General features: G+C 34.3%; 2 protein-coding genes and 1 pseudogene across 3 annotated transcripts; 1 reads left to right on the forward strand and 2 right to left on the reverse strand.

Moving 5' to 3' along the window:
• Nucleotides 1-4,554: 4,554 nt before the first annotated feature.
• Nucleotides 4,555-33,372, reverse strand: LOC137813624 (actin-related protein 2-like; annotated as a pseudogene). The gene is made up of 12 exons (XR_016519695.1): nt 33,286-33,372; nt 33,035-33,145; nt 32,697-32,831; nt 32,547-32,618; nt 32,202-32,280; nt 31,821-31,870; nt 29,422-29,525; nt 29,271-29,339; nt 29,127-29,190; nt 28,230-28,296; nt 27,924-28,007; nt 4,555-7,894 (listed from the first exon to the last, which is right to left on the reverse strand). The product of XR_016519695.1 is annotated as an actin-related protein 2-like (transcript).
• A 15,009-nt stretch (nt 33,373-48,381) lies between these two features.
• PHT3;1 (phosphate transporter 3;1) lies at nt 48,382-52,182 on the forward strand. The gene is made up of 6 exons (XM_068615975.1): nt 48,382-49,004; nt 49,715-50,076; nt 50,181-50,224; nt 51,215-51,429; nt 51,533-51,657; nt 51,757-52,182. Exons 1-6 carry the CDS (start codon nt 48,693-48,695, stop codon nt 51,821-51,823), a joined length of 1,125 nt encoding a protein of 374 aa, XP_068472076.1. The 5' UTR covers nt 48,382-48,692; the 3' UTR covers nt 51,824-52,182.
• Nucleotides 52,183-62,194: 10,012 nt separating this feature from the next.
• Nucleotides 62,195-70,897, reverse strand: LOC137813627 (V-type proton ATPase subunit C). The gene is made up of 11 exons (XM_068615976.2): nt 70,619-70,897; nt 70,485-70,553; nt 70,274-70,401; nt 70,068-70,167; nt 65,071-65,138; nt 64,635-64,776; nt 64,320-64,436; nt 63,985-64,110; nt 63,562-63,645; nt 63,391-63,470; nt 62,195-62,647 (listed from the first exon to the last, which is right to left on the reverse strand). The coding sequence occupies exons 1-11, from the start codon at nt 70,730-70,732 to the stop codon at nt 62,545-62,547; spliced, it is 1,131 nt and encodes a 376-aa protein (XP_068472077.1). The 5' UTR covers nt 70,733-70,897; the 3' UTR covers nt 62,195-62,544.
• Between the last annotated feature and the right edge of the window lie 1,192 nt (nt 70,898-72,089).

A 72,089-nucleotide genomic window follows, 5' to 3' on the forward strand; every position in this document is an offset into this window, starting at 1 on the left:
TATATGCTTTCTGAGACAAACCTAACAGTCCTTGTGATCTGTCACGAAATATTTCAATTCCTATTACATAGTATGCCTCACCCATATCTTTCATCTCAAAGTTATTAGAGAGAAACTTCTTAGTCTCACTTAATAGACCAAGATCATTAGTTGCAAGCAAGATATCATCAACATACAAAATCAGGAATATAAACTTTCTCCCACTGACCTTTAAGTATATACACCGATCAACGATGTTTTCCTTAAACCCAAAGGACACAATATTATCATTGAACTTAAGATACCATTGCCTAGAAGCCTGTTTAAGCCCGTATATTGATTTCTTAAGTTTACACACCATGTGTTCTTTTCCTTCTTCAATGAACCCCACTGGTTGGTCCATATAAACATCTTCTTCTAAATCCCCATTCAGAAAGGTAGTTTTGACATCCATCTGATGCAACTCAAGATCATAATGAGCTACTAATGCCATGATAATTCTAAAGAAATCTTTCTTAGAAACAGGTGAAAATGTTTCCTTATAATCAATGCCATTATTTTGAGTAAAATCTTTGGCAACAAGTCGGGCCTTGTAACGTTCGATATTGCCATGAGAGTTACGTTTAGTCTTAAAGACCCATTTACACCCGACTCTCTTGCATCCTTCTGGAAATTCTATAAGGTCCCATACATCATTCTGTGCCATTGATTTAAGTTCATCTTTCATGGCATATAACCACTTATCAGAATTATCATCATTGATGGCGTCTGAAAATGAAACTGGATCATTATCAATATCTAAGTCATTTTCTGACTCTTGTAGATAAACCACATAATCATTCGAAATAGCATACTTTCTTTCTCTTTGAGATCTTCTTAATACTATTTCTTGTGGTTGTTCTACTACAGGTTCATTGTTAACTTCATGATCATTAATTTGTTGTTCTTCTTCATCGTTGAGTGGTTCAACTACATTGGGAACAACAATACTTGAAGTTGAAGTACTAGTTAAAGGAACTTGTACTCTGACTTCTTTAATCTCCACATTTTGTGAAGTATCACTCCCACTGGTTTCACCATTTTCAATGAACCGTGCATTTCCAGATTCAACAATTCTTGTGCTATGAGTAGGACAGTAAAACATATACCCTTTTGACTTTGCTGGAAAACCAATGAAATATCCACTGATTGTTCTTGCATCAAATTTCTTTTCTTGCAGATTGTATATTCTAACTTCTGCCTGACATCCCCAAACATGCAGGTGTCTCAAATTGGGTTTCCTTCCTGTCCACAATTCAAAAGGTGTCTTTTGAACTGCCTTACTAAGAACCTTGTTCAACAAATACATGGCAGTTTTTAAAGCATACATCCACAATTAAACAGGTACAATTGACTTACTTAACATGTTCATAACCATATCCATTAAGGTTCGATTACGCCTTTCTGAAACACCATTTTCTTGTGGTGTACCTGGCATTGTGTATTGAGCACAAATACCACGTCTCTCAAGGAACTTAGCAAACAGACCAAGGTATTGTCCACTTTCATCATACTTTCCATAATATTCACCACCTCTGTCTGACCTGACAATTTTCACCTTTCTGTCTAATAGCCTTTCCACTTCATTTATATAAACTTCCAAGGAATTCACTGCTTGCGATTTTTCATGCAGTAAATAGACATAACCATAACGTGAAAAATCATCAATAAAGGTGATACCTTTCTTTATTGAAAGAACTTGCATAAAAAGGTCTACATATATTAGTGTTATAATTTCAAGAAGTTGAGTACTTCTTGTGGCTCCCTTCTTTGTGTGTTTTGTTTGTTTGCCTTTAATACAATTCACACATACATCCAGATCAGTAAAATCCAAACTTGGAAGTATTTCATTCTTTACTAATCTCTTCATCCTTTCTTTGGAAATATGTCCCAAACGTTTGAACCACAAGAAAGCAGAACATTCATTCACCAAACTACGTTTAGTGCCAACATTATGATGCGAGGTCATAAGAGTTTCAACATATAGATTATCGAGATTCAATCTATATAATCCATCATAAAGAGTACCAGATCCAATCAAATAGGTACACTGATATAAGTTGAAACATCCATTCCCAAAGAGTATCAGACAACATCAAGTTTAGACAAAGAAACTAAATTCATAGATATACTAGGTACATAAAAAGTATCCATCAAGTCTAAATAAAATCCAGTGTCGAGGATTAAACGATAAGTCCTGACTACTTCCACTGGAACCTTCTCTCTATTCCCCATGAAGACAAACTTTTCATTTGGCTTTATGGTTCGGGTTGAAAGAAATCCTTGCATCATGTTAGAAACATGAGTTGTGCATCCAAAATCAATCCACCAAGAATTATGTGGAACTTCAGTTAGGTTTGATTCAAAACATACATAATAAGCATTATGCTTACCCTTCTTTTCGAACCAAGCCTTACGTTTCAAACAATCCTTTTGGAAATGTCCAGATTTCTTGCAGAAATGACATTTGTCATTCTTCTCCTAGAGCTTAGTAGAGGACTCATTTATCTTCAGTGGTCCTTTACTCTTTCCATGTTTCTTGAAGACTTTTTTTCCAGCTCCCTGATTGTTCACATAGTGTATTGAGTGGTTTCCTCAATTCTTCAATCTAGTCTCTTCCTGAACTAACATGTTATAGTTCTCATCCACTGCCATTCCAATAAACTTAAGTCTTGCCGCAATATTAGTCATTTCAATGACATGTTCGTGCATAGTACGAGAACCATCAAATTCCATGGTGGTTAATGTACTCATTAATGTCCCAACAAGAGACTTATCAGTAGTTTGGGAACGCTCTTCCACAAATTTCATAAATTCTTTTGCACTATCAGTTTTGGGAAGAGCAGACTTAATATTACTTGTTATGCTCATTCGCATAAAGATACAGGAACAGATACTTGATCACACATGCTTAACATTAATAGTTTGAGTCATAAACTAAACATACAATACAAATTCAGAAAACATTCTATGAATACTAATGTTCTCCTTTGGGAGATTCATTAATAAACAAAACATAATGATGTTAATAGTATTAACTTTATTTGGCAAGATATATGCATTAACTAGAACATTTGTTATCTTTGGATATACAAGCAAAACTAATAACACATAGTCACTACCAACAATCATATCCATTAATTATAAGGACAACTAATCAACCTTTGAGTGATTCAAAAATTTCTTATAATAATGAATTTCCATTTACCCATATTTAAATAATTTAGCATCCATTCTATAGGTAATTGAAATAAAATTTATCAGTAATCTGGAATTAAATAAAACTTAAAGATTTGATCACTTTGGTAATTACAAATCTATCATACAAATAATTCCATAAATAATATCATTAATTGAAATAAAATTTCATCCATAATTTGAAATTAAATAAAACTTAAAAATTTGACCACTTTGGTGATTACAAATCTATCATACAAATAATTCCATAAATAATATCATTAATTAAAATAAAATTTCATCAATAATTTGTAATTAAATAAAACATAAAGATTTGATCACTTTGGTGATTACAAATCTATCATACAAATAATTCCAAAATCATATAATTAATTGAAATAAAATTCATCTATAATTTAGAATTAAATAAAACATAAAGATTTGATCACTTTGGTGATTACAAATCTATCATACAATAATTCCAAAATCATAATTTAAAAAATAATACATAAAGCGGAAAAATTAATTTTCCATTCCTCACTTTCAATCAATTAATTAAACTTTAATTTAATGCAAATTAAATTACATTATAACATAATAAAATTTCATTAAAATTTTAATTTAATGCAAATTAAATTACATTAAAAATTAATACATAAAGTGGAAAAAATAATTTTTCATTCCCCACTTTAATTAAAATTTTAATTGAAATCATTAATAAAATAAATGAGGTAAGAAAATTAATTCATAAGTTTCAGTAATTTAATTAAAAATAAAATAACATAAGATGAATGAATGACATAAGGTGCATGAATGAATTCATTGCTATTCATAAATTGCATTCAACATTATATTATAATTTAATCTAAAGTGCAGGAAGAAACAATTCATGCTTTTCATTAATTTATATTATATTATATTATATTATAATTCCATAATCAGAAATTGAATCCACATCATCATCTTCCTCACGCCTTTCTTTCCAAAAGGGCTCCTACCACCATCACAACACTACCACCGTGCAAACAAGGTTCACAGAAGCGGCGAAGGCTTGCGGTTCTACTAATAGGTTCATAGGGTTTTTTAACAACGTTAATGGCGTTGGGTGTAGGAAGATTAGGGTTATGTTAATGGAAACCTTAATCCATAAACCCTAATATTAAAATTAGGGTTCTTTGATTTTTGATGGTTTAGGACAATTAGAGATCTATTATAGAGGAATGGAAACCTTAATTTATAAATCCTAATTTTAAAATTAGAGTTCTTAAATTGGGAATATTTTAAAATTAGGGTTCTTTGATTTTGGAAAAACATTAATGGAGAATCACAACATGAGCAACGAGGCTCTGATACCACATGTAAATAAAAACATGATTAACCATGATTATGAACGCATACAATAATGTTCTCATACAAATCTTATCATATCATGATTGATGGCATTGAGGTCTTCTTTTGGTGTATTTTGGGGTGACATTTGCGGAAGCTTATGGTTGTTGATGGAACAAGGCCTTCCTAGGAAGTGTGGGTGCCTTGAAGGTGCATGAAGAGTGTGAGATTAGGGAGGTTCGACCAGCCCCTTTGAAGGTGTAAGGATTGAAGACTAAAACCTAGATGCTAGGCAAGGAGTAGAGATTATGGCTCAAGTTTGGCAGCATAACAATACTCAATTTAATCTTCAAATACATGAGGTTGGCTCCTCCTTTTATAGGCTAAGGAGGACTTGAAATGATGACCTAAATGATGAGCAAATGCAAACCAAATGAAATGCAAAAGAGTAGCACATGGAGGCACATGGAGCACATGGCACATGGGTACACATGGCCTCCTAACTTGCACATGGACGTCCTAGATTAGTGGAGAGCTTCTAGAAACTGTAGCTAATCTAGGTTAACTCCTCCTTAATCCTAATTTGCAGAATTTAATCAAAGTTTCATAAGGCTATGCTATTTACACCACAATTAAGACTAAGCTACACATGATGGGCTTCTTGGGCATGTTTCCCTTTTATTCGTAACGCCCTTGCTCTTGGCCTAGACGCTCCTTTTGTGTTGCCTTCATGCAATGGTTGTCCTAGACGCTCTTGTGGGTGCCCTTTATGAAAGGTGGTGTTGGGGCCTCTTCCATCATCCCCTCCCTCTTGAAAATGATTTGTCCTCAAATCTATTGCTTCTTCTTCTTCATGGCTAGGGGGATGGATGTGTATGGTTGGATGGTGTCCATCATCTCCTCCTTCTTGATAAAATCTATCCTCAGATCCACAGTGGTGATCTCGGATAACAGTCTCTTGCTTTTTCAACTATGCTTGTCCTCCCGGATCAAACTTCCATCTAGGGGAATTATCAAATAAAGAAAATGAGTTAGTTGAAGTAGTTATATAAAAATCAATTTTATGAAGTTGCCATTTTTGTTTTTCTTTTGTTTTTGGCAACTTTTTACAATATTTCTCTTTTGATCGTTGTATGTGTTCTCTAATCCTTTTTTTAAAATTTTCAATCTTTGTTACTTTTTCCGTAGGCACAAGTCCTTTAGAAAATGGTAACAACTTAAAAGGAGAAATAGAATTAAGTCCACATACAATTTCAAATGTAGAAATATTAGTAGTCTTGTGGACTACTTTATTATATGCATGCTCATCTCTAGAGTTGTGTGTGTACTTCATGATTACTCTAGGTATAGTAGAAAGAACTATGTTTTCAATTTCAGTGTGACCATTCTTTTGAGGATGATAAGAATTTGAAGAGTACAACTTAGTTCCAAGTTTTTCTAAAAGTATCCTCAAAAAATGGTTGTCAAAGTTTGGAGCTCTTTTCAATACTATGCTTAGAGGTAAACTATGAAGTTTCATTACTTCTCTAGAGAAGAGCTTATCCATAAAAATGGAATCAATACCTTTTGTGGTCCAAGGAAGCTCTAATATAAAATCTAGCTTTATATCTTCCCATGGATCATTTGCAAAAGGTAAAGGAGTATAGAGTTCATGAGCCATCGCCTTAGATGTATTTTTAAAACAAGGAATGTATCTAGGGTAATGTGTTTGAACATCTTTTCTCATGGGTGACAAGAGTTTTCCTTTTAAAAGCTCTAGAGTTTTATCAACTCTAATTTGGCCCATGAGTTCTCCTTCATGAAGAAATTTTCTCTTATGTGTAAAGGTAGTCTTGTTGTTACAACCATTGTTTATGAGAATTTGTACATTTTGCAATGGTTGTCTCAATAAGACATGACAAGTTTCTTTAGGCACTAGCTCACATAAAAACTTGTCTTTGTAGATGCCTATAGATAACTTGTCCTTCACTTGGTGATATCTTAACACATATGAGAAATAATCTACTTCATCTCTATCTATGCAAGCCTCTTTCAAGGACTCTTCTTTTTTTGACTAGGCTTGCAAGTGTTCCTTTACAAAAGGTAAGGCTAGGTTGTTCAACAAGAAGCATATTTTCAAAGGTATTTTCAACTTTTACTTCTTGTTGAATGACCTTGTGGGAAAGAACACTCTTTTCCCACACCTTTTGTTCTTCAAGGGTTTTCTCTTGATTTTCTATTTTTAATATGCTTGTAAGGGGTGTTATAAGGTATTCCTCATTCTTTCTAGATTCACACCACCCCTCACTTGGTTTTTCTTTTTCTTTTTCTTTAGCTTCCCTTTCGTCTTCCTCTCTTTTCTTTTGTATCTTTCTTTCCTTCTTTACTTTATGGGAAGCAAACAATTTTTCTACCCTCATTTCCCAATCTAAGCAAGCTTCTATATTTTCTTTTCCATGGAAGTGTACCCTAGCCTCTCTTGGGCTTTCTTGTTCTCTTCTATCTCTTCTATGTCTTCTAGGGGGTGCTTGATAATAATCATTTATTCTAAGGCTTCCCTCCCCAAAAGAATCATGATCTTTAGAGATAGATGCATGAGAAGGTAATTTTTTTGAAATGTGAGACTTCTCATCCTTTGCTTTAGTCAATTCATTAGTTTTGGTCTCATTCTCCAATTGTTTAGATGAAATTGATTGAATATCCTTGGAAAGTTGTTTTAAAAGAGATTTCAAGGATTTCACATCACTTTTAAGAGATTTTGAGGAGTGAGAAGACATGACTAAAGCTTTGTATATAGAAATGTTTTACTTTAAGAAAGATGAGGAAAGCTAATGAAGGTAGTTTTCCATGTAAGAGAGGTGAGTCACAATGGACTACTTAAATACCAAGTCTTGCCTTAGCCAAAAACACTTCACACAAATCTTTCTTTAGGTAAATCACTTAAAACACAATGAGAATGGGAAAATCAAATTTTATGCAACAAAAACAATGCAAGCTATCTAACAACTAAAGCAATTTATCAAAGCTTTAAACAAGACCAAACAAAAGCAATTAAGCAAAGTTAAACAAAAGCAATTGGCGTAATTAAAGCAATTAACAAATGCTAAGCTTGAAAGTTTAAGCTAGTCGGCCCTAGGTGAGGCTTCTTGGACACTTGGAGCCCTTGAAGACACATTCACCGTCTAATTGCGTGATTAACAAGTAATTAACAAGAGTTAAATTGCAAATAAATTAAATGACACTCCCTTTGTTGTTTTTCTAATTGCACTCCCTTTGTTGTTTCTTCTTTGTTGGGCCTTCCAAGGTGTGTGGTGTATTTAGTATGTGTTTGTTGCTGCCCCTTGCCTTTGATCCTCTTGGAATTAGGTAATTAAATTCTTCAATCCAGCACCTATTAAGCAAAGCTAAACTCCCCTCAAGTCAATTCTCACTCAACAAGTACCAATTGATATTTAATCCACCACAAAGCTTAGAGGTCAAAGAGAGAAAGCAAGAAACAAATTAATTTGAAAAAACAGTACCACACAAATGGAATTAAATGTGACACAACTTAGAAAGAGTTCAAATGAAATTAGACAAGCAAATAAAAAGGCACTCAAAGAAAGGATGGCACACAAAAAGGAACCTATGGAATAACACTAGATTTGATTTAAAAACCAAAAACAGCACCATTAAAACAAAATGTTGTGGTCCAGAATGCGTGACTTTCACAGATTTATGCTGAGCTGGCTCTTTAATATTTGCTTCTGAAAATTGATACTCAAACAAATCAATAAACAAATAAATCAAGAAAAGTACTACTAAGATTTGTTGACAACTTTTGGAATCACATGACTTGACAAAACTTATAGATTCAGAAAATAAAATGACTCAAACATATTAATATGAACCGAATAGAATTTCAATCAAGACTCAAGCAACCTAAAAAATAAAAAACAGCAACACAATGTATCAAGAATCCTACACAAAATTGAAATAAGATGCTCAAGCACAATTTGAACAAAAACTACCGATTGAAATGAATAGAGAAGCATTCAAATCATATTAAAAACATAAAAAAACAGCAAGACAACTTGAAATGGAGATGAACAACTCGGAAATAAGAAGAACTCAAGAACAAAAATGAGAAGAGAAACTTATCTCTTGAAGACCATAGCTCTGATACCAAATGATGGCATTGAGGTCTCCTTTTGGTGTATTTTGGGGTGAGATTTGCGGAAGCTTATGGTTGTTGATGGAACAAGGCCTTCCTAGGAACTGTGGGTGCCTTGAAGGTGCATGAAGAGTGTGAGGTTAGGGAGGTTCGGCCAGCACCTTTGAAGGTGTAAGGATTGAAGACTAAAACCTAGATGCTAGGCAAGGAGTAGAGATTATGGCTCAAGTTTGGCAGCATAACAATACTCAATTTAATCTTCAAATACATGAGGTTGGTTCTCCTTTTATAGGCTAAGGAGGACCTGAAATGATGACCTAAATGATGAGCAAATGCAAACCAAATGAAATGTAAAAGAGTAGCACATGGAGGCACATGGAGCACATGGCCTCCTAACTTGCACATGGACGTCCTAGATTAGTGGAGAGCTTCTAGAATCCGTAGCTAATCTAGGTTAACTCCTCCTTAATCCTAATTTGCAGAATTTAATCAAAGGTTCATAAGGTTATGCTATTTACACCACAATTAAGACTAAGCTACACATGATGGGCTTCTTGGGCATGTTTCCCTTTTATTCGTAACGCCCTTGCTCTTGGCCTAGACGCTCCTTTTGGGTTGCCTTCATGTAATGGTTGTCCTAGACGCTCCTTTGTGGTCCTAGACGCTCCTTTTTGGGTTGCCTTCATGCAATGGTTGTCCTAGACGCTCTTGTGGGTGCCCTTTATGAAAGGTGGTGTTGGGGCCTCTTCCATCAATGATTCTCACATATATCCATAAAATCAAGAAGGAATAGGCACTTGCCTTGATCCATGAGTGATCCTACTTGAGCAATTACTTTATCTCCTTTGTCCCAATCTATCTCTTAGCAATTCCGTTCTTGTCACACACTTCCGTGATGGTTAACAGTAAGACAACTATTATTTGCAGAGACAGAACCCTATAGCCTTTAGTTCCCAATCTCCATTAGATGTAGGTTTTCATTAGGTATATCATCAGATATATATTTCTCACGTTAACCAATGGGTCCTTTATTCTATTATTATTATTAAATCATATTTGGGCCCAAAGCCCAAACTCTAAGTCATGTGAGTCACTTTATAGAAATTAATTTACATAATTTCTTACAAACATCACATGTACATAACTTATTGTATACAATCTTTCAGTTACAAATTAGCAAATGGGAAAATGAAATTTAACCAAAATTGTAAGAAAATTAAAAAATGCAGTAAATTTAACACTAGATCATTTATAGACAATTGTCTTATATACTATCTAGTAACACCAAATGTACAGACGAAACCATAATGACACGAAAAAAAATGCAACGTGATAAAAAAAAATGAACAAAATTAATAAGATGACATTGTTATACTGTTTAGCTTACAAATGCTGGCTAGTTTGCCTGATGGTTGCTTGATAGAAAACGAATGGAATTTGATGAAATGTTTTTCATACATCGATTAAACCTTTTAGTAAGTAATTGCTTACTAAATTGTATAATAGGTATATGAAGAGATGGCAAAAAAAAGAGAAGAAGTGAAAACTTAAATGACGAAAACGTAAATGAAGAATCTTAAATTGTGTTAAAAGTAAGTGACTAGAAAAGTAAATTAATGGGAATGTAAATTGCAAAAAAATTAAAGTGATAGAAAATTAAAGTGCAGAGAAAGTAAATGGATTTAAAACGTAAAACAAAACATTGAGAAAAATGTAAATGAAATTGAATTAAAACGTAATTGAATTGATTTGTAAATTAGAATTATAAAGTGTAGAAATGTAGAAGAACAAGAATTAAAACTTGAAAATAAGAAAAGTGAAATTTAGAATTGAAACGAAAAACAGGGAACAAAAACCATGGTTAATAATCTTCATCTTCAATTTGCAAGAGATCCAAATCTAGAATCCTTGTCACTAAAGAGTTCCCAAAAATATTTTTGAAGAATAAGGACATTAACAAAGATTATTGCATGACACTATTCTTGTTTCACTGTTTACCCATTTCCAAAACTGAATTCAACCTAAACAAAGATTTCAAAACAACAAATGTAAAGAGAAGAAGAAACAATGAAAAAAAAATATAGAACAAAACAAAGAACTTATATTAAAATTGAGTTGTCAAAAATAGAAAATAGAAAACAAAAAACTAAATTAATCTATTTCATACTTCAATATGTTGTATTGTTCCTTCTACTTCGCACTCCTCTCTATTTATAAAGTTTCTACTTGAGAATGGGTTTTCAGTTTTTACATCTAATGATCCCCCGATTCTCAGTTACATTTTTAACTAACTTCTATAGTTTTTTTCTTTTCAAGTGTTGTTGGCCGTCTAACGTAAGTTACTACTTTCATTGACCTTCTATTGCCTATTTCCAGCAGGTTTTCATGAGTTAAGCTTATGGTCTCTGGTACAATCCAAGTAGCCAAGAAGATGACCAAGGACTCGAGAGACAATTCACACTGTGAGCAGTCATCTTAACAATCAAGTCAAGACCCCACCAAATATCAGACGGACCTCAGCAGAAGAAGAACTAGCCATAGACCAGAACATCAAATGTTCTTTCTTCTGGTCTTATTAAAAGACAAAAAAATGTTTGTAAATAAATTGGGCACACTTTGTGGGTCCAAATAACAAAATAGGCTAGAATAGGTTCACTTAGCATAAAAGGAAGTGTACTTAGCGAAATGGGCTTGTACCAAGCCCACTTTTTCAAGACAAGGCACCTAGAATTAGGGTTTTTAACCTACCTTCTTGAAGCTATGCCTAAATTTTGACCATGGTCAACACCCTAGGTAGCCCCTCTCCCTTGCCATTTCTACCCTTGACCCATCTTGCCCACCAAGACACCCCTTCCTATAAATAGGGTGTATTGCCTCATGTATTTTCACATTGAGATTTTAAGTAAAGAAACTTTGCAGGAGTGATTTTGTGAGACTTGTGAGCTCATGTTGGGTCTTATCTTAGGTGGGTAATATCTCAAGTGGCGACTCTTGCATCACTCATATTGGAGTCCCTATGCTCCAAGTGGCGTGACTTCATTTCTCCATAAGCTCTCTTCATCCCTTCCACTTTTACTATTTATTTTGCGCCATCATCCCTTCCATATTTATTTTGTTCCTTATCTCTATTTCCACTGCATCATTTGTCACCTTATAATTGTCTTTTCTCTTTGCCCTTCAGAAATGAACCTTCACACTTACTTAACCACTTGATTAAGCTCGTGTCCAGTGAGAATCTTTTTAAGGTTCTCACCTTAAATTTCTAAAACAAAAATCATAAACAAAGTGCCACCATAAAATGTGCAACTCTTAAATCAACTCATATCAGTCTCTAACTTCCCTTCTTAAGTAGCTTCGTCCATAATTCCTAAGTCCATTTTAGATCCAAGATAGTTTTTTAAAAGGTCAAAATATTACATTAGACGAATCAAACAAAATATGAACTTGAAGAAGTCAATTTAAAAACATTTTTGTAGAAATTATTTTTATCTCGCAGATAGTACAAACTATTATAAAAACAGTAAATAAGATTAAAAGAAAACCAAGGAAATGAAATTAGTATAAAGAAATACAACAAAATTGAGAATTATTAGTGCCTCATCTACCATGCCACTTAGCAGTTGGAGATTCATGTCCGCAATCTAGTTTTTGAACTCACGATGTCTTTGGATGACTGGGAAGAACTACCCTTCCCACAATCCATGTCAAAACCTATTAAAAACAAAACTCATGCAATAACAATAACATAACACATAAATATTCATTGTGAGAAAATGTGAACATGAAACCAACATAACTTGCCACTAATAATATAATTTATTACATTAATTTAATTATTTGCATAATCTCTCCACATTGTTGAGATTATGAGAGTCTAACTTCAAGAGGGACTGACTTATACTTAGAGAAATTTTCGCAAAAACACACTTTAAGACATCCTAGCAGATAAAGAACAGATTTATTTATAGAAAAACATATTGATTTTCTTGTTCAGGGTGTAAATCAGAAATACAACATATTAGTTTAAAGATTAATATATTTTATTTTTGACTTAAGAATTCTATCTAAAAATAGTTCTTATCTTTATACAAAGATAATATTGAAATTTGTATCAAGAATAAAAGTTTTGAATTCAATGAGTTATCATAGATTCACTTTAGTTTTAAAACGAAGATCTTGAAAAACAAATCAAGTAAGATTAAGATCCTTAATTTTGTTTTAAAACCATAATCTTTGAAACACACATTTCTAAAAGATTTATTCAAACTATTTCTGCAAAAGATTGATCAAGAATAAAAGAATAATCCAGTAAACACTTTCCTTTTAAAAACAGAATTGATATGAAGAGTTCAAAAACAGTTCTAAACCAAGATTGTTTTTAAGAGACTTATTTTTTAAGAATAAGTCTTTCAAAGTTAAGGATTCCTTGAGTTTTAATATTAATTAAAGTCTTATCTTAATCTTGAAACAAAAAGTGGTTCAGATCAATACAACAGTGAAAATAACAGGTTCAATTCTAAAACAACAGATTCATTTTATCACATATTTGCAGATTTCAGTTTTAGAGGCAGTGAATGAGACAGAAGAATAGCACACACAAGTTTATACTGGTTCACTCAACAAAAAGCTACATCTAGTCCCACCTTATACCAATATGGATTCCACTATAAAAAAAATCATACAAATTACTCAGTTCTTGAACCCTCCAAGAACCAAGATCACAAATTGAAACACACTATTTCAGCAACACTCTACTTCAAGAAACACTATCAAGAAGCATACACAACAATACTTTTACAAAAAACAAAAATTAGGAAAGAAAACACCTTGATTGCAGACTCACGAGTTCAAACCAGGACTCTCGCAGCTGCAGCACTTGACAGTGTTGAAGATGGTTGCTGCCCCTTCAAGATTGTGTTTGATGAAGACTTCTATGTACATTTCATTTGTATTTTGCTTTGCTTTAAGTGTGTCTTAGGTAGTGCTTAGAGGTTGTGATGGAGGAGGGCCAAGCACACCTACCCAAGGAAGCCAAGGCACAAGCCAAGGAGAGCGTCTAGACCAAGACCAAGACCAAGGTGAGCGTCTAGGACGTGAAGGTGAGCGTCTAGGACGTGAAGGTGAGCGTCTAGGACGTAAAGGAGGGAGGCTATCCATGGAGCTAGACCGTCTAGGCCCCCTTACAAGATCCATGGCCAAACATGCTCACACACAAGTAAATGAAGCCACGGATGGAAGAGAGAAGGCTTTGTATATGTTTGCATAAAGGCCCATTAGGGGTACTTAGTAGATAGGATAGTGTAGAAAGCACTTTTGATGGAAACATTCTAGAAACTAGGGTTGTGTGGCCGGTCATTGCACATGGCACATGGCTTAGCATTTAGATTTAATTTTGGTTTTCTTTTCCTTAGAAGATAGCTTAACATTTACGTCCAAGATAGCTTATAAATAGGAAAGCTATCTCATTGTATTTTTCAAGTTTAATTGAGTAAGGTTATGCTGCCATTTTTGTGCACAAACTTTACTTCTCCTAGAAATCTAGGCTCTAAACTTCAATCCTTTCACCTTCTCCCTTGAGCTGGCCGAACCACTCAAACACCATACTCATCATGCACCTACAAGGCCAACACAACTCCTAGGAGGGTCTTGATCATCTCACCCATTGCTTCCGCACCTTATTTTCTACTTTGATTCAAGAAGAACACATGAAAATGCCATCATTTGGTATCATGAGCTTTTGGTTCTTCAAGATGAGTAGCTTGGTCTTTTAAATTTTAGTTCTTCTTTATTTCATATTGTCATCTACTTTCCTTACTTGTCTTGCTGTTTTTTACATTTTAAATTGTTCTTGGTGTGCTTATGGAAGATCCAACCGAAGCACAATTGTTCAATTGATCTTGAACAAATTCTGTGCAGCTTGTGATAGGATTCCTTACACCATTGAGTGGCTGTTTTCTTTTAGGAATTTGAGTCCTTATTGCTTTCTTAATTTTGCTTCATTTTATGCTTTGAGTCTTTATTTTCTGAATCTATAAATGTTGTGTCAAGTCATGTGAATCCATATTTGTCAACAATTCTTAGTAGTCCTATTATTGGCTTGATTGTTTCTTGCTTTTGGGTCTCTTTAAATTGTTTGAATCTACTGTTCTTTGATCCTTTGGTGCCTTTTTATTTTTAGTTTGAGTTCATAATTGTGTCTTAGTTCTTACACAATTTCCGTTCTTACAATTCCATTGTGTCTAAACTTTGGTATTTTGCTGTTTTTTGTTTCCAGTTTTCAGTTTCCCCTGTTTACACCTTCTCTGTTTTGGCTGTTTTAACCCAGAAAAATATTTTCACCCATAGAAAAATTCTGATTTTCTGGAAAATGCAAGTTTAAAGTGTTATAGAAAAGACAAAAAAAGAATTAGGTCAAAAGAAGCAACAGAAAAAAAATGATAAATCTTACAAAATCAGAGTGCAAATCTTGAGCGCTCCAGCTGGCCTAACCGAACACCAATTTTGAAAAATTTATTAAAAAAAAATGGTGCATCCGTTTTGAGTGAATCCAAAGCCAGATTTTAGATAAGATCCTGAATATCTTGCATAACAAATTTCAGAGCCAAATTCCAAAAATACAGATCAGCATAAATCAGGGAACAAACACGTTTTCTGGCCCACAACATTTTCCAGTGGTGCTGTTTTTTTATTTGGTCATCTAATCTAGTGCTTTTCTTTAGGAATTTTTTTTGTGTGCCAACTTTTATTGAGTACCTTTAATTGTTTGCTTTAATTTCTTGAATCTCTTTCTAAGTTGTCATATTATAAATCCTTTTGGTGGTACTGTTTTCTTTCAATTAAATTTGTTTCTTGCTTTTGTTCCTTGACCTCTCTTTTTGGGTGCTGGAATTTAATTTCTCCCTTGGTGCTTATGTGCATGGAATTTGACTTGGTTTAAGGTTTAGCCCTTGTGAATAGGTGCTGGAAATTGGAGAATTAAAGCCAACATTCTAAGGAGGAGACAAAGCCAAAGCCGAAACAAACTTCCTTGAAACAAACACTACAAACATTTAGGAGATCAACAATCAAGACAACAAAGAAGTGCACTAACCAAAAGGAGGAACAACAAAGGGAGTTTTCTTATTTCCCTTTGCAACTTGGTTTATTGTTAATTACCTCTTTTAATTACGTTTTAGACGGTGAGTGTGTCTTCAAGGGCTCAAAGTGTCCAAGAAGCCTCACCTAGGGCCGAATAGTATAGCATTCTTGATTAGTAATTGTTACTTGTTTGTAATTGCTTTTCTTTTGCTTTCATAGCTACGTCTTGCATGTTTATTTTTGTCTAATTTGTGTGCTAAACCGACTAGCTTTGATTGCATAGTTAGCTTGCATTGTTTTCTTGCATTTATTTCTCAACTTATTTGTGTTCTAAGTGTTTCACTAAGAGAAAGTCTTGTGTGAAGATATTGGGGGATAGTTTTTGGCAAGGAAAAGGCTTGGTACTTAAGTAGTCCTTTGTGACTCACCTCCCTTACCTGGAAAACTACCTTCTTTAACTTTCCTAAACTTTCTCAAAGTAAAACACCTATATACACAAAGTTTTAGCCATGTCTTCTTCTTCTCACTCTCCAAAGTCTATAGAAAGTGAAGTAAAATCTTTGAAAACTCTTTTAAAAGAAGTATCCCAAGCGGTACAATTGATATCTTTTAGACAATTGGAGAATGAGAACAAAATCAATGAGTTGGCTAAAGCTCAAGAAGAGAAGTCACAAAAATCACAAAAAAAAAAAAGAAAACTCATGCATCCCATTCTCAAAGTATTGAGTCTCTAGGGGAGGGAAGCCGTAGAATCAATGATTATTACCAACCACCCCCTAGAAGAACTAGGCAAAGGGAACAAGAGGTGCCAAGGGAAACAAGAGTAGACCTACCTCATTTTCATGGAAAGGAAAATGTAGAAGTATATCTAGATTGGGAGATGAAGGTAGAGCAACTTTTTGCTTGCCATAGGGTAAGTGAGGAACGAAAAGTACCCTTAGCCACCCTTAGTTTCCAAGGGAATGCCATGTATTGGTGGACCTCTCTCGAAAGAGATAGACGTCTTCATAGGGAACCTTCCATTACATATTGGAATGACCTTAAGGGAGCCCTAAGACGTCGACATATACCCTCTTACTACCATAGGGAGTTGATGGACAAGCTCCAAAGACTCCAACAAAGAAATATGAGTGTAGAGGAGTATAGACAAAAGATGGAGCTCTATATGATGAGAGCCTCTATTAGAGAGGAAGAGGAAACCACCATAGCTAGGTTCCTTAGTGGCCTATCACTTGAGATAAGAGATAGAGTAGAGCTCTTACCTTATCAAGACTTGAATGATTTGGTTCAACTTTGCATTAAAGTTGAGCAACAAAACTTGCGCAAAACCTCAAGTCAAAAGGTGAGCCCCTATTCTAGCTTTTATCCCAAGAAAGAGTTTAGAAGGGAGGGTAGTACATCCAAGGAAAAACCAAAAGAGCCTACCAAGCCCTTCACCAAAGAAACCTCAACCCCACCTATCCGAGCTAGAGATGTTAAATGTTTTAAGTGCTATGGTAGAGGGCATGTGCAAGCACAATGTCCAAACCAAAGGACTTTGTTTCTTAAAGGTGTAGATGAGTACACTAGTGGCGAGGATGAGCCTAGTGAGAGAGAGGAAGGGGGAGAGGATGAGAGGGTAGCTCCACTAGAGGGAGAATTGCTTATGATTAGGAGAACCCTCAACAATCACCCTAGCACATCCATGGAAACACAAAGGGAGAACATCTTTCATACAAGATGCAATGTTTTAGAAAATATATGTTCCCTCATTGTGGATAGTGGATCTAGTTGTAATTGTTGTAGTGCTAGGATGGTTGAAAAGCTTAATCTACAAGTAGTTCCTCACCCAAAACCTTACAAACTTCAATGGCTTAATGAAAATGGGGAACTACATGTAGACAAGCAAGTGGAAATCAAGTTTTCCATAGGGAACTACAAAGACAAAGTTTTATGTGATGTAGTGCCTATGGAAGCTTGCCATATCTTATTAGGGAGACCATGGCAATTTGATAAGAAAACCTTGCATGATGGTCTCACTAACGAGATTTCCTTCACCCATAAGTATAAGAAGTTTGTACTTAGTCCTTTACCACATTCTCAAGTGGTGAAAGACCAAATACAAATGAAACAAAAGAGGGATGAGGAAAACAAAAAAAAAAAGAGCTAGAAAAAGAGAAAATCCTTAGGGATAGAAAGGCGTGGGAGAAGAGTGTTCCTTCCCACAAGGTTGGTCAACAAGAAAAACCTCTTGAAAATGTTTTTGAAAACTTGCTTCTTGTTGAACAACCAAGCCTTATCTTTTGTAAAGGAGCACTTACATGCACTGCCACAAGTAGTGAACTCATGGTTTTACCTCCTCAAATAGAAAACCTTTTGAGTGAATTTGAAGATCTATTCTCCCAAGAAGGACCCATTGGGTTTCCTCCTCTTAGGGGGATAGAACATCAAATTGACTTTATACCGGGGGCAAGCCTACCAAATAGGCCTGCTTATAGAACCAACCCCGAGGAAACAAAGGAGATAGAATCACAAGTTCAAGACTTGTTGGAGAAGGGTTGGGTTCAAAAGAGCCTAAGCCCTTGTGCTGTACCTGTCTTGTTGGTGCCCAAAAAGGATGGAAAATGGCGTATGTGTTGTGATTGTAGAGCAATCAACAACATCACCATCAAGTATAGGCATCCAATCCCGAGGCTTGATGATATGCTTGATGAATTGCATGGGTCAACTCTATTCTCCAAGATTGACCTTAAAAGTGGATATCACCAAATTCGAATCAAGGAGGGTGATGAGTGGAAAACCGCTTTTAAGACCAAATTTGGATTATATGAGTGGTTGGTGATGCCCTTTGGGCTTACTAACGCTCCAAGCACATTCATGAGGCTTATGAATCATACCTTAAGGGATTGTATAGGTAAATATGTAGTAGTTTACTTTGATGATATCTTAGTATATAGTAAAACCCTAGAAGACCATCTAAGCCACCTTAGGGAAGTTCTTCTAGTCCTTAGGAAAAATAGTCTTTTTGCCAATAGGGATAAGTGTACCTTTTGTGTAGATAGTGTAGTCTTCTTAGGCTTTATAGTAAACAAAAAGGGGGTGCATGTAGATCCCGAGAAAATCAAAGCCATCCGCGAGTGGCCAACTCCACAAAATGTAAGTGAAGTAAGAAGTTTTCATGGGTTAGCTAGCTTCTATAGAAGGTTTGTGCCTAATTTTTCTAGCCTAGCTTCTCCTTTGAATGAACTTGTAAAAAAAGATGTTGCATTTTGTTGGAATGAAAAGCATGAGCAAGCCTTTCAAAGGCTAAAAGCTCAACTCACCAATGCACCCATCCTATCTCTCCCAAATTTTTCCAAAACTTTTGAGATAGAGTGTGATGCATCGGGGGTAGGCATAGGTGCGGTTTTGTTGCAAGGTGGACACCCCATTGCTTATTTTAGTGAAAAACTCCATGGTGCCACCCTCAACTACCCCACCTATGACAAAGAGCTCTATGCTCTTGTGCGAGCCCTAAAGACTTGGGAACACTACCTTGTGTCCAAAGAATTTGTTATCCATAGTGATCACGAGTCTTTAAAATATTTAAAGGGCCAACACAAGCTCAACAAGAGACATGCTAAATGGATGGAATTTCTTGAACAATTTCCTTATGTAATCAAATACAAGAAAGGGAGCACCAATATAGTGGTCGATGCTCTTTCAAGACGGCACACACTCTTTTCAAAACTAGGTGCCCAAATTCTTGGATTTGACCACATAAGAGAGCTTTACCAAGAAGATCAAGAACTCTCATCCATCTATGCTCAATGTCTACATAGAGCACAAGGAGGTTACTATGTGTCCGAGGGATATCTTTTTAAAGAAGGAAAACTTTGCATTCCCCAAGGAACACATAGAAAACTCCTTGTCAAAGAATCACATGAAGGGGGACTCATGGGCCATTTTGGAGTTGATAAGACTCTAGATCTTTTAAAAGCAAAATTTTGTTGGCCATACATGAGGAAAGATGTCCAACGACATTGTTCTAGATGTATCTCATGTTTAAAAGCAAAGTCTAGAACAATGCCGCATGGACTCTACACCCCTTTGCCGATTGCAAATGCTCCTTGGGAAGACATTAGCATGGATTTCATTTTAGGACTTCCTAGGACTGCAAGAGGCCATGACTCTATTTTTGTGGTAGTGGACCGTTTTAGCAAAATGTCCCACTTTATTCCATGCCACAAAGTAGATGATGCTCAAAATATTTCTAAACTCTTCTTTAGAGAAGTGGTGAGACTCCATGGTCTCCCTAGAAGTATTGTGTCCGATAGAGATCCCAAGTTTATAAGCCACTTTTGGAAAACTCTTTGGAGTAAACTTGGAACAAGACTACAATTTTCAACTTCTTGTCATCCTCAAACGGATGGGCAAACCGAAGTAGTCAATAGATCTCTTGGAACTATGCTTAGGGCTATCATGAAGGGCAGCCACAAATCTTGGGATGAGTACCTTCCCCACATTGAATTTGCTTACAATAGAGTGGTTCACAAGACTACTAATGCTTCTCCTTTTGAGGTAGTATATGGTTTTAATCCTCTCACGCCCATGGATTTGATACCCCTTCCTAACCCCCAAGATTTTGTGCATAAGGAAGGAGTACTCAAAGCTGATTTTGTCAAGAAAATGCATGAGAAGATTAAAATTCAAATACAACAACAAAATGAGAAGTACACAAAATACAACAACAAAGGGAAGAGAGAAATAATTTTTGAGGAAGGAGACTTAGTTTGGCTTCACCTTCGCAAAGATAGATTTCCAAATCAAAGGAAAGTCCAAACTAAGTCCCCGAGGTGATGGACCTTTCCAAGTTCTCAAGCGAGTCAACAACAATGCATATAAGTTGGACCTACCTCTTGAATATGGAGTACATGACACTTTTAATGTAATTGATCTTTCTCCATTTGTAGGTACCAATGACGATGACGAGCTGGATTTGAGGACAAATCCTTTCCAAGGGGGAGGGGATGATGGAGGAGGGCCAAGCACACCTACCCAAGGAAGCCAAGGCACAAGCCAAGGAGAGCGTCTAGACCAAGACCAAGACCAAGGTGAGCGTCTAGGACGTGAAGGTGAGCGTCTAGGACGTGAAGGTGAGCGTCTAGGACGTAAAGGAGGGAGGCTATCCATGGAGCTAGACCGTCTAGGCCCCCTTACAAGATCCATGGCCAAACATGCTCACACACAAGTAAATGAAGCCACGGATGGAAGAGAGAAGGCTTTGTATATGTTTGCATAAAGGCCCATTAGGGGTACTTAGTAGATAGGATAGTGTAGAAAGCACTTTTGATGGAAACATTCTAGAAACTAGGGTTGTGTGGCCGGTCATTGCACATGGCACATGGCTTAGCATTTAGATTTAATTTTGGTTTTCTTTTCCTTAGAAGATAGCTTAACATTTACGTCCAAGATAGCTTATAAATAGGAAAGCTATCTCATTGTATTTTTCAAGTTTAATTGAGTAAGGTTATGCTGCCATTTTTGTGCACAAACTTTACTTCTCCTAGAAATCTAGACTCTAAACTTCAATCCTTTCACCTTCTCCCTTGAGCTGGCCGAACCACTCAAACACCATACTCATCATGCACCTACAAGGCCAACACAACTCCTAGGAGGGTCTTGATCATCTCACCCATTGCTTCTGCACCTTATTTTCTACTTTGATTCAAGAAGAACACATGAAAATGCCATCAGGTTGTCTAATAAGTGTGCTTTTTGCTGAGTAACTCACCTCATAACCATTGGCCATGTGATAAGAACAAGCATAAGTTTTCTTAAACTGTTTTTCACATGTTTTACAAAAAACACATTTACTGCATAAAAATAAATCTGTTCTTTTCTAAATAAACAGATTCATTTTTACACTGATGCCTTGGCTAAGTCTTGTAAAAATTAGATTTTGTGCATCATGTATTTTGACTAAGTCTTCTATCTTTCAAAACGACTGAGTTTTAAATAGTTAAACTTTCTCTGTTTTCGTTTTGAAAAATAAATCTTTTCATCTGTACATGAATAAATTCTTTTTGTCTCTGGTGCCATGTCAAGCTTAAACGATTTTCAGTTTTATCTCTGCACCAGAATAGTTGACTAAGTCTCCTCACTTAACAAATTCTCTAACTACTTTTGAAAATAAATCTGTTCATTTTATTTTCAATCTGTTCATTTTATAACAACTTTAACTGTTTTTCAAAAATCTGTTATAAGTTGGTTTTCTATAAAATGCAAACTTGTTTTCTGAGTTTAATAATCGTTCATACATTTGCAAAAACAAGTTTTGACATCAGAGGATTAAAAGTTTACAAAGGATTAGCATTTGTTCTTAAAAGATTTCAAAAATCAAAAAGTGTTTGTTCTTGGTTTGGTTCCAAAAGCTTGGTGTGAGGTGCAGCTACTGTTCTAGCAATCTTGCCTACTGGTTTAAGGCGAATCTTTGTATCCTCAATCAGGTGTAGTCGTTTCACTTCTCATTTCTTGTAATAGTTTGGTTGAACACTCTTCTTGATAGGTTTTCTTGGAGAGTGTGTGTGTGCTGAAATAGGTTTTTTCAGCAAGAGTACCTAAGTTCTTGTAGGTTTCAAGAACAGTGGGAATTGTACTTGGTTGTACTGTGTTTTAGTGATTTCCACCTGGTTTTGGTGAAGACTGGATGTAGCTCAGTTGAGTGAACCAGTATAACTGCTTATGTTCATTCTCTCTCACTCTCTGCAATTTCGTTTCTGCATAATTGATAAAAAAGCAAAGAAATAAATTTGTTCAATTGAAAATAAATCTGTTCCTTCTGGGCGCTGTGCATACTGTTCTTAATTTCTGAAAAACTGTCTGGTTTCAATAAGAACACTGATAATCTGTTAAAGGCTAATAAAACTGGTTGAGTGTGATAGATTGCCTCACTAATTGTCAAGCCCTTAACTGAACCTAAATCACATTAATTGGAATTAAGGGTTGCTGTTTTTGTGTTTCACTGTTTTTTTATCTGATATGTGTGTGTGTGCATCTGTAAAATCTATCTGCATAATCTTGTGATTAACCTTGCTGTATAAACGCTTTTCTAACAAAAACAGTGCCTAAATAAATCTGTTCATTTTCACATAAATCGATTTATTTTCTGTAAACTGTGTTAAACACTGTTTCTGCGAGAAAGTTTTAAAAGGTCAATTCACCCCCCCTCTTGAACTTTGGCACTATTAAACCCAACAGACAGAACCTTGAATCCCAAGCCAAAAGGAACCAGCACAAGAACACTTAAATGTTTTTAAGAAAAACTTTTAAAAACTAAGCTCACTTGTAAACCTCAATGAAAAATACTTGAAAACTGTATGCACTTTGTAATTGCAAGGGATGATTTGGAATGTGATATTGCTCTCCTTTAATAGAATCCAAATCAAAGCAGTTTTACCAAAAACAGTTTCAAAACTGTTATAAAACAACAAATTAAAACATGAAAAAACAGATAGAATTTTGTAAAGCACTTGATGATAACAAAACTAACCCTTGGTTAGTTAAAGACAGAATATGTGAACAAAACTAATTTTTTGGAGACAAAACATAATTTTGAAATATTAAAACAGTTTTGATGCAGTGCAAATGAATCAATTGTTTTATCAAACAACAAATTCAACTTTTGTGATGTAACACCAGTTTTGAAAGACTTGAGCAGAATTTTAAAAATACTTTTTAAAAGACCCTTGTGCTTAAGTTCATCACCATGGCTATGAGATATGAGGTTGAATCAAAATGCAAAATACTACTTAAAAAACTATATCCTAACTAAGACCATGGTATACAAATTATATACACCTTCAAACATATTTTCTTCGTCAAACACTTCTTCATGAAAGTTGAGTAGAATCTTCATTATCCTCAACAATCTCCCCCTGTTTGATGGAGACAAATACTCATTGCTTTGAAGGAAGAAACACGGCCATTCTCAGAGCTGATGCTGCTGCATTTTTATTAGCGGAGCTTCATAGAAAAAAAAATAGTACCAATACACCTTTCATCAAAGCACTTACCCTTCTACTCCCCATTTGTTTTCATCAAACATAGTTAATGCACAACTAAACCAGATAATAACTAGAGAGCATATATGCATAAGAAGTCAGATAATGTCTTAAGTGCTTTAGGCACATTACAATTCAGAACCAGTGCTGTGAAAAATTAAACATTGTGCATAAATCATAAAACATAGTCCAGAGAAAGCATAAAACAATGCAGAATTTAAACAAAGTAAAAATGAGCATGGAAGAAATCATTTTTCCCTATAGTAAAATTCTGCCAGCTGCTCACCTTCAATCTGATGGTCAAGTGAGGTTTTTGGTCACTTTCAAGCACAAGCTTATGTAAAAGATTTCGAATTTTTGTTTATTATAAATCATGATTTTGAAGAGTAGCAGTGATATTGATGGGAAATGGAGTATGTAAATTCCCATGCGAAGGATCACTTATGATGTTAATAAGAAGGGCAACTCGAAAGCTTCAAAAAAAAGTATGAGAACAGAAAAATGAAGAAGATAAGGTGAAGAACTTGGTTGGGAAGAAAACAACGAGAGTGATTCAAAAATTTTGTAAAGGAAGAGAAAGTTATGGGGGAAGTTGAGTAAAGGAAGAAACAGTGAGAAATTATTAAGTTCATTCCCAGGAAAGCGAGGTCAGTTAAAATGACTACTTAAGTACCAAGGCTTTCCTAGCCAGAGCTTACCTTAACGATAACTAACAAAAGTTTCCAAAAGCACAACTTCAAAACAATTTAGTAAAATGGGAAAACTGATGTATGTATGGAAATGCTCTTAAAACCAAAGAAAGATTTATCTAGTCACAAGAAAAGAAAACCCTAACATATCAAAGAGATGTAGAAAGCAAGAAAAGAAATAATAGAAGGAAATTTAAAGACAGCAAGAAGGAATGCAAATGTTAGTCGAGACCTGTGGTGATGTGCAAAGAACACTGAAAGTTCACTAACACACTACCACACTAATGCACGAATACTATTACAAAGTTCAGCAGGATTGTTTAATAAATGAGCATTTTTTCAAACAATGAAAAGAAAACAAGTACTCGAGGCGAAATGTATACGAAATGCAAAATTTTGTGATACAAAAATTGCAAGAGAAAGTAAACGTGTTTGGTAAAGCAGTAAATTTTGATTTCCGTCCTTTGAACTGAAGTAGGCTGAAAAAGCCAAGTAGAAGCCTCAAGAGAGTTGAACCACCCCACTTCTTGAAGCACCCTTCAAGCACCACCACCACCAGCATAAATTGGGGTGTACTTAGCATAAATTGGGCTTATGCCAAGCCCACCTTTCATGACAAATGCACCTAGGTTTAGACTTTTTTTTACCTACCTTTTAGAAGGTTTCTCACAAATGATGCCCCTATCGCTCTCACTCTTGCTCCTCAAGTCACTCTCTTCTATATAAAGGGTGTCTTGCCTCATGTATTTCACACGTTGAATTTTGAATAGAAAAGAAACTCTGTCATAATGTTTAGTGAGTTGAGTCTCCTATTATCCTTAGGTATTATCTTGAGTGCACTACACTTCAAGTGGCGGCTCTTCACCACTTATGTTGGAGTCTCCTCCCCCTCCAAGTGGCATGACCACACTCTCACCATCCATAAGCTTTCTCTTATATCTTCATCCTTTCTTTATTCACCATTCCCCTTCCTTTTTATGATCATGTCTTCTTCTTTTCCCCTTTTTGGTTTCTATATTGTTTGTCTTTCCATTTATGCTCTTCAATTTTCGCACCTCATGATCATCATCACCTTATATTGTGTTTTTCTCTTTTCCCTCTAGAAGTGAACCTTCACACTTACTTAACCACTTGGTTAAGTTTGTGTCCAGTGTGAATCATCTTTGGGTTACTCACCATATTATGCTTTAAATAAAAAACCATAAACAAAGTGTAACCCATAAAATGTGCAATCTTAAAATCAACTCACATCATATACCATGTTAGAAGTAATAAATTTGTCCCTAAGGACGGATATCAAACCCACAAGGAACAATTGAATTCTCAAGTATAATATTCACTAAATAGAAAACAATATTTAAAAGTTTGTTGGAAATTTTTTGTGTATGAGATTGCAAGAATGTAAATAAAGCAAATCAAAGAGTTGTGTGATTCAATTGGGAAAAATGAGATTTTGATTCATCCTTATCACTCTTTTGTATTTTAAAAAGCATATAATATTCTATCTTTAATTGATACAAACCACCTTTGGCAAGCAGATGACTAAGGACACAACATACACTTCAAAATTAGGTTAGTCATCTAAGCATACAAGACTAGGCCCCACGAGTGAATATGAAGGTGAAAGAGATCCAACTCTAGATGCACTTGATCTTCATAATATAACTTTTGATGCTAATGTGGATGCACAATTTGCATATGGGTAAGAGTTTAATGGTGATCAACATTGTGATGAAGATGATGATGATGGAGAGGATGATGTCTTTCAGAAGACTGGACATAGAAACTTGACATTTGCCCATTTCTATTTAATTTTTATGACTTTAACAACTTACATTTTGTAATATTTGTATGAACTTATTTACTCAAGGTACTTTGAACTTATATAATGGAGAACCAAAGGTCAAAACAAGGACAAGGAGGTTTGGTAGTCCTATAAAGGAGGTGAGGCGTTGCTTCGATGAGATGAAGGCGACACATGGACATAAAGTGCCTTGCAACGATGATAAAAAGCATGTGGCAACATGTAGTGTTGATTCAACCTGGAGATCATTTGGGGGTCGCTTGGGAAGATGCTTCAAATTTGGTGGTTACCAGAGAAAATTGTGATGACAACATCAGGAAGTGGGGGATGGCAAACGACAATGGAGACTTCGCCAGACAAGACTAAGACCAACAGAGCAGGATCAACCCACTCTGATACCAATCTAAGATAAATACAAAGTGATAATATATTTTAGAGAGCTTGAATCACCTTTGTTCTATTCTCATTTATATTGATAGAATTATGATACAATGAGTAGAGTAAAAAATAAAGATTAAAAGACAGAACAATTTTCCAATAAAAAACAATTTAAGACCTATTGCCTATTCTAAGAGCATCAACCAAATCCAAGTACATTTAGAATAGTTATCAATAAAGGTAACAAATTTAAAACCATAAGGTGTAGCCATATGAAAAGGATACCAAATCTTTATTATTATAGGGTACCATATTTTCTCTATTTATTGTATTGATTTTGTTTTCTTAAAATAAATAAAGCATTTACAATGTCTCTAACACATGATATCACATCAATGTTTCTATTTCCTATAATTTAACATGATATAAGAGTTTATCCTAATAAAGTTTATTAGGCCTATCATACCATTAATACCGAGTTACTATCGAACCACCCAAAAATATATAATTTCCACACTCAAGATGTTCTGGTCTTCTCGTATGGGGTTGGTTTGAAATCTCACAATGATTAAAGATAAAATGAAATTACAATATATATTCGGATGGCACAATCGGTCCAACAAATTTTGCTAGAATAGACTCTTATACTATGTTAGAAAGTGAACTTTAAGCCTAACTCAACCTCACAAAATCGGCTTGTAAGGTAAAATTTGCATTTGCTTATATACTACAATTTGGTAATATCATTAGTGAATGTGAGATCTCTAACAATACCAAAGAGGACACATTTGGAAAAAGAATTGGAAAACTCAAATCTACTCAAATTAGACGGCACGACCCCATGGAATAGGCTCAAGAGGTCCTAACGAACCTATCTTGGCGACAAGTGCAATTCAACAGAGCTAGGTGTGTGGGCTGCACCTTTCTGGCCCATCATTAACCTCAAAGGCAATGGTAGGGCCACGTGGCAACTCCATTGGCAATATGACTACCGACTTTGACCCACCACTAACCTCAAAGGCAGCAGTGGTGGATAATGGCAGTGACAATTGTTTACATAGCAGATGAGAATTCCCAAGACTGAGAGCACTTATACCAACTCGAACTATGTAAGAAAAAAAAAAATATTTTACTGATAACAATTACATCAATAACATTCTGATCAGCTCTATTTCTAACAATCAAACTCTCTAAAATAAGAAAATAAATATATGTTGAAATGAATATGAAGATCTAAGGATATTTTTCTTCTAATAACTCGCTATTTACAACAATAGATTTCAAAAGGAGTATCGTACCGTCATCCGATTATCAATATCCATTTCCTGAATGCAGCGAAAAACCATGTCAGCCATTCCATCACCTTCTACATCTATAAGTTCCTGTTCAATGAGGAAAAGGCAAAGCAATCATAAGCCAGAAAATTACATGCTAAAATTACAAAGATAGTGAAAATACTTTAGTTATGCTCTTAAAGAACAATTGCCATAACGATTCTCATAGGATTTGCACATTGAAAATACGTCATTTAAACAGCCAAAAAGTAAATATATACATATCTTTAACAATAGATAACATAAATAAAATGGACACCAAATACCTACCGGAGTGAAAAGAACCTCAGGAGCTTGGAACCTTTCGGTGCCTACTTTAATGCCTTCCATCCGGAAGCTGATTCAGAAAGGATAAATCAGCATGCAGGGAAAAAGGGGAGGATTGTTGTGAGATTGATATTGACTTGATATGATATGATGTGATGTACTACAATGTGTGATGTAATCGTAAAACCCAGAGCATGAAACCTTAGGTATACTGATTATGTAGATAAAAAATCATGAGATTAACCAACTCTAAGAGATAATGAGGATATATGGAAGCTAATCCCAAAAATAATAAGATTATGACATAACATCAAAATAATATTAGATATTCCTTATGTTCTCACAATATTAATGACAATTACCTTATGCACACATGAAGGCGATTTTTTAATCTTTCCTAGTTTAGCTCAAATTAGAAGGCAAGGAGAAATGAGGTTGTTCACAACTTTGTTTACTGTGCTGAATGAATTGCTCTAGGAATTGATTTCACCTCCCATCCCCTTCGTTGATGCTCATAGGATTAACAACACATTACTCATATTTTCCCTCATCTACACTTTTCTTGGACCCAAACAAACAGCAAAACTCTCCCCTTCCACCCTTTAAACCCAGCACTACATGGATAACAACAATGACATTAATAATAATAATAATAATAATAAATAGCACAAAGTACTTGCATGCATTCAGGAAGAAAAAGAATGAATGTAATTACCAAAAGTTTTGAAAGGCATAGGAATTGAGATTCATTGAAGAACAGATTGAAGTATCAACATAACATGACTTTTGTCCCTCTATCTTTAGGAAAAGAATTTTAACTAGAAATTCATACTAAATCTAGAACTATTTGCACAAAACTAGTCATAAAAAGATTTCAACAAATGCAGGATATCAACTTACAGTATAATTTTTAACAAGGATGGTGGTCTCAATCCCCAACTGGTATTCCCTCTTGTAGTTGTAACTGGGGGAAAAAGATGTACCTACTCAACAAAGATTACAGGGCACATGAAATCAAAGTGTGGCTTGAGATTTGTGGCCAACCTTAAATAGCATAGCTTCTCTTTGATTTCCCTAACAGTCTCAAAATCAGTAGTCCTATCTAATGCATACCTGAGGACAGAAAATTGTGTTCCGATAAGAATTTAAGCATACATAAGACATTACAACTAAAATGAAAGGAGTTAGTCCCTACCCTCTCCTTGAAAGCAAATCAACAAGATAGGAGGTTATATGTCGACCAGCAATGTTCATTTGTTTATTTATATGAGGGTAAGGACAACCATCAACAATAGGAACCTGGACGATAACTTTCATGATTAATGGTTTTGGAATGTATATAAATAATAATAATAATTTAGTATTACGTTAATGGAAAAATATTGAACATGTTAGCCACCTTTTGCACTCTTAAACCATGGGTCATACAACATAACACTTGTGTACATGATTGGTGATCATAGTGTTTCACTCATATATTACGCTTCATAATCATTCAGAAAATGGAAATAGACAAGAGGAATCCCAATTCTCAATAAAAAAATAAACAATGAATCACAAGTCACGACATTTTACATATTCAGTCTTGTTTCAAGAAAATTCCAAGGGCAGAGTAAGAGATTTTTCTTGAAGAATTGAAATAATTTCTCTACATCAATCTTAAATTATTTCCGAACTGCAAAACCATCAATGATGTTTTGAGACGAGATACATTGTTACTTGCATAGATCATTGGCTGACACACACATACAACAGGATCAAAGCCAACGACTTTGGGAGTTGTGATTCTAGCTCTCCTTTCTCAGTTGTAGGACCTTTACATAATAAGTTCCTCAATATTTAGCCTTGTTTAAACAACCACTACAATGCGGGGAATCCATTCAAGGGTATGGCTTAAATGTTTGGTATACATACACTGATAGTTGCTAAACCCATGTATATGAAAGAAAAAGGAAACATGATGGGTTCAGACTGGAGGAAGTTAGGTTAATATCAACAATGAAGGCCCGGAGGAATTGTAATCAATGAAATAGTGAAGAATTCTTTTAGTGCAGAGAAAAGGGTTCCAAAGTAGAAGGGCATGTGACAAATGATAAATGAAGGATGTGTTAGACCTCCCATTATAAAGGAGAATATGTGAGGCAAGATAAACGATGCACAACTCTGTCACAGTAGAGAGAAACAGACAGATTAGGAAATTAAGACAGCAAAAGTTAGTTTTGATTTGACAAAGTGGAGGGAGATAGGGCAGATCTTTTCAATTTCTGAATACTCTTGTAGAGGTCATAACACTTTTCTTTCCTCTGAAGATCAAGATCATCTTGTTCATGTTGTCCATTGGTCAGGGATTTGTATCTTAATAAAATTTCTTCCATTTCCTTGCAACCTGATCCAGTTCTATCAGCATGATTATGAGGTCAAAGAGGGAAATGGGAAAAGCTTACACTAATGAGCATGAGAGGATAGGGGGTAAAGAGAATTTGGAGAGATTTCTGGTAGCTTGAGGCTTGGACTAAGACTGTGACTATACTTATTTTGGGGTTCCTTAGCACTTACTTTTTATTGCAATTTTAATACGATGGGTGCCTCTTGAAAGATTGGAATCCATTGTCTAATAAATAAAGTTATTGTTTCTTCAGTTATCATGTAATAAAAAATGACTATTAATCTAGCAATTGAATTAAAATCACACAGCAAAGTTTAGAAAAATAAACTACAAGCATGCAACAAAATAGTTGGGTTTTTTTTATCTGAAAAGTATAATTCACTATAAGTTGATAGAGTACATAAGAGTATTAGTTAATTAAAATGTTATGGCAATGTTACAAATGGTATAAGCTTTCAATGAGTGGTGGATTTCAAGAAATGAGGTTACACAAAAAGTCATTAATGTAATATTGATTATAATTTAGATTTTTTCAACAAATTCATTGTAATAACAATATTCATATATTTAGGATTTAAATCAACCAACGCTAGTGTGAATGCCCATTCTGTTTTAACACTATTTAAAAAATATTTTAACGACAAGCTCACAAATCCACCATGGAATTTAAAGCTTTCATCCAATGTGTAATATTTATAAAATTACATTATATGTTAGCAATTCAATCCAAAAATATGAACAAAGCTAAACAAACTAATGATCATGTTCATGCACTGAATTGAAAGTAGCCAAATATGATATTCACATAAATGCAACAGTGAAACTCATTCAAAAGTTAGAATCCAATAAGCTTATTCAGCACCAACTTTGCAAAATATATTGTCAAAGCAGCACAACAATTCTTATAAATATTTGGGTACTTGTTAAGAATAACATATAATATTCTTTAGAGAGAGATATGACATTGTCATGTTTGATTTAGTTACTGTACCCAATTCAATCTAAGATTTGTTATAACAATCAACAAGGAAACAAGCTTGTAAGGTTTGGCATCATAAGATTTATATTAAACTGACATTATGTAAATATTGACTGTAGCAAAGGCAATGTACAAAGAAGTAAATAGTGAGATCAAAAAAGGGAACAAAAGCCAGTGTCATTATAGTGGTCATCATAAAAATTAAGTGGCGTAGAAGCTAATTAATTACCACATGGATGACACCATCACCGGACTCAATAACTAATCCAGTCAACAAACCTAAGACAAGTAAAGAAATGTTAAAGTGCAAGCTGAAAGAGGGCACAAAGTGAGCATATATTGGAGAAGGAAGAGCAAGTTTTCCAGAGGACACATTGATGGAAAAAACTCCCTACTTTAGAAAGAAGTTCTTACAAGTTAAGATATGTAATTTCACTAAATATGGTGTGTAATTATAACAGAGTATAAAACTACAGTTTATAAATAATTAAATGTTATAAAGATAGTCAGTATTTTTCAAAAATTTGTTTAAGACTCATGGGAGTAAACTACAATTAGGCTGAGATAATAGAAAAGCAAAACATCAACCTTCACTTATCTCTATAAGCACCTTGAGCATATAATGTCAAAACAGCTTGGATTTGGAAATTCACTCCAGCAAAATTGTACTTCTCAAACATCATCTCACCCTGCCAGGCCAAATAAGCATAAAACAACAATATTATAATTAAGAGTTTAATTTTCATTCTCTGCTAATATAAAGATTTTACAATGTCAACTTATTAGAAATTAAATTAAATACGAATTGTAAACTAAGTGTTATAAAAGTCGACAATATTACTACATATAGTAATTTAAACTTTTCCCTTGATAAAATTCAATAATTAAATATAAGATATACTAACTCTTTTGTTTTTTTTTTTTCAAAGGAAGGCAACGAAATCAGTAAGCAAACCATTTTTTCAATATTCTTCAAAGGATTAAGAGGTGAATCGGTGAGTAGAATCTTACAGTCTGGAGGATTAATCTGTCAAAATGAATCGATTTACCAACAGACGGAGCAACAATGGTTGAAAGAAAATTCAGAAACAAGCCCCAAGAGAACCTTCAATTCATTGTAAAATGCATGATCCCATACATGGCACATATCATCCCAATTTTGCACTATCCCGTTGTTCAGAGGATAAGATACATCAAGCTGATGTTGCAAATCTGCACAACTTTTGCCAACAACAATATCCTAAACACAACAAAAACAACCAATCTAATTTCATAAGATCATCACAATCATAGAAATCATCATCATCGTTATAAATAACAATTTATAATAATAATAATAATAAAGATGATGATGATTATGATAATAACTTGCAACAACAATATCCACAACAACGACAACTTCTTATAATAAGGTTTAACAATGAGATATTGAGTTTGGATTACCTTAAGCTCTTGTTCGGTAAGTGATTCTTCGTAATGGAGCATTGGCCTTCCCACTACACAAGGAAAGACCGATGTGGGGAAATTCTCCCCAGAAAATCCACACTTCACATACTGCATTCACATATAAAAAGAATAAGAGTAATTTCAGAAATATAACCCCATTCAGATCGTGGGAGTGTAAATGTTGCACTAATTCGGCGGATTTTTCAATATCCATTCCAATGCAAAGGTGCGAAAAAGAAGAGATATACCCCGGTTCCGTTGTCGCAGACAACAACGTTTCGGTTGTCCATTATGCCTTGGTGGAGCTGTGCACTGCCTTTTGCTTGTTTTCTTACACAAATGATGTAGTGTGTTTTATTTTTTTTAATCAAAATAGTATATATGGTGGAACAAAAAAAATAATTAAATAAATATGAAAATATAAATTTATCAGTTAGATTAACATAATTAATAATATAATAATAAAAATATTTAAAAAATATAAAAATAAAAACTTAAAAATATATTAAATTTAAAACTTTAATATTAAGAGATCCTCACCTATTTCAGGAAGCATGGTCATCCCAAACATATTGTTTTGCATCTTTGAATAATTTTTTACTTTGATGTTAGTTGCATTCCTCTCAAATGACTCAAGCAGCTTACAGATCAACGAACTAAGGTCCTTCTTAATAATAATAATAATAGTAATAATTTTTTTAGGTAAGGGAAGTTATCTTAAATTTTTAATAACACCCTAGGCTACAAGATCTAGATTTGGAGGGGACGTGGTCCCAACATTCAATTTCTTTTGCAGGGATGTTGTGTGTTTATGTATTGTGTTGTTTGTTTATATATTTTTTAAACTTGTAGAAATATTAGATTTTGATGATTTGGTATTTAAGTGTTGTTTTTTTATGTTAAATAGACTTTTGAATGTTGTGGATCACGTTTGGAATGATATTGTATGATGAAAATGGTATGAAATTGAATTCATACATTTGGGATAATGTATGGACTGATGTTTGTTTGTGTATTAAGTATTGATACCTATGTTGTAACAAAGATCTCCGAGCTTCACTAATGATCTAAGTCACATAAACTAAGATATCAAGTGGTAAGAAGCTGATGGTGGAGTTCATGCACACCGTGACATATGAGATTGTATTGAACTTACCCTGATCCTTTCTCTTGGATTCGTTGGTAATCTTTGGATCAGATGTTAGTCTCTGATATGACTTACTTAATACGGGTCTTCTAGAAGACGTTAGTTGTTATTCTGTTTGTTGAATATCCTGGATGTGTAGATCCATGTGAGATCTATGTGATTGTTTTATGTTGGAATTTGAAGAAGATTGAATGATTGAGAAATTGATCCATGTAATTTGGTTTTCTCTTTTGATTTAATTGTGTATATTATAAAACTTTATTTTCACTAGCTTACCCTTGCTTTTCTTGTTGTGTTATGAATTGGGATGACTATACTAGGTACACAAGCAGATGATCATATAGGTGCAGGAGAGTCTAGAAGGATTTAGAGTATGTGTTTTGAGCTATAGATTTGTAAATATTTGTATTTTTATAAGTCCTAATCATGTATTATGAATGTTTTGAAAAACTCTAAGCTTGTATATAAATATGTAGAACTTGTATTATAATAGTTAGATGAATTTTTGGGGTGTTACATTTAATGGTATCATAGCAGTTCATCCTAGGATGACCTGAGGGTAGTGGGTTTATTATGTTTCTCTTTCGTGTAGATTTTTGTTTGAGTCTAGCTTCAAACCTTAGTTAAAAGTTTCTAATAAGATGTTTAACAATGTTGTTTTTTTTTAGTCTTTTGTTGCGGTTGAATCAAAGTGATTGTTATGAATAGAGATGAAAATGTTAAGAATGAAAACAATATTGATAAAGTGGTGAGGGTGCACACTCATGACTAAATCAAAATGATTTTCTATCTTAATTCTAAAAGTAGAGTATAATTTTTTTATATATGTTTTGGGATGGTTATTTCTATATTATGTGGAGTTGGCATTGAATACAGGTTTCTTTTAGGGAAACAAATTTAATCATGTTAAGTGTTTAGTTATAAGTTTTTAAACGGTCTTTTCAGCTAATACTTTTACACCAACATTTGTTTTAGTATAGTATTTATATATATATATATATATATATATATGTATGTATATATATATATATATATGTATATATATATATACACACACACGGTAGATGGTTGTTATTATCGATGGACTCAAATTCTAACTAAGTTTGAGACGTTTTTCTTTGGAGGACATAGATATAATCTTTGGGAATGAATTGACTTTATGTCAATCACTTTCTTTTTAATTGTGATGAATATAAATGTGATATCTCCAAATTGGAATAATATGAAATGAGTAGTTGCACAACAAGTATGGAACGAGTCACGAATTAGGGTAACTTGTTTCATAATCCAACTGTTAGAATTTATGGCCTAAACAAAAGGGGGGAGTGAATTGTTTTAAGAAAGATTTCCACAATTACTGGAGTAGAAAGAAGATTGATGCAAAATTACAGAATAAGAAACCAGATCCGCCAAGAAACAATTCAATTTTAATTTAATTCCAAAAAATCAATCGGTTGTTTTTACGATTCAACAAATTATTGTTGACAGAACTTAAAGAAACTTGATTTTCACAGGTTTAATGAGTAAGAGGGAAAGAGAGAATCACACAAGCAATTATACTGGTTCACTCCTTACCAGAGCTACATCAAGTTCCCAAAAACCACTAGGAATTCCACTAAGTAATCAACACATATTACAACAACACACAACCTCAAAGAGATGATCTTGACCACTCAAGAACACACACTCTCTTTGACTTTTCACACACACAGTCAGAACAACATCTGACTTACAGATTCACATTTTACAAGTACTCAAAATTAGAAAAACAATTACAAGAGTGAATAGAATTGTGTTACTTTGGGATGTTATGTTTAGAATTTGGCACAACCTGCAAACATAAAAAGGTGTAGGCACAAGAGGTAATATATTCCAAAGATAACAAGCATCACAAAATCAGTTTCCACTGGGTGATTTCCACAAGGAAGATCAACCAAATCAGTGTGAAAAACCAGTTCTGAAACCATTTGATGCAGCAGTTAAAACAACCGATTAAAATACAGGATTAACCGGTTAAATTCAAAGTTAGAGCAACAACTAAAACATTTAAGGCAATGTTCAAACAGAATAAGTGCAGGAAATAGATCATTACAACCCCAAAGCACTTCTCCCCCTATTTGTCTTCACAAATAGAGTGAAAGAAGGATAAAACCAAGATGGATTAAGGTAAAGCTTGTGAATCAATGATTCCTAACTCATTCCTTAAAGAGAAAAAATTGTCCTTTGATAGAGGTTTTGTGAATATGTCTACAAGTTGTCTTTCAATGGCAATGAATTGTACCTCACAATCACCATTATTTACATGATCTCAAATAAAGTGATGCTGGATCTCAATGTGTTTGGTTCTGGAGTGCTGAACTTGATTTTTTGTGAGGTTGATTGCACTTGTATTGTCACAAAATAAAGGAACCTTGCTGACTTTTAACCCAAAGTCTTCCAGTTGTTGCTTGATCCACAAAATCTGAGCACAGTAGCTCCCTACAGCTATGTACTCTGCTTCAGCAGTGGAAAGGGTTACATAGGCTGGCTTCTTGTTATGCCATGATATCAAACTTGAGCCAAGAAGATGACAGGTTGCACTAGTACTCTTCATGTCTAGCTTGCAACCTGCAAAGTCATAATCAGAATACCCAACAAGTTGTATAGGGGAATGAGAGGGATACCATAGCCCAACAGTAGATGTTCCCTTCAAATATTTTAGAATCCTTTTGGCAACTTTGAAATGTGATTCCTTTGGATTTGACTGGAATCTAGTGGAAAGGCACAAAGTAAACGTTATGTCTGGCCTGCTAGCTGTAAGGTAAAGCAAGAATCCTATTAACCCTCTATATTTTGTTTGATCTACAGCAACTCCAGGTGCATCAACATCCATACAGCAGTTGGTAGGCATTGGTGTTGAGGCTTCTTTGCAATTCTCCATTTCAAAGCGTTTGAGAATCTCCTTGCATACTTTGATTGATTTAAGAAGATGCCCTCTTTGGATTGCTTGACTTGTAGTCCAAGAAAGAAAGAGAGTTCCCCCCATCATCGACATCTCAAACTCCCCCTGCATTGTTGTCACAAATTCTTCATACAATCTGTCATTAGTTGATCCAAAATTAATATCATCAACATATATTTGTACTAAGATAACAACAAAATTTGATTTTTTAATAAAAAGGGTTTTGTCAATCTTCCCTCTTTCATAGTTGCGAGATAGGAGGAAGTTGTTTAACCTTTCATACCATTGTCTAGGTGCTTGCATAAGACCATACAAAGCTTTCTTCAATTTGTATACATGATTGGGATATAGATTGATGGAAGAGGCCCAAGCACAAGCCCACATGCAAGCCCACCAAAGGGTAGATTTGGGCCAACCATAGAGTTATGGCCAAGAGGATCCAAGAAGACGTTCTTTTACATGTTCAAATGCCATAAACTCTAGTGTAGAGTAGACTTTAATTTCTTGTCAAAATTAGCATAGGAACTTTATTTGTAATTTTCTTAGAATTAATTTTGGCACCTAAAACACCAACCTAGGTAAACTAAGAGTTTCTAAAAAAACCTCTAAATTTACCAAGGCCGGTCTAGAAAGCCCATGGAGGGGGTGAGCATAAAAACTAGACACACCCCTCCCCATGTGCTCATTTGTGCACCCATGTGCCATGTGCACCCATGTGCTTCACATTTACATTTCATTTGGCTAGCATTAGGGTTGCATGATGGTCCTCCTTAGCCTATAAAAGGAGGAGCCTACACCTTGTATTTTCAAGTTTATTGTGAGTAAAGTTATGCTGCCATTTTGTGCCAAGCTTTGCTTCTCCCTAGAATTCTAGGCTCTAAACTTCACATCCTTCACCTTTCCTTGGGCTGGCCGAACCTCCCAATATTCATACACATCATGCACCTTCAAGATCAACATCACTCTTAGGAGGATCTTGCACACACACATCCATGGCTTCCGCACCATCTCTTACATGATTCAAGAAGAACTTCATGAATTTGCCATCATAGATGGTCTTCAAACCCGGGTGGTTGTGATACAAGGATCTCCTCATTTACAATTCCATTTAGGAAGACTCTCTTTACGTCCATTTGGAACAACTTGAAACCACTCATGCAGGCAAAGGCTAGCAATAATCTCACAGCCTCCAATCTTGCCACTGGTGCGAAAGTCTCGTCATAGTCTATTCCCTCTTCTTGGTTGTATCCTTTTTGCAACAAGTCTTGCCTTGTTCCTTGGGATTACTCATGTATCATCTGACTTGTTTATGAAAACCCACTTTGTTCCTATGACATTCATCTGATCTGTCCTAGGAACCAGAAGACACACATCATTCCTCACGAATTGGTTAAGTTCCTCATGCATAACAGCTATTCAATGTTCATCCTTGAGTGTTTCATTGATTGACTTAGGTTCAACTTTGGAGACAAAAGTCATATGATTGCAGAAGTTTGATATTGTCCTCCTTGTAGATACACTTTTATTTATTTTCCCAATGATGTTTTCCACAGAGAGATCTCTGGGAATCTTCCACTCTTTGGGTAGATCCTTCTGCTGCAAAATTTCAATCGGTTGTTTTGAAGAATCAACCGGTTGTTTTTTGGACAATTTTCCAAATTCTTCAAGAAGATGTTTTGTTCATCTTCTTCTGCACAGACCTTCATTGGACCTTGATCTACATTATTAGTTTCATAAAAAACAACATGTACAGATTCTTCTACAGTCATAAGTCTTTTATTGTAAACTCTATAGGCATGACTAGATAAAGAGTAGCCAAGAAAAATACCAATGTCCTCTTTGTCGTCGAACTTACCAAGATTGTCTTTACCATTATCCAAAATATAACATTTACATCCAAATATCTTTAGATTACCTATATTTGGCTTCCTTCCATTTAGCAGCTCATAAGGAGTCTTTTTCATAATTGGCCAGATGAGAACTCGATTCATCACATAGCATGTCGTGCTCACTGCATCTGCCCAGAAATACTTAGGCAATGAGGATTCACTTAAGATTGTTATGGCCAGTTATTCAAGTGATTTGTTCTTTCTTTCCACCACACCATTTTGTTGAGGTGTCCTTGGAGTAGAGAAGTTGTGAAAAATGCCCAGCTTTTCACAAAAAGAGCTGAATTTTTTTTTATTTTGGAATTCACCTCCATGATCACTCCGGATGACACCAATGTTGTTCAAACATGTATCCTGCAATCTCTTGGCTAGCTTCTTAAATGCAGTAGGCCCCACTTTTTTAATACAGAAACATTGTCCAAGTAAACCTGGAAAAGTCATCAACCACAAAAAGAGCATAATAGTTCCCTCCAAGGCTCATAGTTCTTGAAGGACCAAACATATCCATATGTAGAAGCTCAAGGGGTTTTGAAGTGGAAACTATGTTTTTCAATTTAAAAGAACGTTTTGTTTGTTTCCCTTTTTGACAAGCTTCACATAAATGATCATTCTCAAACTTAAGTTTGGGTAAGCAATTGACAAGATCATTTGAAATCAATTTGTTCAAGTGATGCATATGAATGCGTGCAATTCTTTTGTGCCAAAGCCATGATTCCTCATGCTTGGTCAAAAGACAACCTATGGATGAGGAATATGAAATATCAAGTAGATAAACATTATTAATTCTTTTACCACATAACAACACTTCTTGTGAGTTTGGCAACCGAATCTCACATGTGTTGGATTTGAAAGTTACTTGATATCCTTTGCCACATAACTGACTTATGCTGAGCAGATTGTGCTTAAGTCCTTCCACATAGAGAACATCATGTACCAAGAAATTGCTTGCACTTCCAACTATGCCTTTTCCAAGAATCTTTCCTTTGTTGTTATCCCCGTAGGTCACATGGCCTTCCTCCTTAAGAATGATGTTTACAAACTTGGATACATCTCCAGTCATATGCTTGGAGCAGTCATCGTCCAGTACCACAAGTGCTGGTTTTTCAACAAGAAATTATGCAAAAATCAAAATCAAATGGCAAGGTCTGGTGATGAAGGAGGGCCATGCTCAACACACTATGAAATGCCAAGCTCCAAGTCTAGACTGTCTAGAACCATGTGGGGAGCGTCTAGACTCAAAAGGAGAGCGTCTAGCACAAGATGGGGGGCGGCTACATAAGGAGCGTCTAGGAGGAAGCCTAGACCGTTTAGGACCAAGCACTTCACGCACACAAGGGTCAAAGCTACGGTTTAGAAGGAGAAGACCTTGTACATGTTACATGGAGGCCCATTAGGGGTGCCTTAGTAATTAGGGTAGTGTTAGAAAGCACAAACTTGTCTTATATGTGATTTACCCTAGATTTTGTGCACATTCTAGAACCTTAGCACACATGACCGGCCATGTGACATGTGCCTTCTCATTTGCATTTCATTTTGCTCACATTTCATGTGTAATTAGCTTAGGATTTACGGCCTAGATTAATGAGAGTAAAGTTATGCTACCAACATTGTGCCATACTTTGCTTTTCCTAGTTTCTAGGATCTTATCTTCACCTTCATCACCTACCATAGGGTTGGTCGAACCTCCCTACTTCCATACACATCATGCACCTTCAAGATCACCATAACTCTTAGGAGGATCTTGCACATATACATTCATAGCTTCCGCACCCTTTTGCACATGATTCCGAGAAGAGCTCCATGAATTTGCCATCATTTGGTATCAGAGCATAGGTTCTTCAAAGATGAGTAGTTCTTGGTCTTTTTCAATTTGAGTTCTTCTTTATTTCATGTTGTTCATCTTGTTTCCATAATTGTCTTGCTATTTTTTTAATTTTTACTTTGTTTTGGTGTGCTATTTGGAAGATCCAACCGGTGCACTTTGTTCAATTGATCTTGAACAATCCTTGTGCAATTTGTGATAGGATTCCATACACCTTGAGTTGCTGTTTTTTATTTTAGGTATTTGAGTCTTTATTGCACTTTTATTTGGTTCATTTTATGCTCTTTGAGTCTTTTAATTTCTGAATCCATATATGTTTTGTCAAGTCATGTTCATCCACAATGTCATCAATTCATAGTAGTCCTTTGTTTGGCTTGATTGCTTCTTGATTTTGGGTAATTTTGCTTGATTTGAAACTGTTGTGATATTGATCTTTTGGTGCCTTTTATTTTTAGTTTGAGTTCATATTTGTGTTTAGATCTTACACAAATTCATTTTTCATTAATTCCATTGTGTTTATCTTTTGGTCTCTTGCTGTTTCTTTCAGTTTTTATAGAATCCCCTGTTTTACATTCTCTGTGCTAGCTGTTTTGTTCCAGAAAATTATTTTCCCTCATAAGAAATTTTTGATTCTCTGGATTATGCAAGATTGAGGTGTTAAAGAAAAGAAAAAAAAAAGAATCAGCTCAAAAGAGTCAATAGAAAAAAAATGATAAATATTTTAAAAACAGTGTGCAAATCTGGGCGCTACAGTTGGCGTAACTGAACACTGAATTTGAAAAATTTATTAAAAAAAATGGTTCATGCGTTTGGAGTGATTCCAACGCCAGATTTTAGTTAAGATCTTGAATATTTTGCATATCAATTTTCAGAGGCAAATTCCAAAAGGGCAGCTTAGCATAAATTGGGGAAAAACACGTTCTCTGGCCCACAACAATTTTCCAGTGGTGCTGTTTTTTATTTTGAAATCTAATTCTAGTGCTATTCTTAGGATTCAATTTGTGTGCCTACCTTTATTTGAGTACCTTTATTTGCTTGTCTAATATTCTTGGAACTCTTTCTAGTTGTCACAATTTAACTCCATTTGTGTGGTACTGTTTTCTTCAATTAAATTGTTTCTTGCTTTAATTCTTTGGCCTCTAAATTTGGTGCTGGAATTTATTCTCAATTAGTGCTTATGTGAGTGGAAAATTGACTTGAGTAAGGTCTAGTCTTCTTGATAGGTGCTGGAATTGGAGAATTCAGTCCTTCATTCTAAGGGGAACAAAGGCAAAGGCAGAATCAAACACTTCTCAAAACACCACAAACACTTGGAGGGCCCAACAAGGAAAGACAACCAAGGAGGTCTAGTTTTCTTAATTTTCTTGACAACTTAACTTGTGTTAATTACTTCTTTAATTACGTGATTAGACGGTGAGTGTGTCTTCAAGGGCTCCAAGTGTCCAAGAAGCCTCACCTAGGGCCGACTAGTGTAGAGTTTTCTAATTAGCAATTGTTAATTGTTTTTAGTTACTTTTCCTTGCATAATTAGCTACGCTTGCATGTGTGATTGCCTTGTTTAAGCTTTGTTAATTCGTTTTGTTTGGTTAATTAATTAGCTTGCATTGTTTTCTTGCATCAAAATCTGATTTCTCAACTTAATTGTGTTCTAAGTGGTTTACTAAGAGAAAGCTTTGTGTGAAGACATTGAGGGATAGTTTTTGGCTAAGGCAAAGGCTTGGTACTTAAGTAGTCCCCTGTGACTCACCTCCCTTACCTGGAAAACTACCTTCTTTGACTTTCCTAAATTTTCTCAAGGTAAAATACTTGTATACACAAAGCTTTAGTCATGTCTTCTTCTTCTCACTCTCCAAAGTCTATTAAAAGTGAAGTAAAATCTATAAAAACTCTTTTGAAAGAAGTTTCACAAGCTGTGCAATTGATTTCATTTAGACAATTGGAGAATGAGGCTAAAATCAATGAGTTGACTAAAGCACAAGAAGAGAAATCACAAAAATTAAAAAAAAACTCCTACTCATGCATCTAAAAGTAATGAGTCTCTAGGGGAGGGAAGCCTTAGAATCCATGATTACTACCAACCACCCCCTAGGAGAACTAGAAGACGAGAGGAAGAGAACCCAAGGGAAGTAAGGGTAGACCTACCCCATTTCTATGGTAAGGAAGATGTAGAGGTATACCTAGATTGGGAGATGAAAGTAGAGCAACTCTTTGCTTGCCATAGGATGAGTGAAGAGAGGAAGGTACCCTTAGCAACCCTTAGTTTCCAAAGCAATGCCATGTATTGGTGGACCTCTCTAGAGAGAGACCGACGTCTTCATAGGGAGCCTCCCATAGAATATTGGAATGACCTTAGGGGAGCCCTAAGACGTCGCCAGATACCTTCCTACTACCATAGGGAGTTAATGGACAAGCTCCAAAGACTCCAACAAAAGAACATGAGTGTGGAAGAGTATAGGCAGAAAATGGAGCTCTACATGATGAGAGCATCCATTAGAGAGGGAGAAACCACCACCATATCTAGGTTTCTAAGTGGGCTCAACCTTGAGATATAGAGTAGAACTTCTACCCTACCAAGACTTGAATGACTTGGTTTGCGCAAAACTTCAAGTCAAAGGGTGGGTTCTTACTCCAACTCTTATCCCAAGAAAGACTTTAAAAGGGAGGGTAGTACATCTAGAGACGAACCCAAAGAAACTACCAAACCTTTAGTGAAAGATGCCTCCACCCCATCCATCCGTGCTAGGGACACCAAGTGTTTTAAATGTTTTGGAAGAGGGCATGTGCAAGCGCAATGTCCAAACCAAAGGGTTTTGTTCTTAAAAGGAAAAGATGAGTACACAAGTGGTGAGGATGAACCTAGTACACAAGAAAAGGGGGAAGGAGAGAGGATAAATCCTTTGGAGGGGGACTTATTGATGATTCAAAGAATCCTCCACAATCAACCTAGTGCATCCATCGAGACACAACGAGAGAACATTTTTCATACTAGATGCAATATTTTAGAAAATATATGCTCTCTTATTGTGGATGGTGGATCATGCTGCAATTGTTGTAGCACTAGATTGATTGAGAAACTAAATCTACAAGTAGTTCCTCATCCAAAACCTTACAATTTACAATGGATCAATGAGGATGGAGAACTACGTGTAGACAAACAAGTGGAAATCAAGTTTTCTATAGGTAACTACCAAGACAAAGTTTTATGTGACGTAGTACCTATGGAATCTTGCCACATCTTATTAGGTAGACCATAGCAATTTGATAAGAAAACCTTGCATGATGGTCTAACTAATGAGATTTCTTTCATCCACAAGCACAAAAAGTTTGTACTTAGCCCTTTACCACATTCCCAAGTGGTAAAAGACCAAATACAAATGAAACATAAAAGGGATGAAGAGAACATAGAAAAAGAGAAAACTTTTGGGAAACAAAAGGCGTGGGAGAAGAGTGTTCCTTCCCACAAGGTCATTCAACAAGTCAAGCACCTTGAAAATACCTTTGCAAACATGCTTCTTGTTGAACAACCTAGCCTTACCTATTGTAAAGGAACACTTGCAAGCATGAACACAAAAGAAAAGTTTTTAAAAGAAGCTTGCATAGATAAAGACTATTTCTCAAATGTGTTAGGACATCTCCAAGAGAATGTCAAGTTATCTATAAGCATCTACAAAAACCAATTTTTGTGTGAAGTAGTGCCTAGAACAACTTGTCATGTCTTATTGAGACAACCATTGCAAAGTGTACAAATTTTCATAAACAATGGTTGTCCCAACGAGACTCTCTTTACACATGAGAGAAAAAGTCTACATGAAGGAGAACTCATGGGTCAAATTAGAGTTGATAAAACTCTAGAGCTTTTAAAAGGAAAACTTTTGTCACCCATGAGAAAAGAAGTTTAAAGACATTACTTTAGGTACAATTCATGTTTTCAAACTACACCTAAAGCAAAGTCTCAAGAACTCTATACTCCTTCACCTTTTGTACATGATCATTGGGAAGACACACATTTCATATTAGAGCTTCCTAGGACAACAAAAGGTTTTGATTCAATCTTCATGGTTATGGATAAACTCTTCTCTAGAGAGGTGATACATCTTCATGGTCTATCCTCAAGCATAGTGTTGAATAGAGCTCCAAATTTCGCAAACCATGATTTGAGGATTTCCTTTGGAAAACTTGCAACTAAGTTGCACACTTTAAAATCTTATCATCCTCAAACGCATGGTCAAAATACATTTGAAAATCTAGCTCTTTCTATTATGCCTATAATAATCATCAAGTGCACACACAACTCTAGAGATGAGCAAACATACCATAAAGTAGTTCACAACACTACTTATGTTTCTACTTTTAAAGTTATGTGTGGCCTAAAACATCTTTCTCCTTTTAAGTTGTTACCAACTCCTATAGGATTTATGCCTAAAGAGAAAGTAACCACAAATGAACATTTTAAAATGCATAAGATGATTAGAGACCACACACAACCATTAAAAGAGAAACTTTGTCCAAGGTTGCCAAAACCAAAAGAAAAACAAAAATGGCAACCTAGTATAATTAATTTGCAAACTAACACCTATGCCTTATTTGATTATTTCTAGGTGGACGTTTGATCCAGGAGGACAAGCTTTGGCGAAGCAAGAAGCTGTTATCCGAGATCAAGTATGAAGATCTGAGGATAGATCTTCTCAAGAAAGAGGAGATGATGAACACCATCTAGCCGCAACCATCCCCCTAGGAAGCAAAAGCATTGGATTTGAGAACAAATCCTTTTCAAGAGGGAGGGGATGATGGAGGAGGGCCAAGCTCACCACACTATGAAATGCCAAGCTCCAAGTCTAGACCGTCTAGAACCATGTGGGGAGCGTCTATACTCAAAAGGAGAGCGTCTAGCACAAGATGAGGGGCGGCTACATAAGGAGCGTCTAGGAGCAAGCCTAGACCGTCTAGGACCAAGCACTTCACGCACACAAGGGTCAAAGCTACGATTTAGAAGGAGAAGACCTTGTACATGTTACATGGAGGCCCATTAGGGGTGCCTTAGTTATTAGGGTAGTGTTAGAAAGCACAAACTTGTCTTATATGTGATTTACCCTAGATTTTGTGCACATTCTAGAACCTTAGCACACATGACCGGCCATGTGCCATGTGCCTTCTCATTTGCATTTCATTTTGCTCACATTTCATGTGTAATTAGCTTAGGATTTACGGCCTAGATTAATGAGAGTAAAGTTATGCTGCCAACATTGTGCCATACTTTGCTTTTCCTAGTTTCTAGGATCTAATCTTCACTTTCATCACCTACCATAGGGCTGGCCGAACCTCCCTACTTCCATACACATCATGCACCTTCAAGATCACCATAGCTCTTAGGAGGATCTTGCACATATTCCAGCTTCCACACCCTTTTGCACATGATTCCGAGAAGAGCTCCATGAATTTGCCATCATCTGGTCCCCTAATAAATTTGGGTCCTTAGAGGTTAATTTGATTGTTAGGAACCTTAGGATTTTTAGGAACCCACTTTAGGATACCTTTAGGAACATAAAATTTGCGAATTTTACAAAACCTAACAGAATTACCCTTTCTCATACAGTAGAAACAAGAAACAACCAGTTGTTTCGACTTTTTAATTGGTTGATTTTCTGTAATAGTTGAAAAAGGATTTGAAATGCCACTATTCTTACTATGTGGATTGAAAGCAAGACCAATTTTTCCGAAATGGTATGTCAAAAGGGCGTACTCAAACCTTAATGGATATAGTTAGAAGTATGTTAATTAATTCCTCTTTACATGTTCATTGTGGATGTATGCTTTAAAATCTGCCATGTATTTGTAGAACATGGGTCCTAGTAAAGCAGTTCAAAAGACACCTTTTGAATTGTGGACAAGTAGGAAACCTAGTTTGAGACATGTTTGGGGTTATCAAGCAAAAAATATAATATATAATCCACAAGAAAAGAAATTAGATGCAAGAACAATAGTGAATATTTCATTGGCTATCGAGTAAAGTCAAAAGGGTATACGTTTTACTATTCTACCCATAGTACAAGAATTATTGAAATTGAAAATGCTCGGTTCATTGAGAATTATGAAACTAGTGGGAGTGAAGCTTCACAAAATGTAGAGATTAAGAAAGTTCGAGTACAAGTTCCTTTAAATAGTACCTCCACTTCAAGAATTGTTGTTCCTCATGTTGTTGAACCACACAACGATGAAGAAGAAGAACAACAACAAAATAATGATCTCGAGATTAACAATGAACTTATAGTAGAACAAAAACAATAAATAATATTAAGAAGATCTCAAATAAAAGGGAAATATGTTATTTTGAATGATTATGCGATTTATCTACAAGAGTCAGAAAATGACTTAAGCATTCATAATGATCCAATTTCATTTTCAAAAGCCACCAATGGTGATAATTCTAATAAATGGTTTGATGCAATGAAAGACGAGCTTAAATCAATTTCACAAAATGATGTATGAAAGATGCTAATATTATAATTTAAATTATGAAAACTTACCAATTAAATTCGAATTATTAATTATCCATTAAAATAATAATTAATTATTTAAACTTAAAAAGAATATTTACAAATTAATTATTTAAAACATAAAAAATATTTATAAAATTATGTGGAATAAGAGAGAGAGTGGGGAAGAGAGAAAAAAATATGACATAATTCTCATCACTTACCAACTCACTACTACTGGTTTTTAACGAACTAGAAAAGAAAAGAAAAAGAGAAAGAGAAAGAAAGTTCATACAAGTTTTTCAGCTACTAAAAACCGATTTCAAAATGATAAGAGAAGTGTAATAAATGAATGTCTTTTAAAAGTTAATTTACAACAGAATCATATTTTAAATATTTAGACTAATTCAATAGTATTCATAAAAATTGGAAGTCATATAACTACTTTTTATTATTTGAAATTTTTTATATTAAACTATTTATTTATGATATAAAATTAAATTTATTTTCTAAATTTGAATTAATATATCTCACGAAGATCAGCTTCTGGATTTTGAATGATTTGTATGAGTTATGAAAGTCAAATATTATGATTATCATTGTATATACTATCTTGTTTTTTCCGCTGAAGATGGTATATTATTTGGTCTTAACCTATTTTAATTTTTGAAGCTACATTTGACTAATTTATTATTGTCTTTAAAAATCACTTTAAAATTAAAGCTAATAATTTAAAAATAAATTAAAGGTTTTTATGAACTTTTACCTATTTTTAGAGCAAAAAATACTTTATTTTAATACCTCTCATCGATTTAAGGTAAGAGAAAAAACAGTGATTTTAAAAGTATACTTCAGTTAAATTTTAATAATTTGTTTTCTTACAGTAATATTCTTTAAGTTTTGAATAATCTCTCAATTTATCTTTCTATGAAAAAAACCTAAAAAAATGTTAAAAGACTAACTAAATCAATATAAAACTTGAATTTATGAGAAACAATATTATGTGTAGTATCATAAAACAATTAATCATAAATCTAATTATTAAAGTTAGAATATGCCTTAGAATCTTATTAGGGTAGATTTCATTCCCTATATTTTCTGGTTTGTAGAGGGTGACTAGTAACTCCCATTTCCCAGAGTGTCAAGATGGTAATTTAGAGAGGTTAGTGGGGGCATTTTCCCTGCGACAAAGTTGACACACACAATATAAAGTAGTCGCAAAGTGAAGCCAAAAACTCGGAACCAAACGCAGCAAAGGCATTGGGAAAATAGAGAGAGAGAGAGAGAGGCTTTTCCTTCTGTCTCGCTTTCGTTTGACGCTTCTGACCCTTTTCCCTTCCAAAACGCCCTTTGTCTGCGTCTTCCCTTCTCTTCTCTGACCTAATGGATTTCTCCGACTCTTCTTCTGGCCGCAACTCTCTCATCCCCTCCTTCCTCTACTCCTCTTCCTCCAAGACGCTTCCTCTTCACCGCATGCTCCACTCCACCGCTGTCTCCGCCGCGGCACCCTCGCCACCGCCGGCTAACCTCGATGCGGGATCGCGCGGCCTTATGATTCCCTCTCCCAGCGAGTCACGCAAGATCGAGCTCTACTCGCCCGCCTTCTATGCTGCCTGTACTGCTGGTGGAATCCTCAGCTGTGGCCTCACTCACATGACCGTCACTCCTCTTGACCTTGTCAAGTGTAATATGCAGGTCTCTCTCTTCCTCTCTCTCTCTCTCTGTATATATTTGTTTATCTCGATCTGACTTGTTGTCATTAGGTTTCACTGCTTTCGCTCGATTGTGTTATGTTTTGCTCCTTGTCTTCGTTATTGTTAGATCTGTGATTTTCTTTCAAGTATTTTCCGATGTTAGGTCGTGATTCTTGTGTCTTAGTTAATTAGATCTGTTATGTTTTGCTGTTTTCTTTAGTTGAACAATCGTTGGCCTTGTATTTCGTGTAATTTCTAGTTCGATTGCGTATTTTTTTTTGTAGTTTCTGATGTGCGCTATTCATGTATTTCTAGTTTAGTGAGTCTGCTATAAGTTTTTTAGATTTTGTAGTTGTAGTATCGTTTTACTGCGTTGACGTGCTGAGTTTGATTCCGCGGGAGAATCATATTCTTCGTTGGGCGCATCATTAGGTGAGGACATGGAAGTTTGGTCCATTATGAAGTGCTGAATTTGTTATTGGTGTCGTGATTTGTGCTGTGACTTTAAGGATCCAGGTCCTCTAGAGTAGGTAATCTGTGTTGTTGATGATGAAATTTAATTGTTGATGTTACTTGGACTCGCACATGAACAACAATTTATGGATGTGTTGGAATATCAAGAGTTAGATTTCTCATCAACTGCTGATGTTTATTGTCTTTGTATACTTTTGAGGAGACAGAACCTAAATCATGTTTACTTGTTGATTTCAGATCGACCCTGCTAAGTATAAGAACATCTCGTCTGGGTTTGGTGTTTTGCTCAAGGAGCAGGGCTTCAAGGGCTTTTTCCGTGGTTGGGTGCCTACCTTGCTTGGTTACAGTGCCCAGGGTGCTTGCAAATTCGGATTCTACGAGTTCTTTAAGAAGTATTACTCTGATATTGCTGGCCCAGAGTATGCGAGCAAGTACAAGACCTTGATCTACCTTGCTGGTTCCGCTTCTGCGGAGGTTATTGCTGATGTTGCTCTTTGCCCTTTCGAGGCTGTGAAGGTCCGTGTCCAAACACAGCCTGGTTTTGCTAGGGGTTTGGCTGATGGGCTCCCAAAATTTGTGAAATCTGAAGGAACCTTGGGGTAAGCTATTAAATCCTACAATTTTTGCTATTGAAATCATACTATGTTGGTATATAATAGGATTTAAGATTAGATGTGATGTATGGAATGTCTTGTGATTTCAGGCTGTACAAGGGAATAGTGCCTCTGTGGGGACGACAGATTCCATGTAAGTTGGCCATTATATGCTTTTTAGTTTGCACCATAGATTTTAGTGCCCCCTAAATTGGCTGTATGTGCATTGGTCAGTATTTTTTGGAGATGCTGGACTAGTGGCTTTTGTTTGTACTTCAAACATTTATGCCCTATTCTGGGTGGTTGCAGCTCTTTCTATTGTTGCTAGCACCACTGTCTCAACTACTACAACCATCCTTTTTATTGCCCACTATCACCACTGCTACCACCAGTGGCAACACCATTTCCTCAGCACCACAAGCACTGTAATTTGCACCATCAACATTACTAACACTTGCTATTGTCAGCACTGCCACTATTGATAAGAACAACTAATATAGCTATAGATTAATTCATTGGTTTAATAACAACTAATATGGCTATAGATTAATTCATTGGTTTAATATTCTGTCATATTAGTTGTAGCTATAGATTTAGATTAATTCACTGGTTCAAATTTAGAGAATTCTTTATAGAATAGTTCCAAAAGCCTACCTAGGATATAAGTTGTTTCTTTCTGTTTGCTGTCTTTGTACACATTTTCAATGATCTTTTGTTTCTTCTGCTTTATCAATTTCATTATGAAGTTGCTGGTAAGTTTTCATTATTTTGGCGGGAATTAATTGTCATTTATTGTAGATTTCGAATGCATACGCCTATGAAGTTCTGATTATTTACATTATATTATTATGTTGAGAATGCATTATTGGTTTTCGGCATTTCCATTTTGCCACCTCTATGTTCTCATGTTTTTATAACCATATCTATGCCACCTCAATATTTTACTTGTTTGTGCTCATTATAAAATTTCCAAATTATTTTTTTCCGAGAAACTCGTCATTGTGAATATTGATGTTGAAGTTATAAGTTTGTGCTGTATTGTTTGAGCTTTGTTTCATATACATCAACTTATAACTTGGGAGGTATATAAAAGGTGATACATGATAATATACCCTGTATGACATAAAAAGGTTCTTTCCTGCAGACACAATGATGAAGTTTGCTTCATTTGAGACCATAGTTGAGCTGATCTATAAGCATGCCATTCCTACTCCAAAGAATGAGTGCAGCAAAAACCTGCAACTCGGTGTCAGTTTTGCTGGTGGATATATTGCTGGTGTGCTTTGTGCAATCGTGTCTCATCCTGCTGATAATCTTGTCTCTTTTCTGAACAATGCTAAAGGAGCAACAGTTGGTGATGTGAGTGTCTGAATTTGGTGCCTGTGTAGTGTAATTGTTTCTCATTATATCTGTTCATCTGTTTATGTCAAGTTTCTTTAATGTCATATACCATGTAATGCAGGCGGTGAAGAAGTTTGGTGTCTGGGGTCTCTTCACCCGCGGTCTTCCCCTCCGTATTGTGATGATTGGAACTCTTACTGGTGCCCAATGGGGAATATATGATGCTTTCAAAGTCTTTGTTGGGCTGTAAGTTTACACAATTACTATTATATGATAGGGTTCCACACTTGGTTATATGTTTCATTATTTATATGATATGCTAATGAACATTTCCCCACCTTCCAGGCCAACAACTGGTGGTCCTGCTCCTGCCGCTGCTCCAGCTCCTGGTTCTGAGCTAGTAAAGGCGTAGAATGTCCATTGATGAGACTCAATAGTTTGTTTACGAAAGTTAGAAGCCAGTGAATAGACCATAAATAATCAGAGGAGTGAAGTTGCTTGGGTGGAACTCAAGCTTGGTTGGATAATATTCTTTTCAAGTTCAGACATTATTTCCATTTTATTGTACGAGTATTTCAAATTTTTGGGAGGATGGTTTTGCTCGCATCCTTCCTGTTTTACGAGAACTTTGTAGCTAGGAATGATATAATTTTGCATGTTGGGTTCGCCACATGCCATTGCCAACCGGGAATACACAATTGTTTTCTTGTCAGTGCAATAAGCACAGACTCTATGCAATGCCTAGATTGAGTTATTTTTTTTGCCTGGAAATATTGTCAAATTACGTTTTATATTAATTCCATTCCACACCATTAACTCTTGCAATCACCATTAACTGTTTTCTATTTATTTCTGCTTCTGTGGGCAAATGCTAGATTGATGTGAATACACATAACTTCTAAGCTTGTCAACCCTAGTATTTTGGTCAAAGTCTTGTTGGGAAGGTAAGGTGGTTGAACAAAAGAAATACGTCGGGGGTGTTTCGTGGTAGAAGAACACTAAATAAATAAATTTTAAATTTTGTCGGATTTCTGTTATTAGTTTTCCTACTTTTTACAGTTATCTTTGTTTATGTACTCGGTAGTTTTCTTCTCGTTTGTTTTTTTTTTAAAATTTTCTTCGTACAGACATTTTTTATTTTTCCTCTTATAAACTAATTTTATTAAAAAAAAAGAGTAACATACAATTTATGGCAAAATGTATTTTTTATTTTAAAAATTTGGAAACGATACTTTCATATATGTATTTGTTGTTGTTGCTATGGGTCTTGATGATTTTGAACTGAATGCCACCATTTTCATTTTCGTGTAGTTGCAGAGCATGATTACAAATATATGAAGATTGAGCACAACAATCCACGGGGTAAATGTCTACTACTAAGATAGCTTGCCATGTTTAAATTTTAGACGTGTTTCACTATTTGCTCATTTATTTAAAGAATAACAAAATTCTAAACAATTTTTTTCACTTTCCTCGATAAATTTTATTGAGAAACTCAGCTTAACATAATACTTTTAAGGGTTTGTTAAATTTTATTGCAACAATTTAAAAATAAATTTTAATTTTAAAGACTTCAAACGATCGCCTAAATTTTTGTTATTTATTTTTCCAATCTAAATATTTTATAATTTTATTTTTTTCCTATAACAAAAATATTTAATTACAATTCATTGATAAATTATATTAGAATAACAAATAATATAAGTGTTATTGCACAATGTTAAGAAGACCTCCGCAAGACTTTGAAATTTCTAATTTGATTTTTTTCTTTTCCATTTTCTTGTCTTATGTTTAACTCAGTTTGAGAATATATGCGATAATAAATGTGCAATTAATTAACAATGCATACATTAACATTGTCTATTTATACTAACCTAGGTTCAACGACAAGATATTCTAATGTTTTGTTTAGTAAATAATGCTGTTTAAGTCTCTAAAATGAAATTAGTTAATGTATTCATTTATTTAGGTAAGAGTACATCAACACATTCCAAACAATAAGAAAATGTTCCCGTGTATTTCAACCATGTTTTAGGGTAGAACTATTTGCTCCATTTCACAATCATGTGGTTACTATGAATTTGAATAGATATACAAATTAAAATTTTAGTTTTTCTCAACATAATAACTAAAGGTTTAAATTCTTAGTAAGAGACAAGTCTAAAAGTCCAAATTTAGTACTTGACTAATTCATTGTGTCAGGAACAACATTATTGTTATGGCCTCAAAATAAAATTACATGTCAAAGAAATTATATTGCAAAACTATGCCAATCTTTTGGAAGTTAGTTCAATGTTATCCATTACTGTTTGTTATGCCTTTTGGTAGATCAGAGTTTAACAAATCATGTGTATAATTTTGTACAGTTTTATGTGTTTAAATAATTATATATAAAATATAATTCTTATGTATCAGATATCATCTCCAATTTTCTATTTAATTTATATTACATTATGTTTTGTTTATTCTTTTTTTTTCTTCTCCATGGAACATATACTTTATTGTTGTAGTGAGTTTCAAGCATCCATTTATCATTTTCTAGGAATTATCTTGCTGGGGTTTTAATATCTTCAAAAGGAAAGATTTGGTCTCTTGATACCCATATTTGGTTGGGTCCTTTTCTATTAGTATATCTCCAAGATTCTCCTTTTTGGACACCATTAAAGAGTTCATTTGTACACACTTAAAAGAAGCAACAAAATCATTTTAAATGTTGTAATTTTAGTTTTTATATCCAAATTTTGTTTTCAGAAAATCCCTTGAATATTTTATCAAAACGTATATACCAGTAAGTTCTTAAGAAACAATATCTTCCTCAATTACACAATCAAGAGGTTGATTATGAGAAAAAATATTTTTTTCAAACATAATTAATTCTTCGTTAATCTTTTCTAAATCAGTATATTGAATTTCTAGTTTTCATTCCAGATTTTGATCTCATATTGAAAAACATTTCAAGCATGTTTTGATGAAAACAAAAATTCATAATCATAAGTTACAGTGAAAAATATCATAAAAGCAACAAATGATGACACAAATATATCAAAAGTCTCATTAGACGGTTTCTACAAAAGTGAACTTAATGGACTCCGCTATCAAGCAAGAACATGTAACAAAAGTGGAAGACAATTCTTTCAAGACATGCGTTGGACGAAACATGAACGTTACACAAATGAGATGATAATCAAATGAATGTATTAGACGATGATCACATGCTGGATGATCAAGTGTTAAGGAAGTTTTCAAACTTAATCCTTTCACTTTATGTGCTTAAATGTTTATCAAATGTTTTATGAACTTGTTTTAATTAAGTTAAATTATACAAATCATCCTTGATCAAAATTCAGTGTTTTAATTAAGATTTACAAATGTTTTCAAATGAACTTCAATAAATATATATCATGTGACTAAATTATTCAATATCTGAAAATATTATTGAGCAAATTAATATGTTTTGAATGATAAATGAAAGATATTTTATTAAGTTAAATTATACAAATCATCCTTGATCAAAATTCAGTGTTTTAATTAAGATTTACAAATGTTTTCAAATGAACTTCAATGAATATATATCATGTGACTAAATTGTTCAATAAGTGAAATATATTTAAGAGAAATTGTGATTATATTGAAAAAGAGTTTTTTTTTTGTATAAACTTGAATATACTGATATTATGTGTTTTGAAAATGGAAGGTATTGATAATTCATATGTTATTATAAGATATTAAGAGATTATTGTTTCAGTAATATATTTTCTCTGATATATTGAAAAGATTAATATCACTGGAAAGGTATCTAAATGTGATTTTAGAAACAACCAAGATGCAAAGGAGAACATGCTCAAGTTTTCTTATTGAATGTCTAATGGGCATAATGGAGCTTCATGGAAAGAAATTGAAAACATTCAAAACTACTGTAAATAACAAAGAGAAAGAATTAAAGACACAAACCAAAACTTTCCATAATCAACATCAAATGCAACAAAGCTCAAATGAATAGTGAGGCTCAAATTAAATCCAAGATTACATTCAACATTTGAATCCACAACAAAGTTAGAAATAATTTCAAAGAGCATTGAAAAAATTATAAATGAAAAAGACACAAATATCCACAAGGAAAATATTTCCATATCAAGCGTTTGTCCAAGGTATTTACAGTAAAGAAATGTGACAAAGATATGATTAAAGAACCAGTTACATGCATTAAAGGATTAACGTTCACGTAAAAAATCATAAAGGAAACAATTCAAATGGTTTCATATGCTCAGAAAGATGCACATAATATAATCAAAGCAAAAGTTTCCATATTTAGTGTCTGACGTGGAGAAGATGATGAACAAGTGCACGAGAATGAAGGATACCCAAAATTAGTGAATCAACATTCACATTATGACAAAAAGAGAAAAAAAATCAAATTACATTTAATGTTGAAGATGCAGAAGGATTAATAAGAATAAGAATTTCTATATCCAACGTCTAATAACTATGTGCACAAAGAAGAAGAATGAAGACTCAACGGTCACAACAAGAAAACTATATAACGACCTTGAAGGTGAAGAAGACATGCACAAAAAAACTCATTCAAGTAAAACGAGATTATATAGAATTCATATTCTTAGTGTGTATAGTATTTCTAAGAGAATATTTCTTATCTTCGGTCCAAAACACTTATTATTTGGGGAGTGTGCCTTGTATTGTAAATTCTTCACTATGTGAAGATAACCCTGCTAACTTTCATTGTTTGCTCTCTGATTGATAATGTTTTCTCACTTATTGAGAGGTTTTGACTCTGGGAGAGATTAATACTGTTTTCCTGGAAAGGTGTTCAATACTTATTACCTAGAGAGGTGGATAATACTTGTTACCTGGAGAGGTGGATAATACTTGTCACTTGGAAATGTGGACAATACTTGTTACATGGAGAGGTTGACAATACTTATTACCTAGAGAGGTGAAGAATACTTGAGTTGATAAAGGCTCTTAAGCAAATTGTTTAAGGGGACTGTCATAGCCAAAGTTGTGGGTGAACTAGTATAAATTTCGTGTGTACTTTTCTCTCTATCCTTCATCTTTTATATATTGCTTTGCCTCGTTAATTTTTGCAAGTACTAGAATAAGTTCAAGATATATTCAATCCCCCTTCTAGGGCCAGTTGTACCTTCATATTTTCCTTACTTTAAGATTACTTTTAATAAGTTCTGCATTTCCATAAGAATTACTCAGGTTTTCTTTTTTCCTATAATTAATTTCCTTACAAGCATTTATAAATTTATTTCTTAGAATTTTATATTTGGAAGCTAACTGAGTATTAATAAAAATGGCTTCTTGATAAGCCATTCTAAGAGATCATAAGACCATGAGATTTACCTCTATATTGGAGTCATTAATGATGGAATTTTCCAAGGTGTCTTTCTGTAGCACTAACATGTATCTCCTCCTCAGATTCTTCTGATGCCAAGGTGTCTGTGGCATTTGACATGAGGCATATGTGATTTTTTTCGTCAATCTTGGAATCAAACGAGTTGAGATCTTCTCTTGATTCTTTGTCAGATAGAACAATAGTCTCCCACATTTCCTTGGTACCCATTAAGGCAATAACTACATACTATTGATCTTCTCTTGATTCTTTGTGAGATAGAGCAATAGTCTCCCACATTTCCTTGGTACTCGTTAAGGAAATAACTACAGAGTATTCATTTTCAGAAAAAGCACATGCCTAACTTTGGCTTTGAGTTGATATTTATTCTTTTGATGTTCGTTCCAAAATTCTCTTGGCAGCAGTTCTCCATAAGAGTTAAGCAGAGAAGGAATGTCTTCTTAAATAATAACCAACAAATCTTCATCCATGCATTTCAAGAAATCAATCATTTTCACTTTCTGCATATCATATTTCTCTCCTTTGAACAAATGTGGCCTATTCATGATTCTTGTCTCGAAATCCATTGAGTTTACCAGGATCATGCCTTAAGTTTAGTAAATAACTAACCCCTAAGGTTAGCTCTGATACACAAGTATTCTTACACCTCTTCAGGTCACCAAGTATTTCCAACCTCTTTAGATTCACTCAATATTCTCAACCTCTGCAGGTTCACCAAGTATTCTCAACCTTTGCAGGTTCACCAAGTATTCTCAACCTCTGCAGGTTCACCAAGTATTCTCAACCTTTGAGGTTCACCAAGTATTCTAACCTCGACAGATTCACCAAGTATTCTATACCTCTCCATGCAACTAATCTTAATTTTTCTTTGAGATCAAGACCTCTTTACAATGAGAAAAAATCTTGTTTAAAGAGAATAATGAAATCTCTAAGGATATGCTTCACAATGTAAAGAATTTACAATGGTTATGCTCAAAATCCAATTCTCACAAGTTCACTCATCACTAGCAGATGTGAAAGTGTATGCACAAATCTAAACACAACTGAAAAAGGTTTTATCTACAATTGAATATATCATATACCACTTGTATGTACTCCATTATTGTGTTGTTTACCCTTGAGGTCTTTATATAGACTTCTGAATTGTGAACATTGCAGCTTTAGGGTTCTTCAATCTTTATGTAGCCGTTAGACCCTTGATAAGGAAACTATTGTCTGATTAATCTTTGCATATAAGGCTTTTCAAAATAATACTTTATTTTCCTCTAATATAGTTGACACTTTAATATTCATAACTTCAAGTATTAGCTCAATCTGAACGTTGTTCTTATTCTTCATTGCGTTAGACAATGAATATAGAATCTTCTGCTTTGAAGTAATCTACGCTTCCTTGAATCATATGAATCATTTTAAAATGTTTCTTTAGCTATATTTGTTGTGAACGTTGAGGTCTGAATAAATTATGCCCTTGGATATTTTCTTTTCAGTTTTATTCATCATCTTATATTTGCTAGACACTCAATATGAAAATGTTGGCTTTGATAGAATCGGTGCAACTTTAATATGTATACGCTTTTCAATTAGTTTCTCTATATATATGAATTCTAAGTGTTGATCTTTAAACCTCTCTGGACTAGGATCTTTGTTTGGATCATCATTATATTGCTTAACTATTGATTAGCGCAAATCTTGCTTATCAACTTCATATTTTTCCTATCAGATGATGAGAATGGAAACTTTGTTTTTTAGTTCTATACGCGTCTTTAAGTCCCTTTCTGGGGGGATTCTAATTTATAAAATGTGAGCAATATGTGAGCAATCCTATGAAAGAACATTAGAAGGTTATGAGACATTCCCTAAGATATCTAAAGGAAACCAAATATATTAAAATTACCTTCAGTGGTGATTCATGACTTTGTTGTGGACTAGAATTTTAGATGGTCCATAACAGGATACACGTTCACAATGGACGAGTTATTGGCTAGTTGGAAAACTACTCTCCAACCAATAGTATCCCTTCAACCACTAGAGTGGAGTATATGACATTAATTAAGGCGGCTAAGGATGAGATATGGTTGAAGGGTCTGATGAGAAGTTTGGGATTTTCTCAAGGGATGTCAATCATTTTTTGTGACAATATGAGTACAATTTATTTGTCCAATGATAATGTGCAAAATGGTAGAACAAAGCATATCAAGGTTAATATCATACTAAAGAAAGGATTGTAGTGAAAAAAGTCAACAACAAAGAGAATTCAATGGATGTCTTTGAAAAGCTCATTACAAGGAGGAAGTTCATGCATTACTTGGACTTGTTGAACATTGACTGCTGGTAGTAATTTAGAACAAAGAAGTTGCAGTCCAAGACAACAATACTTTTTTTATGAAAATAAATAATAGCATGATTTGGTATATCTAACAACTTGCTTGAGTATGGAAACAATTATTAGACACAATATCATTATAACATAAGATGCATGGTTATAAATTTTAGAATAAGACTTTGAATTCTAGACAAAGTGCAAGAGGCCTAGTTTAGACAAAGGTTCCAAACAAGACACCACAAAGGCTCATATGTAGTTCTTACGTCTAAGACTCAATACGCTCAAATTACTAGATGTACATCTTTATGAGATGAAAACTTATGAGATGCAAGATGAAGCAACAATAAGACTCGATCTAGTTAAAGATCTAAAAGATGCAAGACACATTTATCCTTTGACGTATTATACACGAGTTCAACATAAATACACTGCAAAATTCACGATGTTTAAAATTTACGAAAAAATGCTCAATAACACATCCCAATGATGTTTTGACACAATGCATCTAACTTGAGTTTGATTGATTAAAATGGTCTTGTTAGAAAAAGAAAAGGAGTAATAGAGAAAAGAGTGTCATTTTTTACAATAATTTGAGTGATACAACAAAATATATCATCCAAAAGTCAAGCATATTCTGAAAAGACGTTGGCATGGTAGGTGTAATAGGATCTAAAAGGGGGACGTTGAATGAAACCTTAGACTCTTTTTGCAATGAATAAAAGTAGATTGTCTAATAGACTATCTAAGAACAAATCAGATCATGCAACATAATCCTCTAGGCAATCCATCTAACTAATTATCTAACAAATCGTCTAACTAGAAGAATGGAATAAATAACAAAGAATGAGCAACATCAAAAGTAACACGAGATTATCACACAAGAATTTATCCTTGCTCACCCAAATATGGGCTACATCTAATCCCCTTAAACAATTACTTAAGAGCTTCCACTAACCAACACACTTTGGTTATAATAAGTATTCTCACCCCTCTATGTTATAACAAGTATTCTCACCTTTCTAGGTTATAACAAGTATTCGCAGCTCTCTAGGTTACACCTTCTTAGACTCCCCCTGAGATTAAGAAATAGCAAAAGAAACAAGAAATATTCTCAAAGAGAGTATAAAGAAAGCTCACACGGGTATAAATTCAAAAAATGAAGAATTCCAATGTTTTGCACACAACCCATAAGAGTAAACACTCTAATAACTTTTGTATTCTCAACAAGATCACATGAATAACTTGACTACTTTCATTCTTCACCTTCAATCTTGTTATATAGCTTTTCAAATTTTTTCTTTGATACTTGAATTGGTCAAGTTTCAACAGTATTTTCATATCTTCATCTTTTGCATGCTAGTCATTTAAAATAGAAAGCTTGGATTTGCAGTTTTTCAATTTGTTTTGCTTCGAATATGTTTAAGAAACTAATTCAAAAACATTTACAATATGGATTAGTAAAAACAAATCAAAACATAATAAAAAAATCTTTTTGTTCCAGATAATATGTGATACATAAAATAGAATACTTGAGATTTTCAAATTTTCAAATTGTTTTTGTTTAGAAAATATTTAGATAGGTTCACCATATATTAAAAAGATATTTGCAAGACTTAATTTGAACAAATATGTTTAAGAAAAGATAAATTCTAGAGATATAAATAAAATAGGGTCAAACAAAGTCTCTCCACCAAATATGCATATTGAAATATTTTCTTTTTTGGATAATATCCCTTTGATTCAACATGTATTTAGTAGATATATGTTTTAAAAAGATTTTTTTTCATTGTTATAATCAAAACCTGTTATTTGATCAACACGCTCATCAGACCGTTTGGCATGAACAAAATTGTAGATGCTTAGAGGGTTACTGCAGATACACTCTCAGTTCTTAGATGTTTTAAAAATATTTTTTCAAGAAATTTTTTGAAAGATACATATTACTTTTGAGAGAGGAATATTTTCAAGATTAAAATTGTGTCTTGGAACATTGTTTGCAAGTCTTGGAGATCATATTGAATGTTCAAGGAATTGTAAACCCGATTTTGCTCGATTTAACTCTAATCAAAAGAATTAGGTAAAATCTTTCCTTTATACTGTGTTTGGTAGATTACAAGTTGTATTTTTGAATAAGGTATTCAACTTTTAAAATATGTAATAGAATTATACAGAGTCTTGTTGAATCTATTCTTATAGGTTATAAGAAGTAAATTCTTGATATACTTGTAATTTAATTTTGCTATGTTTAGTGTGAGCTTAACTGGTATGGTTCATTGACTGTACTAAACATTGACTGTACTAAACTAGTATAAACTGGTTTGTCTTGTTCTCTTGATCTCTTTAATTTTTGTAATTCTAGTTTATTTTATGTTATTATTATTAGTTCAGGTAATCAACATGTTAAAAGACATACTAGAATATTTTTATATGTTGATTCACAAAGCATTTTGAACTAAATAAAAAAGTTCTAAAAGGTTTTCAGGTTCAATTCACCCCTTTCTTGAATTTGATCATTTTTTCTTTTTACACTAATATAACTTTCTGGTGACGAGACCGTTTAGTGTCTTAACAAACCATTTATAAGATCTTAAATCGTTTAAAGTCTTAACAAATGTAATGCATGTTATTTGAACTAGATTTAGCTTTTTTTTTGTTAATTTTTGTTATCATCAAAACATAAAAACATACACTTCACATATAATATTCTAATAATTAGATTGTCTAATGGTTCAACAGACCATATGACCTTAACAAACCATCTAGGCAAATCATCGAGAGTGTCAAATGTCTCAACAATCTTCCCATTTTTTTTATGACCTAATCAATTCAAACATCAATAGTAAACGATTAAACGTTGCCTATTAATTTAGTTTCTCCCCCTTTTTGGACATAAAAAAAGGAATTTAGGAAGAAATTGAGTGCAGATTCGATCTTTAGAAAGCATATAGTTAGCAAAAAATTCTTTTAAGTAAGAAATCATGGTAATAGAATTCCTTAAGATTTATCAAATAGCTCGAACCAATTGAGAAGTAAAACATCTTTAAATAGTGATTAATTGAGAAGTACAATAACAAACAACATTATTGCGTAGGAATAACAGTTTATTATTACACTCGGAAGGGCTGTATTATTCTCTAAAGGGATGAGCAAGAGTGTTAGCTATCCAAGTTCACATAATCGCATACAATAAAACTCACACCAAACAATACAAAATGCTAAAGGTCAATCCTGGCACCAGACGCTACCCTTAAAATTCATTAGACCCTCTTCAAACTTTGATTGCTTCGATTATATATATCATAGATAAATAACAAAGAATGCAATATGATCGTAATGTACAATATCTTCAAATCCTTTCTGCATTGGCATTATTGCTGACCAAAGGAGACCTTAGCGGACTTTAAATTATGAGCCAGGGCAGGTTGCTGAGTGTTCAAGCAAGATTGATAGTGAAAGAAACATAAGGGTGGGCATCGGAATCACCTGCAAGGCCAGCCATCCCAGCACCTACTTCATCCTCAATCTTCCAGTATGCACTGCACACACAATTTAAAAGATACAATATCAGCATCTAAGTAGTCAAACAAATTAAGAGGTAAAAAGTAGTGTGCATTAAATTAAACAAATAAATAGTGTGTAGAGGAAGGCAAGTTCGTTAAAGTACAGGAGCAGAAGTACCCAAATTGGGTTTATGAGCGGACATAATCAGAATATGCACATATACAAGCAATGAATCTTCAAGGTAAGATCCGAAAGAATAGTGTAAAATGAATCTCACGTACGATTGACTTTGTCACCACTAAGAATGGAATAGAAAGATAAAATATCTAATTAGCAATCATAAGGTTTTCTACAATCTCGATCTACTTTTTTTCTTTTATTTTTATTTAGAGAAATCTCAAGAAAGAATACAAGAACTTCAATTTTTAAAATAACAATCTACTATCAACAACTTCCTATGTTTTAAACTGCTGTTGTACATTGGAAACTGCAAACAGACCAGTACAATATTTTTGTCTATTGAACAAGTATACTATATCTTCAGAAAAACACAAACAGTTCTTTTTGTTTAGTTTCTCTCCTTTTTCATATAGCTGTAAAACATGTCAACGTCTCAAATGAGTTTAAATTAGTCAAGGGTTGAGATGACCCATAGCAAAACCAAAAAAAACACAGATCTTGTGTACCTCTGTACACTAGCCCTGGCAGTGTGTAAATTTACCAAGGGCTATAAATTCTAAAAAGCGTAATACACCATAGTCATTGATAAGCCACTTGCCTGTTTGTACTATCACTCAACGCTTCAAGGATAGAGCGTACTTTCTTCTCAGATTTTACAGAAGGAGCTAGAACGCATGCCTGGAATACCCAATGCTCAGTGATCAGTATTTGAAAATAGGGAAGCAGGGGTGATTAAATGGAACTTTGATTTCAATAGAGTATATATTACCAAGAAAGATGGTGGCAGACCATATCTCAGAATGCTCTCAGCAAATAAACGCACAGCACAAAAGTGCATCCAGGAACTGAAAACCTTTGGGAAAATATATGGTAAAAAGTAGTGAGAAAGAACCATGTTTAGAATAACAAGGAAAGAATAATTGTTGAGTAAAAAAAGGTAAAACAAGTCAAAAATTAAGGTCAATAACTGCTACTAAATTAGGAGAGAAACTTAGGACCATACTGCAAATGCCAGTCCCAGATAGGCTAATACATAAACAGACATCAAGGTATAAGAAATCCACCTTGAAAATAGTACTTTAACTAGGCATGTTTCTATAATCTCCTTTGTTTCGTACCACACTACCTGTAAATCCTGTCGTACAATATTCTAAGGTGTTTCTACAAATTAAATGACGTAAAAAATTAATACCTCTCCATAACTGGTAAAGCACCATTGCAACAGAGAAGCCCTCAATCTTTCCTGATCTTGTACCAATTTATCTAACTCTTGTTTTCGGTTCTCGTGTGTTTCTTGACTGTATTCAAAGTCACGAATCTAAATACAATGACATAAAGTTAAATTAAGCAACTTCCATCAACTCATGAATTGATACTAACATTGGCATTAGGTATCATGCATTCTTTCATACATACAACAAATTTCCATTAAAAAGTGGCAGGACTAATAAAATCCAAGAGAGAACACAGATATTACCAATTTTAACAAATTTAAGACAGAATATGTATATTAATAAAAATACTTACTTGGAACCCTTTTTCCCGTGCACTAGTTCTATAATTTTCTACAACTCGACTGAAGAGTGTTACAGTATAAAGAGCATATTCGTTGTCCTCGTACAACTTCTTAGAAGACCTGGGAACCTAAAATATTTATTCTAAACAGAATCAGAATAAGAAATTGTGCAAGGAAAAACAACAAGCTCAAACTTATTAACAGTGTCAAAAACTTAATTGGCATATTTAGATTAATACAGGGATTTTGCAACTAAGATCTGTTAACAATAATTCAAGGGAAATAGCAAAAGAAATTCAAATTTGAGAGAATATGGTACTGCTTACCACATAATCTGTCAATGTTTCGTAGCTTGAAAGCCAATCCTTCTGTGAATACTTGGAAACAATTGCAAGGAGGGTAGTTAAATTTTCTGAAGTTATAATGTCCTCAGGTTTTACCAAGTTGGAAAGATCACGGACTGCCAAGCTGAAACAATCAAGTAGGTCAGCAAAGAAATAGAACACACTCCCTCCAATCCTTAATAAAAGACATTTTATCATTAGTGTGCGTAATTTTATTAATAAACAGTGAGAAGAGGACTTTAAAAGTCACTAAAAACAAGGGTAAATGTGGTGCATTTATAACATTTTTTTAAGAAATCAAAAAAGTCAACTAAATTATTATTTTTATTTGTGTGCTTTAGTTTAAAGTGTCTTATATTAAGCACCAAAGACAGTACTGTATTCGAAAATATTATCAGTCGTAACAAAATCCACACACCTTCCAGTTTGCTTTCGGTTGATAGCATTAAGCTGACTACGAATATTGTTATACTCAGAAACACGAACCTGGAATGAAAGACAAAGTTTCAGGGGCCAAATAAAATAAAATCTGCAACATGCAAAATAAGCAGGGATTTTGTTCTTTAATATACTATTATTCAGATAAGAACAAAATTAACAACTGGGGGCGACACAAACAACTATAGTGGGGTCTTTTGTAATTAATAGCCAAGGTGGGATGCGGATAACAATAAATTGGCATGTAACTTAAGGATCTGAAATGAAGCTATTTATAAGTGAGATACCAAGCTGTAATTAATGTCACAAATGATGACCAGGACGGTATCAGTAAAATCCACAACATAAAGTGACCAACGATATTTGAGAATTGGACACAAGAAAGTGTCTCCTCCTTATCTTATGCAATAATTTAGCGATGAGCCTACTATATGATATTGGACAACTAAGGTCCTTGTTAGCATTAAACTCAAAGCCGTCAGCCGTAATCAGTTTTATTTTAGCATTTGAATAGCCAATAATTATTATCTTTAATTCTAGTTTTGAATGTCATTTATACTATGATTTAAATGTAAATTATAGTATAGGTTTTATGATAGAGAAGGTAGAATTTGAGAAGTCTGTTGTAAGACTATTTAGAGAGATTGTATTTTTATTCGAAAAGTAGCAGTGAAATAAAATATATATTTTTTGTTCACAAATATCTTGCTCTGTTTTATTCCCTCAACACCAACAGTCCTCAAACTACAAGTCATATAAAGTATAAAGGGTCTGTAACTCTTATAGAGGTCAACAAGGAACATGATAGACGTAACAACTATTATCTATCTGTTACTCTGCAAGCTAAAACAGAGAGAGAAAGGTGAATCCTTAGTCATTTATATTATGAAGAACCATCATCACAAGTGTGTGATTGACAGGTTAAATCTTATTCCTTTTCCTTGCATGACTACAAACCAACCTATTGAGTTAACGATTAAGAAACTCACCACAGTTGACAGTTTGATAGCAGCACCATAGAAAAGGTTGCCCAATCAGATGTCAAGTTTTAACTTTTAATTAAAGTCTAGGAAACTAAAGCACACAACATATTGAGTTAAACAAAAAAACACAGTTGATTAAATTGCATGTTCCTCATGGATTTGACCATCTAAAATAAGGGGTTCATGTTGGGAGGAAAAGTGAGGAATCTAAATATTGATATATAAATGGTTGAGATCCATCACTTTTCCTTCTCAAGTGAACACTGTTAAAAACTATAAGGGACATTGAGCTGAAACCATATGTTTCTGAGACAACACAGGTACTTTATTTATATTGAGAAAATGGAATCAATACAATAAATAGAGAAGATTTAATTCTTTTAGTAATAAAGATATGATATGCCAATAAATAAAAATGTTTATAATAATACATATATAATCTAGATATTCCTAATTACGAAGGATTTACACCTTATTTCTATAATAATAACTTTCCTCTTATGAAATGATAATTTACCTTAGTATGTTTGGCCCTCTCATAAGAGTCAATGTGTAATGATGTAGCCTAGTTGTCACATATAAGGTGCATTTCGGAATTTTCTTCAAATTTAAGCTTTGAGAAGTAATTTTAACCAATGAGCTCACAGATGACTAACATTATTTCCTTGTATTTTGCTTCTGCACTTGATCTTGTCATAACATTTTGTTTCTTACTTTCACGATATTAGGTTACATCCAACAAGTCCATAATATCCTGAAGCGAAGCACCTATCGCTTGGTGACCCTACCTAATCTACATCATACTACCCAATAGTTTGAATATTTCCTTATTCTTCATAAATAAGGCCTTCTGTAGGAGAATTCTTAATATACTTTAGGATTCATATGCCAATGATCTTGATAATAATGAGTTTAAAAATTGACTTAATACACCAACTACAAATGCAATGTAGAGTATACCAACAAATTGCCTACATCTCCAAGGGTTAGAACATGATTCTCCTTGATCTGGTACAAGTTTTACACTCAAATCCATTGATGTGTCCATAGGTTTAGCATTTAACATCCCTATTTCTTCTAGAATATTTAGAGCATATTATCTCTGAGATATGACCAAGGCATCCTTGGACTATGCAGCTTTTGTACCACAAGTGTCCAAGATATTTTGTCTGGAATTGTTGAGTAAGAAGATGTCGTACTTGTGACTCAGATCCATACTTGTGATAGATTCTCAAGGACCCTATTAGAAGAAGATGTCGTTGTTGCTTGGAGGGAAAAGTTGCATAGGGACTCACAATTTGCATCATCGTCCTACACATACAATAATGAGGTTCCTTATGTACAAAGTGAACGATTTTCTTAGATTGTCTAACCTTTCTGAGGCCAGCTAAAATGTTCTTAACAAATGACTCAAACAACCACTTTTCCTACAAGAAGCTAGAATTTGCCATCTAGTAGAAGGTGATGAAGATTCCAAGAGGAGTTGTTGGTCATTATGAGCTTATGAGATCACCCTTGGACATAGACGCTGAAGTTGTTGTTGAAAGTAATCGTCTCGTTTACAGTATAACATGCCAAAGGAAAATGTGGCTTTTATCCTAGAATGGCATTCAAAAGCACAAGGCTTGTAGTTGAGAAGGCTAAGAAAGAAAAAGCTTTAAGGAGGTAAATGCATCCTAGGGAAAATTACGAAAAAATAAAGAATGATCAGCATCAATTTGTATTATTCCAAACAAATGAGTGACGATTCGAAACCACCCAAACCATGCACAGAGTGATTGATTGAGACCATACAAGGACCTACAAAGATGACATCATATAAAACAACTTCCCCTTAGCAACAAATCCAGAAGGTTGCTCCAAATAGACTTCCTCATCAAGACCACCATGAATAAACTCAATCTTGTTCTCAAGTTAGTAGAGAACAATGAAGAATAACTATAATTGAGAAGAGAAGATAGACATATGTCATTTTGGCAACAAGAGAGAAAGTGTCAATATAATCTTGTCCATAGATTTGTGTATAACAACCAATACCAAACAATTGATTTGTTATCCATAATAGAAACCAACTCAAAAGTACCATTACTATGAAGGGCATGCATCTCATCAATCATGCTTTGTTGCCACTATAGGTGAGATAAAGCTCCAAAAGGAGACGTAAGAATAAGAACATAAGATAATAAGGACAAACAAGTATGATGTGCAGTGGAAAATTGATGATAACTAAGGTTAACATAGTTCAGAAAATGTGTCAACATAATGTATACCTTGTGAATTGTTCTAATCTCAAATCCATTGAAATAACATCTGTAAGGTCAATCACCGTATCCAAGATATTGTCTGTTTTGAAGCTCGGAGCTCCACCACAGTTTTGTCCTTAAAAGTTGTCTCAACTCAAAGGGTTAAGATAAGGTGTATTTCAATTGCCTTTGACCTCGACTCGTAAGCAATGTGGAACTATTGTGTGTACCAAAACAAGCCTCCCATCAAGGGCTAAGAGAACGTGAATTCGTCTTTGGAACGACTTTTCCATCCGTACAGATAGTGTCAATGTTCCAATCTCAAGTTCGTTGGATAACATCGTTAGGTTCATCACCGTATTCGAAATATTGTCTAGTATAGAACTTGGAGCTCCATCACGGTTTTGTCCCTGAAAGGCGCCTTGGAGTGTTAAGGGAGGAAGGTTTATTTAAATTATCATTGACCACGACTCCTAAGCGACAAGGGACAATTGGGCGTACCGGAACAAGATCCCAATCGAGGGCTAAGGGAATGAGGATTCGTCTATGGAACAACTTCTCTTTCCCCACAAACAGTGTCAATAGTGTCAATTCCAACCTCAAGTCCGTTGAGATAACATCGTTAGGATTAATCACCGTATCCAAAGTATTCTCCATTTTGGAGATCCAATGGATAGGGTCACAAAGAAGGTGACTTAGGCATAGATTGATCGACCATTAGGCATCGCCGCAAGCTTTGGTGGCAGTTGCAAAGCTGAGAGAGAGAGAGAGAGAGAGAGAGAGAGAGAGAGAGAGAGAGAGATGACATGCATGATGACGAGTAGATAGGTGGAGGTCGCTCGAAAAATCGTTGGCGATGGTATCGAAATAATGCACACAAACATGAGAAAGGTTCACCCAAAAAAAATCCTCAAGAGATAATGGGTCTATTGGGCCAATATGATTTTGAAAAAGCAATAGATATTTAAACTATAGGAAAGAGAAAGACATTGACATAAAACCGTGTGTTTCAAAGACAACACGAATGTTTTATTTATATTGATAAAATAGAATCAATACAATAAATAGAGAAGATTTGATATCCTCTAATAAATATGATACGAAAATAAATATGTTCCTAATAATACATACATAATCTAGATCCTGAATATAAAGAATTTGCACCTTATTTATATAATTATAACAAACACCTTTCAATTTAGAGTAGTCAAGTTTGTTCTACCTCAACACCAATTCTTAATTTAAGTACATAGAATCCCTCCTCTCCTCTCCCTAAGCCCAAATTTAAATAGGAAAAACAAGTCTACACTAAGTGAAAAACAAACCTCACCTCACCTAATAACAAGCTTTCCGAAGACATGCTATTAACTACCATATACATGCACAGCAACCACAACACATACCAACCAAACTCCAAAACCCCAAGTTATCCATAAGGTAAGCAAAACAGTTATTATAACTCACTACTCGCTGTCACTATAAACATGGAATGATTCAGCGCTACAGAGGCCACCAATAACAAAATAATGCCACCTAGTGCAACAACAACCCATCTCCAAAGGTCGTATTATAATTGAAGGAGAAAAGAGGTTAAACTGCTTTATATATAGGCTATAAGATGTTTTCATAAGCTATCCTGTAACATCATAAGCTATTTTCATTTGCTCTAGCAAATATATACAAGTGCTTATACTATAAAAGTCAAAAAGGTCTGCATAACTGCTTCCAAAAATGGCATAAATCTAACAAACCTTGAGATCATCCTCAATCTTAGCCACTTGACTGTGAATACCATCCACAATCTCCTTCAAAGGCGACATGGTGGGGTACTTGGCCTCATCCCAAACAAACCTGGACCAATAAAAAAACAAAAAAAAATAAACAAATGCGACTCGAACAACAGGAACAATCACAAATAAGAGATTGATAGCAAGTATGCACGAAAAGGGAAGCGAACCTGGTCAAGTAGGAATCCACGGGAACGCCGTCGACGGTGAGGCCGCCGCCGTCCACGCCGGAAACTCTCTCGAGCTCCTCAATCTGGCGCCTGATCTTCTGCGTCACTCCTTCCACGAAATTGTTCGACTAAAATTAACAGAGGAAGCAGTTGAGCACATCGAGACGCGAGATCAGAGGAAAAATAGAGGTTCGGCAGATTGTTGAGTTACCTTGGCGAGGTCATCGCTGAGAGAGAGGAGAGAATCTAGGGTTCCGACGCGGAGGTTAGGGATATTGAACTGCGAGAGAGAATATAAGATGATAAAAAATCGCGAGAGAATGAGAGAGAGAGTCTGTGTATTACTCTGTAGAGAGGAGTGTCGAAGGAATGTTTTGAGATTCGTTCCTGAACTTGGTTCCACAGTTGAGATGCGGAGTTGTGGACGGGAAGAGACACTGCCCAGTACCTACTCGCCATTGTTACCTTCCTTCTTTCCTTCCTCTGTTCTGATCGGATCACAGCGCAATCACACGCCAAAACGCATTGGCACCTAAGCAAAACGACCAATCAAAATATGGCCCACCTCGGCTGCTACTACTAATATAACATTTTCCTACCTCCATCTTTTCTTTCTACACCTCCATTAGATAAGGAAAATATCAAATTTATATATGGATTACAAACATTTTAGATTTACATTTCTAAATTTCATAAATATATTTCAATTAAATAATCTATTAATATATTTTAAATTACATAATCATTTACATTATATAATCTAAACATCTATTTCAAATTATTTAACCTGATATATATAATTTAAAAATCAAAAAATGTATTCTATAATATATAAATTATAATTTTCAAATTATACAACTTAAAAAGTTAGAAATATATTTTAATTATTATATAATCTAAAAATGTATTTTGGATTACGTTATTCGAAATACATTTCTAGATTATATACTCTCAAATAAATTTATTGAAATACATTTTGGATTTTGAAATTTGAAACATGATTTTTGAATTCTACCGGCGCTTTATATATGAAGGTGTGAGAAGAAACTATATGAGTGTAAAAAGTAATTTTCTACAATTTAATTTTAATCATGGGCTCCACTAAAAACAACTGAGATTTTCCTATACATTTATGGCTTCTTCTTCCTGCACCCCTACGTTTTCCTTTCTACACCCCTACATAAATTATTGATTTCTGGATTGTTGAATCTGGAAGCCTAATTCTGTTACGGATTGGTGGATTTGGAATGCTTTTTTTTAATTATGGATTTCTGAATCCAGAATGCATATTTCTGTTATGGATTGGTGGATCTCGGATGCTTTTTTTGAATGTGAAATGCATATTTTGAATTACGGATTGGTGAATCCAAAATTTTACCAGAAGTGTCAATCCAAAAAATTTCTAGATTCCATAATCCAGAATGCAAAAATATAAATACCGTTCAAGTGCATTTTAGGGTTTTTAAAAAATAATAGGGACAGTTTAGTCTTTGCATAACATTATGGGAGTGTAGGAAGAAAAATGTAGGGGTGCAAGAAGAAACTACCTACATTTATAGGTTAATTCTCCCTGCACCAGATCAATTTTGATCTGCACCTATCATTTCTTTTTAAACTCTAAATTGTCATTGTCATCTTTTCCAGATTTTCGTATCCAAAATGAAAAAAAAAAAACTTCTGAATTTTAGTATCCGGAAGACATTATTATGTTGCGGATTGTCATATCTGAAAGACAAATCTCAGTTCAAATTTGTATATTTGAAACTGTCTTATTTGTGTTGCGGATATAAATATATGAAAAAATAAGGATAAAACT

The sequence above is a fragment of the Phaseolus vulgaris genome, chromosome 1 (assembly GCF_051622355.1).
Source record: "Phaseolus vulgaris cultivar YP4 chromosome 1, ASM5162235v1, whole genome shotgun sequence".
Taxonomy (NCBI): Eukaryota; Viridiplantae; Streptophyta; class Magnoliopsida; order Fabales; family Fabaceae; genus Phaseolus; species Phaseolus vulgaris.

Coding starts and splice junctions, on each gene's coding strand:
- LOC137813627 (XM_068615976.2), bottom strand. CDS start 70,732: ATGGCGAGTAGGTACTGGGCAGTGTCTCTTCCCGTCCACAACTCCGCA. Junction 65,139..70,067: donor AGATTGAGGATGATCTCAAG/GTTTGTTAGATT, acceptor CTTTCATTCCAG/GTTCGTGTTTCTGAGTATAA. Junction 62,648..63,390: donor TTGAGTGATAGTACAAACAG/GCAAGTGGCTTA, acceptor TTGTGTGTGCAG/TGCATACTGGAAGATTGAGG.